The sequence below is a fragment of the Lipotes vexillifer genome, unplaced genomic scaffold (genome assembly GCF_000442215.2).
Source record: "Lipotes vexillifer unplaced genomic scaffold, Lipotes_vexillifer_v1.1 scaffold1111, whole genome shotgun sequence".
NCBI classification, from domain to species: domain Eukaryota; kingdom Metazoa; phylum Chordata; class Mammalia; order Artiodactyla; family Lipotidae; genus Lipotes; species Lipotes vexillifer.
Window position 1 is genome coordinate 561,710 of NW_006795034.1, and position 59,803 is coordinate 621,512.

Genomic DNA, 59,803 nt, shown 5'->3' on the forward strand with positions numbered 1-59,803 from the left:
TCCATATTCCCCTCTTTCCCTCCCCGACTCATATTAACACTTCTTTTGTATCCTTTATTTGTTTTCTCCTTGGTTGTATAATCATATTCAACTATGTGTGAATATGTATATATATACATTCAGTACCCATACACACAGCTTTTCTTGGCCATTGTTTTCTTTACGAAAGAATACTTTGCATATTTTTCTGCATCTTGCTTTTCTTACTCAACTATTCTTAAAGGAAATGCCTCCAAGTCCATAGGGTGAGCTCACTGCAGGGACTGACATGACCAGAATTTTTTTTTTAATTAATTAGGCCACATAGGGTCTTAGTTGTGGCATATGGGATATTTGTTGCAATGCGTGGGCTCTTCCTTGCGGCGCGCGGGCTTCTCGGTGCGTGGGCTCTTCATTGTGGTGCGTGGTTCTCTAGTTGTGGTATGCGGGCTCCAGAGTGTGCGGGCTCAGTAGTTGCAGCACCCGGGCTCTCTAGTTGTGGCATGCGTGCTTAGTTGCCCTGCGGCATGTGGGATCTTAGTTCCCCGGCCAGGGATCAAACACACGTCCCCTGCATTGGAAGGCGGATTCTTAACCACTGAACCACCAGGGAAGTCCCAATGTGACCAGAATTTTTTATCAGAGATATCATGTTGGAGTGAACAATGAGCTAGAAAGAGGATAAGAACTGGACGAGGGGGGTAAATTGATAGATAAGCAGGTAACAAATGATGGGGCCTGAGCTAATGCAGTCAGTTTGGGCAGGGACATATTCTTAGCACATACAAGCCTCAAGTAAAAAATGAATTACCATATAACATGTCTCAATAAAATGCCAATGGCCACTGTTATCTAGTTCTAAAATTTTGACAGTAGATCCTCTGAGTGTGCTGCTTAGAGAAGCATAGGTTCAAAATATTTACCACTAGCTTAGCTGGAGTTTTTAGAAAGGTGTATTATTCACTCACATAAATGCATGTTTCTCTACTTTCTCCTCTATTCTGCACATTTTTCTGCAAAATATCTTTGATCTCAAACTTGTTTTGGAATGCAAATGGCTAAATCCATTGGTGGTTTAGTTTAGAATTCATGCCTACATTGTCTTTGAATAAAAACATTTTCCATCTTCCAATCACACTTTAATTTTCCCTTAGGTTGCTCAGTATTGGGTGTGATTACACTACTTTTTACCCATATTGCAATCAATGCAATCATGTAACACATTACTAATGCCAACCAGAGTGGCCTTAGCATATTATAGTATACATTTTCACAGTTTTTTTTATATTTGAAAATGTCTTTTCAACATCCAAACTGGGTAAATATTTCATTGGAACATCCAATATATAATTACCAGTTCTGTTAAACAATTCTGGTTATCCTGCAAATATAAACCCCATTTATCATAACCATGCTAAAGATAACAAGACCTCCTCCAACTTTCCGAACCCTGGTGTAGTTAGTAATTTATTACAAAACACAGAGTACCTAGATTCTAATAATTTAATTTTTTTAAAAACTACTTTAAAAATGTAAATATTTCAGGGGCTTCCCTGGTGGCGCAGTGGTTGAGAGTCCGCCTGCCGATGCAGGGGACACGGGTTCGTGCCCCTGTCCGGGAGGATCCCACATGCTGTGGAGCGGCTGGGCCCGTGAGCCATGGCCGCTGAGCCTGCGTGTCCGGAGCCTGTGCTCCGCAACGGGAGAGGCCACAACAGTGAGAGGCCCGCGTACTGCAAAAAAGAAAAACAAAACAAAACAAACAAAAAAATGTAAATATTTCAGAAAAATACATAGAATAATAGAACACACATTTTCATAATTAATAATTGTTAAAATTGTTCATATTTATTTACCATTAACCACCAGTGTCAGTCTCGTTCTACTCTACTGGTCCCCACAGGGAATCTCTATCATGAATTTGGTGTGCATCTTTCTAGTTCATTTTTATCTTATATACATATATGTATCATAAATAATTTATAACTTCTTTGTTTAAAAATGTCTAATATTAGTTGCATCACTGCATTTATAATTTTTTACCTTCCTTTTTCTCTCAGTATTATTTTTTTGACAATTACTCAATATAATTAAATCTATTTTGGCAGCACTGCAGGGATTAAGCATGTTTGTGTATCCACTGACAAATATTCAAAAGTGGTCCTTCATCAGTGTTATGGCCTGAATGTTTGTAACCCCCCCCACCCCAGATTATATGTTGAAACCATAACAGCCAATGTGATGGTATTAGGAGGTGGGGCCTTTGGAGGTAATTAGGTTTAGATTAAGTCATGAGGGTGGGGCTTTCATGATGGGATTAGTGTCCTTATAAGAAGAAGGAGAGACACAGGAGCTCTTGCTGTCTCCTAGGGAACAAAGAAGAGGTCATGTGAGCACACAGCAAGATGGTGGCAGTTTATAAGCCAGAACAGGGCGCTCACCAAAAACAGAATCGTGGTATCTCATTTTTTCCCCAGCTTTATTGAGGTATAATTCACTTATAGCATTGTGTAAGTTTAAGGTGTGTAAAGTGTTGATTTGATACACATATATAGCAAAATGATTACCAAAGTGGCATTAGTTAATAACTCCATAACCTCACATAAAAATGGTATGTCATTATTGTTTAAATTGCATTTTCCTCATTACTGATGAATATTTATTCATTTATTGATTTATTTATCTGCGTTTATGGATATATATATATATATATATATATATATGGATTTAAAATCTCAGTCTTGACCTGAATTGATGCTATAAGCGTAAGAGAAAGTTAAAATTTACTATAGAATGAATCCACAAAGTTAGTATAACACCATTTATCCTCATAACATTTAAGTTTCTCAATTTGATAGATGGTAAGTTTTATTAAGTCAAACTCGTACAGCCAGGATTTATCACAGCAGTAGTATTTCAGAGCTCAGCTTGGGGCAGAGAACCTGTATTTAAGGCAGAGGATTATTTGGTTATGAAACAGCAAAATCATAATCAAATTTAAAGGCAATGGAGAGAAGGTAAAGGCATATAAGGAGATTAACTTCTTTCCAGCAATTTGTTTGAATTTATATAAGTTTTTGATCCATCATACCTTCCAAATTTGAGTAACTCTTGGTGTGGTTATAAAGCAGAATTAAAACAAGAATGCAAAATACCAGTCTCAGGTGGTAACTGAGCACATCTGCACGAAGCCTTTGCTTTCCTGCTTACCACACAACTGACTGAAATGTGGACTGGAAAAAAGTGACCATTTTACAAATAGTCTATATTCTGTGTAGAGTCCCTTGGTTATAAAGAAATAGGGTATGATTTGAAATGGCATTTAAGCTGCTCCTTAAATAGTGGTTAATTTTTCTTTTAAATGAAGCTTTTGTTTTAAGAGAAAAAAAGTTTTTGCTCCCATGAAATAAAAAGAGGCTGGAGAGAATATAGGAAGTGCAGGGTGGTCCATATAAAATAATGGATCACTATAATACGAAATGGGACCTGTTTTTCATGTAACCATCACAATAGTTGCAGATTTCCAAGACAGAGTATTTCTCCCATAACCTTGGTGGTGAGACTGTTGATTTCTTTTATTGATTCTGAATTTTAGAGAGGCATCATGAAGAGAAAGAAGGGACAGAAGGATGGAAGGGAAGAAGGAAGGAAGGGAGGAAGGGAGGAAGGGAGGAAGGAATCAGTTGATTAGTCCTGGGATTTCTGGCAATGGAATGACCTGGTTCAGACTCTCCTACCATTATTTTTTTTTTTTTTAGTAAGTCAATTAAACACCCCAAGTTTTGTTTTCTTCATATAAAAAGGAGAGATAACAATACATGTAGAGTTCCTATGAAAATGAAGTGAGGGACTTTATAAATTGAATAATTTATGCCTGCCACACATAGTAGCCCATTCCCTTCCAAATTTCCCTCTTTGGGAGTTTAAAAATACTTTTTCCACACCTATAGAATTAAAATGAACTATTTTTCATTGAATACATTATTTTGTACAAATTCCGGTGCCATATCTAACTGGCCCAATACACTAGTGTTCACTCAAGTCATTAATAAAACTTTCTTGCAGAATACATTTCATTCTACACAGTTAAACTTGGCAGCATTCCTCCAGTGTATTCCCAGAATTTTAGTCTAATGAAATCTCCCTTACAAAGACAGTTTTCCTAATCCTATACATTTGGGAAATGCTGCACTCTATCCTGTTTCCTCTTTGAGAAGTCCTCCAGTCAAGAAAGTTGTTTAAATGTTTTTAAGCCTGTGTTTTCCTACTTTATTTGGCCATGGAAATTCTTTTTAGGTAGCTTCCGTTTATAGTCCATGGAATACACTTTGTGACATGTTCAAGTCATTGATCCGATTTGCTCCACCAACCCTATCTGCAAATATAGTCATACTTCTTTTCATTTTCAAAAAAATTTTTGCAGCCTTGATTTGCCATTATTAGCAGGAACTCTCTTGTGTTGGGACAACATCTCCATCACTCCCCATCCTATCCACAGTCTCTTGAATTGTCTAAGAACTCTGATATTTACTTAGTCCTAAAGGAGGTTTTTCTTTTTCCAAATATAGAGCAGAGAGTGAACTGTAATCCTGGTTTTCCTCTGCTGAAGACTGGTTTTGCACAGACCAACAGAAGCTGATCCATACGCCTCTCTTTGCTAGCACCAGCACTGATCACTGGTGCCCTGACTGGAGCGCTAATGTTAGAATGCCATTTTATAATAATTTCTCAGTCACTGATCCACCAAGCACAACACAATTCAGTGCGTCTGACTCCAGATGCTTCCTAAGCACATAGGCTCTATGTCGAGTCTGAATCTCCAGCTCAGACTCCCCTTTGCCCTCTTAGTGAGTTCCTGCTTGGGCACTTGGTGTTCTTTTGGACAAGGAGACCATGGGCAGAATCAGCTTAGTCTATTTAAACAGTGTTTCTAACCTCAAATTTGGGGAATAGGTGGTAGAGTCTTTGTAGCTTTCTTCCCTGAAGGCCTGTGGTCTCCCTATTCAAATTGGTTGAACCCATCCCTCGGGCTCTGAATGACAAATAATGTCAGTGAGAAGCAGACTCATTAAGTCTGACCAAGGTCATAGTATAACTTTACCTGGGACAACAGTTTCTTCTTACCCTATATTTTCATAATTAAGAGGGGTCATTCAGCTGATTCTATAGAGATCTATTAAGTGTCAACCACATACCAGGAACTGTTCCAAGACTGGAATATGGCAATTCACACAAAAGAGAATGTTTCTGTTCTCTTGGAGCTTATATTCTAAAGTAGAAAAAAAAGACAACAAATAAATAATGTACATTAGTTAGTGAGGAATCCTATGAAGGAAGGATAAGGGAATACAGAGTGATGGCGGTAGGACATTATTTTATATAGATTGGCCAAATTGGGCTTCTCAGCCAGAGTCCCATTTGAGCATAGAACTTGAGGAAGTGATGGAGCAGCCGTGGAAACATTTTGAGGGAGCTTCGTCTAGGCAGAGGAAAATATAAATGCAGTAAGGGGAGGGTGCTTGGAATATCTGAGAAATAGCTAGAAGTCTAGTGTTATTGGTCAGAATTAGTAAAAGAATGATAGGGGATGAGGTCAGAGAATCTGCAGGGTGGGTTAGAGGAGATGATTTAGAGTCTTGTATTTGGAGTCTTTTTTAGTGTAAAATAGGCCCCCCGTGGGGCAGAGCTATGCAATCATAAAAAAAAGAGAGAAAACCCCACCCCCACCCCACCCCCACCACCGGCAGCCTGGCTGTGATCTAAGTTGCCCAGGGCCAGGACATGTGCCAAGGCTGCTGCTGCAGCTGCTGGGTCCATTTTCTCCTGCGATTGTGCTTTCTTTCCCGAGTCCTTAACGCTCTGGGGTTGTAGCCATCAGGGGGGCTGGACACAGTCCTCAGCGGCAAGGAGGCCCGGCTGGCAGTGTGGTTTGAGGGTGACCTCTCTCACACATGCAGACACCCCCAAACACGTGCTCCCCCACTGGCCCTAGCCCTACCAGAAAACTCAGGGCTTCCCTGGTCCCTCATTTAGAGCCTTTGGTCTCATTCTGAGTGATATGGGAAGCCAATGGATGGTTGTCAACAAAGTTTTGACATGATTCAATTTATATTTTATAAAGATTATTGGATACTATATGGAGAATAGACTGTAAGAGTGGCATGGTTAGAAACAGACACATTTAGGAGGCCTTGACAATAGAATAGGTGACAGGTGACAATGATTTCAACGAGGGTGTTAGAAGTATTAAGAAGTAGTTGGTTGGGAATAAGTATTGAAGGTAGAGCTTGTGGGATTTACTGATGGATTAAATGTGGGATATGCAAGGAAGAGAACTTATTATGACAATAAATTTTGTAGCGTAAACAACTGAAATCATGAACATGCCATTTATCGAAATGAAGAAGGCTGGAGGAAGTCATAGGTTTTGAGGGTAGAAGAGGAATCAAGAGTTTGCATTTGGGCAGGTTAAATTTGAGATGCCTTTCAGATATCAGGGTGAACATGTTAAATAGGTATTGTATGTATGACTCTGGAGTTCAGGGGGGAGATTAGTGTTAGTGATTAAAATTTGAGTAATTGTACATAGATGGTGTTTAAAGCGATGGCATTGGATGAGATTACCTAGATGGTGAGTGTTAATAGAGAATAGACGCAAAGAACCTTGAAGAACACCCTAGAACCTTCCAATGATTCAAGTTTCGAAATCTAAGTAGGTACCAGTGAGAAAGGAAGAGAATAACAGATAAATGGTATCCCAAGAGTCGTACAAAGAAAATGTTTCAAAACCATGTTGACCACTGACTTTGAAAACATGGAGATCATTGGTAATAGTAACAAAAGCAATTACAGTTTTAGAGGTGTATGTCAAGAAATAATGGAAAGGGAGGAAGTGGAGACTACTTTTTCAAGAGGATTCATGTTAAAGGAAGCAGACAAATGAGAATAGAGCTGGAGGGAGCTATGGGGTTGAGGTATTTCTTTCAAGTTGATAGATATTAATGCATAATTGTATGTGGATGGGAAGGATTTAGTGTAAATTGATGATGTAAGGGAAAGAAGGGAAATTTGTGAGAACCTCACATTAAATAGATGAGAAAACATGATACAATGCAAAAATGGTTGGGTTGGCATTAGATGGAATTTACACCCCCATTTAGTGTATGGGTGGAAGTCAGAGTACAAGAGTACAAAAAGATAGGGGGATGTATTATACTGAGGGATGCATTCATTTACTCATTCATTCATTTATTCATTTATTTATCTAACAAATATTTAATAGATATTTATGTCTTAGGCACTTTTTCCAGGTGTTGGGGATGTAGTATTATAATAATCGTTACAAATTCTGCATTCTATTTCTCTTGAGTGGGGGCATAATAAAGGAAATAAATACATAAATTACATAGTATGGTATATTGGACAAATGACATGGATGAATTCTAACTTAAAAAACTTTTTGATTGAATGTGTAAATAAATTTGTAGGCATATGTTTGGTTATGACCATTATTGTTATCTGTTTTTGAGATAATCATGTTAATTAAATAGGGAAAAAATTATAGTAAGCTTGTGGCAACCAAGGCATTGCCCAGTCAAATATTCAATCCATGGATAACATACCTACAAATGGCCTCCTTCGTCCTGTATTTCCTTGTATCACAGGGCACTATTGGAGTCTCCAAGAGAATCTGAAGTTTATATTTTTTTAGTTCAGAAGTGAAATAAAGGAAGAATCTGTGACGAGTAGGAATGGTTTAGGAGAACTGAGGACAGACTTCCAAAACAGCAGGTATGAGGTTTTTGACCTGGCTAGCTGTTTGATGTTTTGTTCTTTTTATCTTACTTTTTAATATGCCCGAATCTAATAAAGATTTGTTTGGATTAAAAATGAAAATAACTCATGTGTACATTAGTGAGGTCAGAACACCCAGTGAAAATTAGGCAAATTGAGAATACTGCATATTGGAACAGAAATATCTTTATGTCAGGAGCCATAAATCCTGGAATTTGTATCCAGTTCTGCTACTATCTATCTATGTAACATTGCACAAATCCCTTCAATTCATTGAGCCTTACTTTCCGTATCTAAACAACATAAGTAAAGGTGTCTGCCTTGTTTAACTCAAAAGGCCGTTAACCTCTTTTAACCACAAAGATCAGTATATTATGCACATTTAAAAATATATGAGGAAATTGAGTCTTAGGTCAAACAACTTGTCTAAGATCACATAGCTCATATGTTAAGACAAATATTGAACCCAGCCTTCTCTGATTCTAAAACCTAAGCTATTAACATGTTCTGTGGTATCCAGCAAGCACAGGCAGTCAACTGAGATCAAGAGGCTTTGAAAATGTTTGGTAAATAGCTTTATTCTCATGTCTGCTTTAGCATTCACTGTTGGTTGGTTTCAGAAGAGGGGTAAAAAAAAATCTCTTCAAACAATTTAACCAGGCGGCCAATATTTCCTTCTCCTCTGGAAGCGGCCTTGCCTTGCTTTGAATTGCTTCATTCGCCTGCTTTGCAGGCCACATGTAACGGGGGACTACCATCCAGTGGTTGATTACTAATTTCCTGTAAGTTAAACGGGAAAACTGAGTAATAAGTATTTTTTCTTTTCTGATTATACAAACATGTATGGGTTTATGCTGGGTATAAGTTAGGGCATAGCAGTGCACTTAAAGTTTGCAAATATGCATTTACAAATAAGCTTGCAGCCAAAGTTGCTTGTATTTGTCACATCTAATGCTCTTCTGCTCAGCAGCAATGTTACAGATGAACTTGAAAGACAGCAGTGGTATTTTTATGCAAATGTGCCATGAAATGTCTTTGCTAAATAAGCAATTCCTTCCATAGCAAGGTTTATTTGCAGTGATATAATTTAGAAGTGTCCCCGATGACAACATTTTGAGCCATATTAGTTAAATGATAGAACATCTACAGTGTTAAATCTACAGCAATATATTATAATGGGAAAAAAATGCCTGAGCAGCAGGGAGCCTTTAATACAGAACTCCATAGGCCACTTAAATAGTGTAATCTGGCTTTCAAGTGGAGCATTCTAAAGAATCTCTATGAACCTTGCTTTGGGGTTTCAGAGGATTGGAATGATATTGAGGACAAAGCTCTGTTCTGGATCTACCTGTCATTGAAACGCTCATGCTGCTCTTCTACAAAGCCAGGTGGGATCATTTTTCTAGGAAACATCAATTACTTCTGCTTTTGCTCAGAAATAGCACAGTTATTTTTAGATATATTTTCCACTGGTCTACAAAGTATTACAATTGCCATAAAATATTGGGTAGTATCATAATGGTGTAAGGATCCCTGAGCAAAATATGCCTCCCCATGATATTACGTTACTTATCTTTGAAAAACAGCAGGATTATATGTTTTATAACTCCCTGTGCAACTAACCAGACATCAATATGGATGGCAAATGAATGAGTTAGAATTTTACAGATTTCCAATGTACTTAATTCAAAGATATTTTCTTCTCTGAGGGTCAGTTTGTGGAATTTATGATTTGAAATAGCCTTATTTGAATAAAATGAACCAGGTTCTTCTAGGGGCTAATCAGATTCTGGCTAGTAAATGAGCTACCTTCAGAAGTTGCATTAACACAGCAGTAGCTTAATAAATTATACTCTGCTGATTTGACTTCCACTGGTACTTAATTTACAAGTGGAGATGATCCTGGTGTATGGAGAATCTAGCTTATCATGAACTAGTTACTTGTTCTGATGCACAGCATATGTCCAGCCAAGAGATTTGAAATCTAGTTTTGTAAAAAATATAAACAGAGTTTTGTGAAGGTAAACTCTTGACTGAAGAATTAATACCTAGAATCATGACATCTTTTCTTTCTTGGAATTTCTTCAGTTTACCTTCCATGATGTCTATGATATACAGAAAATGAATTGTTGTGTCATTATAGCCTCTTTTAAAAAAAAATAAATTTATTTATTTATTTATTTTTGGCCGCATTGGGTCTTCATTGCTGCGTGTGGTCTTTCTTTGGTTGCAGCCAGCGGGGGCTACTCTTTGTTGCGGGGCTCAGGTTTCTCATTGCAGTGGCTTCTCTTGTTGTGGAGCACGGGCTGTAGACGTGCGGGCTTCAGTTGTTGTGGCACACGGGCTCAGTAGTTGTGGGTTGTGGGCTCTGGAGTGCAGGCTCAGTAGTTGTGGCTCATGGGTTTAGTTGCTCCGCGGCATGTGAGATCTTCCCGGACCAGGGCTCGAACCCATGTCCCCTGCACTGGCAGGCAGATTCTTAACCACTGCACCACCAGGGAAGTCCCATGTCATTATAGCCTCTTTAGGAAAAGTTTCCCCAGTTGCTCCCTCAGCCGTCTTCCATATACTGGGTACAGTTTAAGACCATATACTATAATAAGGAGTAAAACATTTTGGTCTTTTATTTAAATAAAAGCTATATTATAAATTACAGTCTTTGAAAGTTCATCTATTCATCCATCTATACATTCAGTCTCCACCAATCTATTAATCAATTTATTGTTTTATTCATTAAATCAATAAAGAACTCTCACTTTAATATTTTTGTAGTCTCCTAGGCTTTGAAAACATTCAAACCAAAAGAGACATAGACCATAAAAACTACTAAATCTCATCTTCAACAGACATATTTGCTAATAGTAACTTGCCTCAGTCAGCTAGACTTGGCCAGCTGTCCCTGCTGAATGCCTAGCTAAGGTGGGTTACTAGTCTTCCCTAAAGATTCCTGTTGGCAAGCTCATGTAGGTACTCTACATTTGTATGGTGGCTGAGTGCACTGTCCCTAACCTTTGGATAAACAGAGGATTTTGGTTTCCAAGGCTGTCAGTGTTTCACCTGTTAAGTACACACATATCCTCTCTTTCTGAAAAACTGTAGAATTTATGTTTAGAATTCAACACCAGCAAACAAGGATAGAGTTCTCATGTCAAACTGAAAATATCGCTAACACACTTTGGCAGAGAGATGGTGACATTTAAATCACTTTTTATTAGTCTTTTTAATAGGGCCTTCTAACCTCTATCCCTAAATCACTCTGACTCTCTTGGTGTCTCCATTTTTAATAGGAAAAGACATTGCAAGAAATGTAAAATTAATTCTAATTCTCCAGCTTAAGTTGTGAATTGCATTTAATTGCATTTAATGGATGCAATTTACTGTATCAATTCACTTATATACTTCAGTTCACTGAGTGGGGGATTTTAAAGTCCTTTTTAGTTTTATTTAAGTGCACCAGGATACATGAGTCAAAAGTCTGAATCCAAGATTCTAAAGATGGTACTAGGAGGAAGCAAATGTTGATATCAATTGCTCTTTAATTTCAGGAGACAGTTTTCCTGTCAGCTGATGTGAAGCAGCTCATGTTCACTAATGGGTCTGGTTTAGACCCTTCAAGAGATGTTTATTATCGTTGTCTGGGCTTAGGAAATGATTTGAGACAGTTGATTTCAAAGCTCCATCAAGTTCTCATTGCTACAGAGTAACATCTGATCATTTGATGTGCTCCTTTCAGGCAAAGGGCAAATAAAGTGAAAAAAAAGACATTTTATTTCATCTACCCATATGATGTGTGAACTTCAACTGGCTATCATACTGAATTGTGTTAGGAACTTGACAAAAGCTTTTAAATTCAGGTGACCTGAGGGGGGAATATGCCTTAATTTGCAAATTGGTTGAACAGATAGTGAATGAGAATCATGGAAGTGTTTTGGATATTTTATATGTTTTTAATTAAGGGGAATTCTTCGTAGATGTAGATGTTACAAGCCAGCTGGTATAGTGTAGAATGGTGGATTTCTGTATTCGGCCTGGAACTTCATGTGTCAGTTTGTGCTAAACTCCAGGATATCCACCAGAAATGTTTAGTAATTCACTGCTTCTGGAGGCCAAATAATTTTCCAGAGGATTAATACCTCAAACATCTTGAATTGATGACTTGGACTTTTTAGAGATGAAGATCTTATTTGTTTTAGCTGTTGATTTTCAAAGGCACGTTCTTTCTGGCTCTGGATAGTTTTCAATAACAAGGAAGACTTACATATATGGAAGTCTATAGAAGACTTACACATAATCTTTAAAAAGTTGGGCCATTTAGAAACATGATCATTTGCATTTTTTCTTTTTTGAACGCTTAACCCCTAAATTATTGTTCTTCACAGAGAAGGGCTTTGGGATTTACGATTTTTTTCTTTTCCTTCAAAACTGAAACACACTCTTGTTTTTAGCATATAGCTTCTAAGGTAATGAAGAACACACCAGTACATTAAAGCAAATGTGTGTCAAACCCCAGGGAAAACAGATGTCATGCATGCAGTATTTCCTCGAGACATCTGAAATCCAGCACAATTGTTCTTCAGTCTGTTTTCTAAGTAAATGAAACAATGGGGAGTATACATAAATCCTTCTATATTAGAATTTAAGAAATGTTTCAACTGGAGAAGTTCAAAGTTTGCATTTGATAAATCAAGATACCAAGAGCCTAAAATTAGGAAACCCAGAATTGTAAATGTGTATATTCCCACTGGTTATTCCACAGCTCTACATTTCCCCACTGATTTTCATAATCTGTGATGAAGTATAAGCCAGAAGCTCATTTGTAAGTCAAGTCCATCATTTTGTGAACATTTTAAACAGTATGCTCAAATGTGAAAGATCATAAACTTAATGCAGCTTTTCTAATCTTAAGTAAAATTTATTAGTTGTTATCATAAATTAAGAAGGCTTGGCAGCCAGCAATAAATCTGGACCTTTGAAAGGTCCAAATATAAGAAAATCATTCGTGGTATATTTACAAAAGTATGTTAGCACTTGTGCGTATGTGTCAGTCCTTCTGTGTGTGTGTCGAATTTAGCATGTGTTGGATAGAAAAAAAAACATAAATGACCACGCGCAGGTAGATTCATAACTTCTCTAGCCTCATTTAAATTTAGATGTCGAAAACCTTTAACTTGTAGGCTCATTTCTGTCCAGGTTTGAGCAGAGAGAACTAAGACTGAAAGAGAAATATGAGCTAGCTCTCTGCCATCGGGGGAACTTGGCACTAGTCTTACTGTCCTGAGTCAGTCCCATGCACTACCTACCAAGCTGCAGGCACATCTCCTGATCTGGTTGTGCTGTTTCCATGACTGTGCTTACTTTCCCAGGTGTCACTCAGTTCTGTTTGCTGGAATAGGGTCCTGCCACAAACCCCAGGCCAATTGGCTGTAGGCTTACCTCTTGGATAGCTCTTTCCATTCCTCTTCCTGTCTCTCCTGTTGAGCATAAGCTACGGCATGTTTCCCATGCATGCCCTCCTGTATATAAACACCAGTCCCGAATACATCTGAGATTGTGATGCTCTCCTAGGCATAACATTTTGGTTCCTCAAGGGCTTAAAGCTAAATGAATCTTCGTAAGCTTGGCTCAGCACAGTTCCCGTTTACGTAACTTTTCATGTGAACCCATCACTGAGCTCCCAGCATGCCTTGTGGCAAGGCTACACAGGTGTGACAAAACCCACATTAAATAGGGAGACTTACAAACATTTGGCTTCCAAAGCAAAATTATTACTAGGGTTATTGGGATCAATATTCCTCCATCAAGCCTTTGTTTGGTGTATAAAGTTTAGTTGAGACATACTACTCAGAAAGCCTTTTAGTAATGAACATTTGCTCTCCACTCTTTGGGCACTGAAAAGATCAGATAATGGGCGAGAAGCAGTTGTTTTTTTAGCAGCAGGAAAAAAAGCAAATAGTAAGTATTTCATGATGCAACGTCTCTAATTAAAACAGCAGAGATTTTAACAAGGTTTTTCTCTTTTTCTCTCTCAAGGTAAAAGTCAGGTGTTATCTAGTCTAAAATGCCTAGACCTGCATGTCTTCTACATGTCTCTTGTCTGGCCAAATACCAACTAGATAACTAATTATTTTTCATTATTAACCTGCTTACATTGTACCAGATTGACTTGCATTTTAAGGTGCTAATAATGCTTAATACTTATAACTGGTTCATTTTTGTTTTGCATATATATATGAAAGAATGAATCATCTGATGCTGTAAAATTATTTCCTTTTAATATAAGATGCTAGTAATTGGCACATTTATTTAAATGGAGATACATCCCTTTCACTGTAGACATTTATGATATTTTATATGTAAAAATGAAAATCCAGCAAAAACGAAAAAGCATATCCTATGGTATTATAAGTGAAAGATACTTTTTGAAACCCATTTATATGGTTCTTTACCAGAAAAAAAAAAAAAGGGAAATGCAAGTTTGAGGGATAATACTTTTATTTCAGTAAAACGGATCACTTTTTTTGTGGAAATAAAGCTGTAAAATAATTCTTCTAATTTAGGGTCATGTATTTGACACCCTCTGAAATAGTCTACTGGGCAGTATTCAATTAACTTGGGTCCTCAAACTTGCTGTCTGATGAACATTGAGAACAAGTAATTTAATACTTTTTTTTTTCCCTGCAGAGGTTTTAGAAGTTTATCACTAATGCTGGAGAGTGGGAATATAGGCTCTTCGAAAGCAATGTCTTCTTTTTAAGTGTGGACAAAATTGGCTCAGGTAACATAAGAGCCCAAAGAGCAATACCCTAGAATTCAAAACTTGACCTGTGCTTGAAAAGTCCCAAGACATAAGTTTATCCTTTTTTTTTTTTTTTTTTAACTAGATTTAAGCCCATAGTCATTCATATTTTACCTTATCAGTAATAAATAGTATCCAAATCCTGGCTTAAATTAAGGTGATTTTTGTTTTTGTGGTATGCGGGCCTCTCACTGTTGTGGCCTCTCCCATTGCGGAGAACAGGCTCCGGACGCGCAGGCCCAGCGGCCATGGCTCGTGGGCCCAGCTGCTCCGCGGCATGTGGGATTTTCCTGGACCGGGGCACGAACCCGTGTCCCCTGCATCGGCAGACGGACTCTCAACCACTGCGCCACCAGGGAAGCCCTATGCTTCTTTTTATAAGAGTTCAGTGTTGGAATTTCGTCGTAACCTTGTGTATGTTCTCCCTGTCACTGACTGATGTTGAGGATCTCACTTACTGCAGAGAGATGCAATTTATGGATTCTCTTGGTATTCTGATGGTTTTCAATTCTTACTTATTATTTGTGAATTTTATCTTCCTTTAACTTGTCTGTAATCTCTGTTACTCTCTGTATAGTCCTGTTGCCAGTGTAGGGTAGAGAACATCATGTGTGAGTTGGCATTATGATTCTCCACACTGATGGTGTAAGTGATTTTCATATTTTAGGAGAATCGGATCAGAAAACGTGAATTCATTTGATCAAAGCAATAGACGTCCTTTCTCCTAAGTGTCCATCCCCTCCTTACCCCCCATTCCCACACCAGTTGAATGGCCTTAAGCAAAGTGGCGAGGAAGGTGGGAAGAGTGCCTTCCCAGTATCCAGTTATTTCTCTACTTTTATGTGACCTCTAGTTCTACTCAGTTTTCCACAGTTCTTTATACAGAAGTATATTTTACTCTATTTAAATTTTTAAAAAACTGTCAGCATTGCTTATCTTAATTCTTTCCTGAAGGACACCCTAGACAAATAGGACAATGGAAACCCCATTTAATTTTCTTCTGAGGTTGCTATATTTGTATACAGTGACCTTGGAGGATGGCCCAGCTTGACTGAGGAAAGCTTTCTAAGAGGATTTTGTATGGAGAAGGGGCTGGCGTAAAGAGTGGGGAGGGCAAAAGCAACATCGAACTCCCTATTCTCCCTTTTCTCCCCCTTGATGATCTTTCCTGCCTGCAGAGCAGCCAGACACCCATCCCTACAGATGTGTTCATGTTTGGGATTGGGCTTGGAGGAGGATGGGAGGTATGAAATGAGAGAAGGTGACTGAACGGAGGACATTTTAATATGCAGATTGCTTGAACGCTGTCATGCTAGCCTTTTTTACTGGCCTCTACCACATTTTCTGGTCAGCAAGTATATCGAGGAAAGCAGTTTAACAAATTAATCTGCAGAACTTTTTTTTTTTTTTGGTCACTGCCTCTAGATCAAGCCACACTGTAGCCTAGAAGCAAGAACATGGAGATACTTCTGATGAGGCCTGGAGATACCCTGGTGGGCTTTCTCTAGTTGCGGCGAGTGGGGGGCCACTCTTCATTGCGGTGCGTGGGCTTCTCATTGCGGTGGCTTCTCTTGTTGTGGAGCAGAGGCTCTAGGCATGCGGGCTTCAGTAGTTGTGGCACGTGGGCTCAGCAGTTGTGGCTTGCGGGCTCCAGAGTACAGGCTCAGCAGTTGTGGCGCACGGGCTTAGTTGCTCCACGGCCCATGGGATCTTCCCAGACCAGGTCTCGACCCTGTGTCTCCTGCATTGGCAGGTGGATTCCTAACCACTGCGCCTCCAGGGAAGCCCCCCGGGTGGTCTCTTAACTCAGGCTGAATCTACATGAAGCCAGTGAATTAACTATATAATGTGGTTGCCTTTCTTTCGTATTTGTTATTTAAACATAGTGCAAAAACCATCCTGGGTAACATATATTTTAGTATATGTGAAGAGCATATAGATATTTCGATCCATGCTCTAAAGAGACTCACCTTAAAGTATTGCTGTCCTCTAAAATGAGGCCAAAAGTTACCCCAATAACAAGTTGCAGAGCACATATTCCTCTGTTGGGGGGTCATTTAAGGCAACCACAAAATTAGGCAAAGAAGAAAGAGGACTGTAGACAGAACAAGTGTTAGGAATTTTATGGTGACTTCAAAAGCCAGAAATCTTGGATGTTTGATTTTTAATTTGTTGAACATTTTATCACTTTGATTTAATGTGCCAATGCTTTGTATTATTTTCATTTAATAGTTTAGTGTGATTTCATAGTATAATTCTCTCAATACATCTATTATAAGTTCTCATTTCTAATACAGAATTAAGTCTTTGTCATTAGTGTAGCTGTACACTTGGAGAGGGTATCCTGATTCACTCACTATGTAGGAAAGGTTTTGTTTTCAGTCTATTCTCTGCTTACAGGAACTGTCCAGGCTCATTGATATCCTAGCAAAGCACACCCTGTTGGCTCTTATTGCTTAAATATTCCCACTTCTAAAATTACCACTACACCACTGGGGGGTGAATGAATACACGATTACAATTTCAATTTGACAGTTTTAAAGGAAATGGCATAGGGATTTAATTAGACCCTCTCCATGTGCTTCATTGATTCTCAGATGGGTTTTCATTCTAGCATAAGCAGATGTGGGTTCTAACGTAGAACTTAGATTCTCTTATACCTTATGGGTTATTCAAACCAGTAAAACAGCCAACAGTTAGTTGCCTGAATATGCAAAATCCAAAAGCAAACCGGTTTGGGAATGTTGAGAGGTAGTTTTCTTTCACTTCCTTTCCTTTATGAAATAGGAGGATTAAAGTTATCAGGAAAATAATGATTTTTGTGCCTCCTGATCTTTATGCTATATAATGAAGAAGGAAATGAGGCTACGGTGAAATATTTTCACTTGGGCAGTAACAGAAACTTCTTGACATTATTAGAAAAGAAATATTATAATTATTTCTTTTTTTTTTGAGCTAAACAAAATGCCCAACTGGAGGAAGATATGGAAGCCATTGTTAAACTTAGTTACTGGAGATTTTAAGAGGGAAACTTATTATAACCCTTTGAAGATTTTCTTTGAAATGTATTTTTTTCTTAAAATGAGTATAGTATGCATTCTCAGTTTAGAAATCCCAATGCTTCTCCCAACAGATGCATTGTTAAATTTTCTAAAAATTCAGTTTGGATAGAAATTTACAGTAGCAAGAAAATAATTGAAGTCGACCACAGATGTCTGAGAGGGCATGCCACCACCCATTGGCATGGCTGGATAGTAGAGAGTGCCATCACAGACTCCATGGCTTATCAGTTGAGAAATACGTGTCGGTAACTGTCTAGTTTCCTATTTCATCAGGCATGTCACACCAGGACCCTCATAGAGGCAGGGCTGTGACTCCTTTGTGTAGTCTTGAACCTGTTTTCACCGAGCCTTCCGGTTCTCATTCTTCCAGCCTCTGACCTTATGTTTAGTCTTCCTCATGTGGACCCCATTATCATTTTGTCTGCCTTTTCAAATCACTCCTCTTGCCTCAACTTTTCTTCTCCATTTCCTTTGGCCTCACTGTGTTAGGTAACCCTGGGTCCTGTCAAGCTCTAGGCTACTACCAACCATGGATAATTCCTCACCCATGGTGCCCCACAGAGTTTGTCCATTAGTTTTATTCCCTGAGGGGAACCTAGTGAGAAAGTGGTGTCATTTATTTTCATATAGAAAGTGTCATGTCATATTGTGCTGAGGTGGAAGACACAGAGAGGAGAGAGAAAATTATCAGGCAGAAATGATATATACCTACTAGCAAGTTGTATATGTAGATATATGTTATATTTATTTAAATGTTTACAGCAGTTAATGCTTAAACTTTTCTCTCTGTTTTTATTTTTGTTTATTTATTTTTTAAAATCTCTATTGAATTTGTTACAATATTGCTTCTGTTTTATGTCTTGGTTTTTTGGCCGCAAGCCATGTGGGATCTTAGCTCTCCGACCAGAGATCGAACCAGCACCCCCTGCATTGGAAGGTGAAGTCTTAACCACTGGACCGCCAGGAGAGTCCCTTCTCTGTCTTTTTTTAATTTCACTGGCATGTGTGCAGTAATTGAGTTATATAGAAAAAGTTTAAAATTATAATACTTATAGTAAGATCTCCAAATTTTAACTATTTGCTTCTTAATCTATCCATTAGAGCTTATGGTGTGCTTTCTGAACTATTAAAGAAATTTTGTCTCTTTGTATTCTGTTTTCTAAAAAGTTGGACAACAATTAACAGTTAAAAATGAACCTCTTGATTATAACTTGCGATCTGTGTTACATTTATTACCTTTAGATTAAATATATACATGTAAGGATGGGATAAAGTATATATGAATGAATATATGAAATGAATATGTGAAACATTTCATTTGTTATCTGGAAGTCCTGTTTTTCTTTTTCTTTTTTTTACGAGTATTGGTTTTTATCACATCAAAAAAGTTGACATGCAGGTCAGAGTTGTTTCCCGGTAGAAAGTGGGAAGCCATGTATTAAAAGCCACAGAACTGGCTGCTCCTGCCAGGTGTCTCTGAAAAGGGGCTGCTGCATGAGAACTCGTTTAAGTTAAAACAACCCTTCACGTTATCAAAGAAATGTGTCAAAATAACCTCAAACAATTAAAATATAATATATATTTATAATTCCAGGCCCTCAGAAGCAATCATGGTAGTTAAGAACAAAGTTTTGAGTCATTATTGCTAGAGGCCAACTCAACACACCTCTAGTGAGATGAAATTCGGAAACTGGCATTACAGCCCTGAGTTAACTGCAGAATCTCTTCCACGCACCGGACTGACGGGCGAGCATCCTCCGTGTGGCCAGCGGGGCCAGGCGAGCGTCCTGGGAGGCAGCAGCTGGGCGTCCTGGCTGCTACCGCGGGGCCTGGCCCTGCCGACCCCGCCCCCGCCCCCGCCCCCCAGCCCACCCGGCTGTCCGACCCGCCTGCGCCCTGCAAGGCCGGCGTATGGACGCCTGACCGGCACTGGAAAATAAATCAACGGGATTCTGTTTAAATGTAAGTTTCTTCAAGAGCCTGATATCTCAGTTACAAATAATTGAAGCTCCTTTTTAAAAAGAAAATAACTCCCTTGTAATCAACTACTTTATGTGAGGAAAGAAGGCGCCGTCACAGAAACTCGTGGCCGTCCAGGGCCCGCGGAGGGCGGCCGCATCTAGCTGGCGAACGTCTTGCCCGTGTCCTCCTTTCCCTTGTATGTCTTCTTGCCGTGCGTGAACAGGATGTACCTGTACTCGATCATGTGCTCTATCTGCCTCTTCATCGTGATACAGAAGAGCATGACGAAGTACATCACCAGGATGGGCCAGAACACCGGGACGTTGAATGCCTCAAAGAAGGTGCAGACCATGGCCACCAGGATGCCCTTGGTCACCGTGTGCCAGGATTTAAACTCTGGGAGCCTTCGAATGGAGGACTGGAACTCCTCATTCTGTTTGGTTGGTAACGAGGGGCCATCTTCTGAATCTTCCATTAAGGAAGGATCCACTTTTGGAGAAATGAAAGCTATAAGGAGATTTAGATGGTGGATTCCCAAGGCATAGGTCACGATGTACCAACCTGGCAGCAGGTAAACTCGGATCATGTAGATGAAGCTCAGGCCCAGCGTCACCACCCATCGCGCAACAGTGTATGGAGTAGACTTGTCCAGCCAGGCCCGATAGACCTGTCCGAGACTTGTGAAAAATCTGTACACCACGGAAGGTTTCCCATGGACGGAATCTCCCATATTGTCACCTTCGGAGCTGCTGGCGGTCCACTGCCACCAAGCGCGGTCTCCCGAGGGCCGTGGGAAGGAGGACGCGGGTGGCGGCCACGTGGGCGCTTCGCTCAGTCCGGGAAGAGGCAGCCGAGCACCTGGAAGTCCTGTTTTTCTTTTTTAATAAATTTATTTTATTTATTTATTTATTTTTGGCTGTGTTGGGTTTTCGTTGCTGGGCGCGAGCTTTCTCTAGTTGTGGCGAGTGGGGGCTACTCTCTGTTGCGGTGCACGGGCTTCTCACTGTGGTGGCCTCTCCTGTTGCAGAGCACGGGCTCTAGGCGCGCGGGCTTCAGTAGTTGTGGCATGTGGGCTCAGTAGTTGTGGCTCGCAGGCTCTAGAGTGCAGGCTCAGTAGTTGTGGTGCACAGGCTTAGTTGCTCCCCGGCATGTGGGATCTTCCTGGACCAGGGCTCAAACCCGTGTCCCCCGCATTGGCAGGCGGATTCTTAACCACTGTGCCACCAAGGAAGCCCCTGTTTTGCTTAATCCTTGATATATCTTATATATTGAGTAGTTCTAAGGTAGAAATTGCTGACATTATGTATTCTACTGTTTTAAACTTTTTTTCCTAGAGAATATTTTATTAAAAAATATATGTTATGTCCTATCATGAGGTTTTGAAACTTATGCATTCATGTGTAGGTATGTTCTACCTTTGTTTTTTTGTTTGTTTGTTTTGTTTTTTTGCGGTATGCGGGCCTCTCACCGTTGTGGCCTCTCCCGTTGCGGAGCACAGGCTCCGGACGCGCAGGCTCAGCGGCCATGGCTCACGCGCCCAGCCGCTCCGCGGCATGTGGGATCTTCCCGGACCGGGGCATGAACCCGTGTCCCCTGCATCGGCAGGCGGACTCTCAACCACTGCACCACCAGGGAAGCCCCTCTACCTTTGTTTGATGGCATCTACTTGAAATAGGTAGAAGGTATGATTCTATTTATATAGCACTGGTCTTTGCAACTAACGTTACACATAAGGAGGCATTAGGATATGTCATTGGGATAAGCCACTCTGACTTGTCACTTGTAAGGTGTGCCCTCCAAGTATCACAGTTTAGGAAAAAAAAAAAGAAGTAACAAAGGCCAAACAGTACAGTAGCACATTCATATTATAAAGCAATGATAACAATCACAGCTACAGAATATTTTACAATATAAAAGGCTTTTTTTTCTTTACATCCATCAAGTGAGGTGGGTCACACAACTATTAATCGTCATCAATATAAGTGAGAAGTTGAGGTACAAATATAGTGATTTGTCCAAGACCATTTGATCAGTAGTTAAATTCTACAGAGCCTTGAACCTGGCTCTTTGACTCTTAGATGATGGACCATAGGTAATCTAAGAAGATGCAGAAAATGACATTAGAGTCATCCAGGAGGCCTTCAGACCTTTGGATCCTTGAATGGCTCACTTGAATTAACTTAAAAGAATGTGCCGGTCCTCCTCCTTTTCCCTCCCCTGTGAGCTTGTGTATTCTGGTCCTACCTCTCCCTCCCCTCCTGTGCCACCTTATATAGACAGAACCACGAACGGGGAGGAACTTGATGAAGTCTCCAGGAACAGGGCTTGACTCCATGGCTAGGCCTCCCTGCAAACACTTCGCAGAACATAAAAGCCTTAGCCAAATCTAGGGAATTAACCCAAAGATATTGCAAATGAAATCTCTGAAACCTGCATTCTGGCTCTAGGTTTGCCCGCCCTGGTCTCCACTGGGCAACCACTGACCAGGACATTTTAAACCAACTTTTGTGACTATCCACCTCTGGCATTTGATGCTCTCTGAACTAACTGTTTGGAAACTGAGGGAAGGAACCACCCCTGGACTTCATGCAATATTCTGCCTGTGGTATTTGGGCAGAAACGGGGTTGATAATTTTCCTGCATCATGAAAAGTTCTCTCTGAAATAATCATAGAACTATTTTATCACGAGTTTGTAACTGCTAAGCTCTGAAAAGGCCAACATGGAATTTTAGGCCACCTTTATCTTCTTCTGCCAAATTTCTCACCCTGCTGGAAGATGCCTGAAATTCCAATTTATTTCTTCAGTTTAAGATTTTGTTTCCCGTTCACATGCAAACAGAAAGATAGCAAGTTCAAATGCTATTCATCACAACTTAATCTTAATAGGTCTCTTCTCCGCGGCATGGGGGATCCTCCCGGGCTGGGGCACGAACCCGTGTCCCCTGCATTGGCAGGCAGACTCTCAACCACTGTGCCACCAGGGAAGCCCCACAACTTAGTCTTAATAGGTCTCTTCTCCCTCCCTCCCTCCTTCCCTCCTTCCTTCCTTCCTTCTTTCCTTCCTTCCTCCTTTGTTTTTGTGTAGCTCACATTTATTGTACACATACTGTGTTCTACATACAGTGCTGAATTAGCAATGTTTAAAGAAAAGTGCTAAAATCCTGACACTTGTGGGCTCGAATCCTTGCTTGCCACTTACAAAACTGTAGAGCCACGGAGAAGTAACTCAATTCTCAGGCACCGTTCACTTTCACATCTTAAAATGGCAATGTTAATACTAATGCCTACCAAACACAGTTGCTAAGAATATATAAGACAGCTTGTGAAACCTTTCCTAAAAAGTATATTTTGATAGCAAGAGAGGGGAGAACCCATGAGGGAGGACACTGGCCACTGAGAGGGACAAGGATAGGGAATTAGCCAGGCCTGAGGACAGATATCACCAATTTCATCATTTGCTTGAGAAATCTCTCATAGAAAGCTGTCTTTGGTTATTTCACCTTTGCATCTTTCCATTTCCTGAGCATAATTCATGGTAAAGCTGTGTGGTGTCATGAAAAAGCAGTGAACAAGGAAATTTGTGTTCCAGTCCTGACCTTGTACCCATCAGCATGTGATAGGCCATGTTACTTTCCCAGATGTTATCTTCCTCCTCTATAAATTGAGGGAATAAAATGAAACGTATTGCACAGAGCTCTTCCAATTCTCAAAATGATGCATGATTCTAACTTATTAAAGACTTCCTCGACCACTTAAAATACTGTTTGAATGCAAGCATTCCCAGGTCCACTACAAAAATCCTATAGACGTTATATCTCTGCATAGTGGCCAGAGAAGAACAGAGAACCACTTGAAATATTGTGGTAGAACTGAGCTGTGCTTTCTCAGAACTTCTCTGAGACCTGGGCTCAATTTGTAGGTTCTGGCAAAGCCTCCCAGAACCACAGTATTCTGTCATGTTTATGGAAGGAGATACTTTTCTTCACTGAAAAAAAAGCATTACACTGGCAAAAAGAGGTACTGGGTTCTACCCATGGTTTTGGCACTAATTAATTAGGCAACCTTGGGCAAAGCAAGTGACTCTGGACTTCATTTTTCTTGTTTGTGAAATGAGCTAAGTGTTCTAGATAATCTTTAAGTCTCCTTGTATTGACAAAATGCTCAATTACAGTCTCAGAACTACTTGATTGACTCATGAGTTAAGAAAAAATTTCAGATTGGAAGGCTCCCCTTAATGTGTCAAAACAGGTCAGACTATAACTTTTCAATGAAAAAAATTTCTTTTGCTAGCACCACTCTTAAATGTAATCATTTATCTTTCATGAAAACAATAATTGTCATTTTGTAGGTAGGGTGTTAAGGTCTCTAGTGTGCTTTGAATTACTTGGAAACCACACACACACACACACACACATGCACACACACACACACACAGAGTGCACTTATAAATAACAAGTAAATTCTCTCCCCCACAAGCATACTAAATTTAGGCTGGAGAAGCATTCCACATGCTTTTAAACGTAGATCTAGTGTCTAATAGCAAAGATCCCTACCACAGTACAGAATTTTTCCTTTTCTGTTTTTCTTCATTTGCTCAGGTTTTACATAGGGCAAATATTGGTCCTCTCCTAAGGTTTTACTCTTCTTATTCTTGATCTTGTATCTATTTGTTGGAATACCTGTTTTCTTGAGTTTAAAGAACCGCTGATCATTAGATTCACCATTGATTAAATAATAAGTTTCCAAAAAAAGGAAAAAACTCACAATATTAAAAGTGTATCTTGATTAAAAGTTGCTTCCTGATTTTGAAAACCATAGTTGTGAAAAATGGGTGTCTGGAATCAAGGAAATATGATCAGTCATTCAAGTAATGAGTAGGCATATTTGAACTATTATTCAGAAGTCCCTCACTTTTCTGGGAAGCCTTTTCTAGTGGATCTTCCCTTTGAACTCTGGATATCCTGGATACTAATAACAGGCAACACTTCATCATATGCAATGTCTTGACATTTGTATCCCAAGCTTCTGTGATAAGTTCTTCTGATAAAATACAGTTGTATGATCCTACCCTCTGAAAACTACTGGTGGATATATTGAAACAATTGCTCAGTTTCTCATGTTACAGATCCCTAGATCTTGTTGCATTGTGCAAACAAATTTCTTTTCTCCCGCAAGAAGTAAAAGCAGAGCTCCTAGAAACAGAGCTGGGTTGCAAAATTATTGAGAGGCAAAAAATAAGAAGAGTCATGATTTTGCCAATTCTCTGGCAGAAACTTATTGATACTCTGTTGGAGAAAAATAAATGCTAATGGTTATAAGTATAAAATTAAACTTTGGAATCTATGTTATCTTGGGAAAAAGGACCAGACAGTGAAACCAAAGATACATTCTGCCATTACGACCGTATTGCAGATTTGAATTCACTGAAAAGTGCAAAATTGGCTTAATCTTATACTTGGTGGTGATTGTTCAAGTTGCTAACCAATAGCTCTATTTTTTAGCTAAAGCCAATAGCTAAATTGTCCCATGGATTCATGATACAAAAGGGAAGTTTTGTTATTCTGTTTTATTTAAATGATATGAAAATTACACTTACAAGCTACCTAGATATGTGAAAAAATTTCTGTAAAGAATTCTAGGTGTCGGGCTTCCCTGGTGGCGCAGTGGTTGAGAGCCCGCCTGCCGATGCAAGGGACGCGGGTTCGTGCCCCAGTCTGGGAAGATCCCACGTGCCGCGGAGCGGCTGGGCCCGTGAGCCATGGCCGCTGAGCCTGCGCGTCCGGAGCCTGTGCTCTGCAACGGGAGAGGCCACAGCAGTGAGAGGCCCGCGTACTGAAAAAAAAAAAAAAAAAAAAAAAAAGAATTCTAGGTGTCAGTTTAACCTTCATGGGTTTCTAAAATGAATTATCAGCTATATAACAAGACTGAATTTTATACTTGTGGAAGGAGAGGCATATCTCTGGGTAGTATTTATACAACATCTCCTGTTTCCTCACCTCTACTTTGTTTGAAGTATCCAAACATGGATATGGGTACTCTCCTTACCTCTTTTTGCAGCCTCTGTTCATTTCCTTTCCCCTGGGCCTCAAACTTTCCCTTGAAATTCAGCTACAAAGCATTACCTTTTGACAGGGTCCCAGAGGTAAAGTCTGTTGCTCTCTGTTCAAGTTGATTCAACTCCACAGATATTCACTGGATTATTATTATGGCTGGGGTGTTTTAGTAGATGACTTTTCTTTTTCCTATCCTCTTTAAATCCGACTGCTCTGGCTCCTATTTTGCTAGGGACTCATTAGAAGGCCACAATTTATCTTTCAGAACTAATCTTATGTGATAATGACTTTACTCATTACCCCTGCTAGATAACTTCTGCCTTTAAATGGTGGTTGCCAATGCCTTCAAAGTTAAGTCTTGAAGTCTTAGTCACCGGGATTAAGTAAGGCCAGTTGAAGGTGCTCTGTGCTTCTCAAATTATGCCATGTAGAAATTTCTCTATTCACTCAATAGGAATGAAGAGGTAGATCAGGAGCTAAAGCTGGCTTTGCTTTTATTTTTAAATATAATAAAAATCAATAAGAATGTGCTTTTAAAATGAGCTTTTTTTCCTATTAATAAAGTTATCTTTTCTCTAGTCTTTTGAAATTATTATTTTTACCAAATGACCACAATAAACTTATCACAGATTTTTCTTTTTTTTTTTTTTTTTTTTTTTTGCGGTACGCGGGCCTCTCACTGTTGTGGCCTCTCCCATTGCGGAGCGCAGGCTCAGCGGCCATGGCTCACGGGCCTAGCCGCTCCGCGGCATGTGGGATCTTCCCGGACCGGGGCACTAACCCGTGTCCCCAGCATCGGCAGGACTCTCAACCACTGTGCCACTAGGGAAGCCCTTTACAAATTTTTCAAAAATCACCCTTGGCACAATCAAAAAGTGTCTGGGAATGTTGCTTATCACGTCAAGCTTCCAAATTAGGCTTACATTTGTATAACCATATTAATCTTCTCAAGCTGGAAACAATATATACAGAAACATTTTTCTATAAGTATTTACCAACATGCTGTGTTGAAAATCAGATAGGGTGAAATATTGGCATTTGGTTGAATTGATCTAGTTAATATATGTACTATAAAAAGTATGTCAGTCCACTTACAGGTGTTTAGTTGACACAACAAATTTTAAAATTGAGAATGAGAGATTCATCAATAAGAACTGGAGAAGTATAAAATACTTCTCTTTTAAACAATGTTGTCATTTAACTGATTGAAGATTTGTTTAAGGGGAAGAGTTTGAAGAATTCTCTTCCATGCATGAAGTGAGCTGATTGTTTCAACTGCTACTCTTAAAAAAGTCTAGCTAGATAACCCAACAGTTCTTTTCTAAATCATGAATTATTGTATAGATTTGTAAAGTCTAAAATAATACAACTGCTCTCAAAAATCCCAATGTCTTGCTGTTTAGTGTTCAAACAACAAATGAGACAACCAGAGCTGATTTGTTTTTATTTACTTTCAAAAAGTACCTGGGGAAATCACTGACTTTGTTCATAGGATTGTTTACCTGTTTTTAAAATTAAATCTGAATTCCTATAGATGGATTTCTTCTCTGAACATAAATATTGCTTATAGCTTGCCCTTAAAAATGATATAAAATATTTTTATAGGCAAAGAAGCAAGTAAGCTGAAAGGAAACCCCAGAAAACTTATCAAAGCATTTTCCTTTCATTGTGAGAACTGAGTTTACCTTACAATTGCCTCAGTAAATCCTTGAAGATTTTCCTAAATCAACATGGTTATGAGTTGTCTTGCTGAGAATAATAACACTTTTTAATACCCTTATTTTTTTTAAGTCCCTTTATATTTTGTGAGAAATCTTAACTTCTTGGTAAAAGATATTTTCATTAGAATAAAAATGGGACTTTCAGATGCCTGTCATTTTCTAAAATGCTTTGAAGTTTGAATTTTTTATGTATATCAAGAGAGTAACTCTCTCTGAATAGAGTGTACTAATGATAAATTTAGGATTTCAAGAATATACCTACATTACAGTTACAAAAACTATACCTGCTATTGACATCACAGTCAGCTTTTGTGCAAATTTCATTTGTGACAACTATTTATTATGCTTATCAAATGGCAGGAAAAAGCTCCAACACTGAAATTTTAAAACTAGAGACAGGCACTGAATATAGATGGGCATTGGACCAATCAGATAATGTGATAAGATAGTGCCAAGAGGTCAAAGCAGTTGTAGAAAATGAAAGGAAGTTAAAGTGTTCATGGCTATTCAGCAGCTTATTTTTTAAGCTTGCTATATATCTGTGGGAAGCTTGAGAAAACGGCAAGGTAGGCAGAATTCCAAGATGGCCACCAAGATCCCCCTCCCTGTTTTGCGTTAATCCCCTCCAACTTGAGTAGGAAGGAGACTTGGGAAAAAGATGTATGTTACCCTGATGAGTATGTTACATTATAGGGCAGAAGGGATTATGCAGATGTAGTTAAGGTCACTAATCATTTCACTTTGACGTAATCAAGAGGGAGATAGATAATCCTGGATGAACCTGACCTACTCAGGTGAGCTTCTAAAAGAGGTAAGAGAGATTTGAAGCATTAGATTCTCCTGCTAAGCTTGAAGAAGTAAGCTTTCTATGTGGTGAGAGGGTCTGTGGAGGAGGCTACAGGGCCAGGATGCGAGGGCAGCCGCTAGAAGCTGAGACTAGTCCCTAAAAGCCAGCAAGAAAATAGGGTTGTTGGTCATACAACCACAAGAAAACAAATTATACCATCAGTCAGTGAGTTTGGAAGAGGACTCTAGAGTCATAGATGTAATTATAGAGCCTGCCAACACCTCGAGTTTTGCCAGGTGACACCTGAGCACAGGACCCAGCCAACTCCAGTTCAACCTCCTGAGTTAGGAGAACAGTGAGGTAATGAATTTGTATTGTTTTAGGCTACTAAATTTGTGGTAATCTTCCATGTAACACTAGAAAACGAATATAGTTAAGAATGAAGCTTTTAAGCTTCACTTAAAAATTTAGAAGCGCTCTCAGCATGGCAGTGGTGGGCCAGAGTTGAGAATCTCACTGAGATGGGATGTAAGCCTTCCAGTTGGCCAGTCCTGTCTCTCCTGACGTCCACCTGACCCTGAGATGAAGTATCATCTGCAATCATTGCTCTACTGTTATTCTCACAGAATGTTACAAATGTTATTCTTAAACTTTTTTTTTTTTTTTTTTTTCTGAACTCACTTCTCTATCAAAGTGGAAAATGAAAGATGGAGCTCCGAGGGCTCCTTGTTTCTCAAGCCCTGTCTGCTCTCTTCATTTTTGAACTTGCTGGCATTTGTGATTGTGACCCCTGGAGATTAAAGCAATAATTGATTGAAAGCACCTTGTATAACCCAGACCAGATGTTTAGCAAATGTTAGTTTCCTTCCATCCAGGCTTTCTGGTAGTTTTGAAACGTTTGGACACAGAATAAAGTGACTGTAATACTCCTGGTGATTGTAAGTGGACTACCACAACAAAGTGTTGGAATCAAGCAGGAAAGACTAAGATTAGATTTCGAGTAAGGTCGAGAATATAAAGAGGGAAGACAGTATGATAACCATGTAGGTGACCCCAATTTTTCCTTTCCATCTCTACTAAAATCAATGAAATTTCTCCCCAGAGCCAGGAAGGGGAGAATATCATCCCCTGTTGCAGTGTTCGCTTTCAGTTGCCTATATATTCCTGGCCTCTGGGTGAGGTTAACTGTGCAAAGGAAAGTCACACTTTCAGAACAGTTAGATATTTTTTCTCGCTAAACTACACTGAAGACACTAATTCCGTTTTTTCCCTGGCTATAGATGGGTGAATTAGCAAGAAACCACCCCTGCATTGTCTTCTAGTCTTCAAATGAAGCCTAATTAAAGAAATATATAGTTTTTATTGAGCTGCAAGAAAAAGGGACATGGGGCACAATTAAGTTTGCATCAATAATTAAAGCCATAAAATTATTAATGTAGCAAATATTACACATTAGTAAGAAATATATTTTGTCACCAACTGCTGCATAAAATCCCTCTTTCATAATCTATAATCCGAAAGGAGAAATAGAGAAGGAATTTACAAGAAACATTAGGCTTCAGCGTCAAGTTTATTGCTGCTGCAAGGAAGATGTTTGCCATATTTCAACACTACCATTTCTAAGATTCAATTGTTCTGAATCGATTTTTAAAAAGTGAGAAAAAGATATAATTGTGATAATAATAGCTTGTATGTAACATGAAGTTTTATTAGGGTAATGGAAATATTTATCAATCTTCCCAATATTTTCCTCTGATAAGGACTACAAGTTCAATATGCAGAGAGGGAAGGGTCGTCTTCTTGCCTTTGCTCCATGTCTCTTGTCCAGCTGAACTTGAATCTTTCTGCTCCCACCCTCTTTGGAGAGAGAGGGTTGGTGTCAAAGCCAGCTTTCTGATGCATGGATCACCTATTGAGAAAACTCTTTCTTTTAGTCATTAAATGTCCACTGGAGAGCGTTAAGGAATGAGTTTGTATCTCCTCCCCACCCCCAGGCATCCCATCCTGTACTTCTAGGAGAGCGCTATCATCCGCTTCCGCAATCAGCTGTTTCCCTGCATGTATCCCATAGGCTTACATATCATAGGCACCAATACCTATTTAAGGAGTAAATGAATGAGGTAGCACGGAGTTTTGTTCAAATCAAGAGTAAGATTGCATGACTTATAAGCATCTCCATCAGGTTCCATTAGTAAATATAATTTTCAAAGTGTTAGTTAATACCTGCTATGAACAAGTTGTTGGTGATACAAGGTGAAGGAGGTTAAGTTTTCTCTCTTATAATCCAAGAGGGAAAAGATAATGTGTAAGTAGACTGTACAGACTGCCACTAACAAAATGAAATGGGGTTTTCAAAAGTGGAAAATGAATATGTAGTTAATTTGAAGACTTAGGAAAGCTCCATGGAGAAAGTGACCATTAGGATGCGTGGTAATGAATGGAAGAGATTTAAAAAGGGCGAAAAATTATGGGTAGCCGAGTGATTAGATGTGCAAAGAAAGAGCATGAGCAAACAGAGGGAAAGTTCAGCACATGTTTGGGGATAGCTTGTGTTTCAACTTGGCTGAAGCAATTCCCAAGCAAGACTTGAGAAATGAGGCTTTCAGAGGTGGATTAGAGCTCTGTTGAGGTGGGCTTTCAGTGATAGCCCTGGGAGGTTAATGATCAAGCACTGTGTATCATCACTCTGTACAGAATGTTCTGTGTTTTCACAGTTGGCACTATGTTCATTTAGTTTTGTGCCCTGTTTAAGTGAATTGCAGCCTCATTGGTGACTAGTTCTTCTTGATTGGGTTCTCTGGCTCCGATTTCTTTTGTGTCTTTCATGGTTCTTTGCTTATGGTAAACGGTAAGTACCAATGCAGTATCCACTGATTTTTTTTTTTATTTGATTACTGAATTGTTTGGCTGATCAACTCCAAGGTATTGATGTTTTAGAAACCATCTTGATTTTCTCAAGAGCATTGGGGAGTCAGTATGCCCATTTTACATTGGATCAAAACAAGGTTCAGAGGTTAAGATATTTGGTTACTTTCTTCCAATGAGACCAGAACCCACATATGCTTGTTTCAGATCCTGGGCTCTTTCCTTTGTACCACATTGTTGTAATTTCTGGAACATGGAAGCTTTAACGCTTTATAAGATGTTAAAGGAAGGAAAAAAGATGCATTTCTGGGATAAGAGAGAAGTCAAAGAGTAGTCCTCTTCCTACACTGAACCAAATTTCACTTGGAGCCAAGTGCTCAGTGGGACCCAGTTAATCTTTCTCACAAATTTTAATTTTGCCTACAATTTTTGATGTCTCATTTCATCCAGGATTTGCAGGCAAAAATATATTAGAAGTCTTTTTATTCAAGCAATACTGGGCCATCATAATAACAGCTGTTATTTACCAAGCACTTACTGTATGCTAGTCACTGTATAGCTGCTTTACACATATTACGTTTATTCCCATTGGAATTCTGTGAGCCCATTTTACAGAGGAGTGATTGAAATAACTTCCAAATCTAGCTCTGCCTTCAGATTCTGAGATCTTTCCTCCTGTCTCTAAAACTACTGGTTTCTAACCAGGAATATGCTTAGTGGGTCTATTCTGCTATTTCTTTCTGAATACATGATTCAGGTCAAGCTCTAGCCCTAGGCAAGAAGTCTTCTCCAAAAGTAGTTCCATTTGCTGCCTGGTTCTAGTCTAACTACTTAGAAGCTATTAAGAGACAACAATGTAAGGTATGTTTTTTTATCTTGAAGGGACTTATACTTCAGTTAAATCAATCAAATACAAAAACAGAGGGATGACAAGTCAATGGTACATATACATCAAAAACTATGCATTCTAGAAGGCTGGTAGAGGGAGAAAGGAGATGAGGGTAGAGTTCAGCCCTGAAAATTGGGTAAAATGTGAATAGAAAGAAGAAATGTATACTTGGTGGGGGTGATAGAAAGCACCATGAGAAAAGGTGCTGGCTTTTGAATGTGTTTGTTTATTAAAATGCTTCCCATTCATCTCTGAATTCTCTCTTGGTTCTTCCTAATGACCTATCACAAAACTATTTTTGAGCCACTTCACATGGCCATGGTATGGAAAATTGTATAGTCAGAGTAAGACTTAGAAGCATTTAAATGCACTTTAGCGTCAGAAATCAAGCAAAGCACGAATAAGCCTAAAGGTAAAAGTGATAGGTACGGGCAATGCAAGGAAGGACTTTCTCCAGGTAGTCATTATAACCTAAAACGCTAACCTCCATCTGGTTTGGACTACTAATTTAATATGTGGGTGGAGGTGTGAAATTTAAAATCTTTTGAAGAGAGTAGGGCAGTATTTAACCTCAAGAGAGTGTGATTTCTGTTGCATAATTTGAAAAAAAATGTGGTAACAAATGTGGTAACACCACAAACACATACATCACCTCTGATTCGAATGTTGCTTGATGATGTTATCATGGATTTTTTTTCTGCCCTGATACAGCTATCTAAAGCTAAATCACCTGCAATAAATCTGCTATGAAAGTGTTGAATTGCTTCAAAAATTTTCGCTTCTATCAGGTGGTTTTCTCTAAGGCAGCGGAGCATCCAGAGACATTAGACTCACCAATCCTGAAAAAACCCACCCTGCCCCCTTTTCTTAGCTGCTTGTATATTGTGCCTCTGAATCCTTTCTACTAATTTGTCTTACATTATTTACTTCAGCATTTAAAACAATGCCAGCAGGGTTAGAATTTCAACTTACTGTTCATTCAGGGTTGAGAACCATTGATTTAGAGTCTTCATATTCAAAAAGATGGATGTAGTGGGTTTTAGTCATAATATAAATATCATAATGGAAAAGCTCATCAAGTTGAGCCAGGCTCAACCCTTTTAGGGAGAATGAGAGATGTCCCCAGTGGGATACCAATTCTGTGCTAAAAGGTAGAAGGCTTTCAGGAACTTGCCTAAAGACTTTTAAGAAATTAGAACTTGAGTCTTCTGTCTCCAAATCCTGTGTCCTTTCTACTAGGTTATTTAATATCTGTAATTGTGTATGATTTGCTCAAATATCACAGCCTTGGGAGAGGTTTTCTTTGACTGTTCAATCGAAAGTAATCTTTCTCTAGCAAATTACCCTGTTTCATATTATTTTTTCATAATAATACACTATTTGAAATCATAGAAAATAGTTCCATGGGAGCAGGGACCTTCGCCATCTTGTTCACTGCCACATCTCCAGCATCTAGAACAGTGATTTGTATACAGTTGTTGAATGAATGAATCAGTGAGAATTTTGCATTCCTACAAATATGTCAATTTCATCATGTGCCCTATGTCTAGATAGAGGTGGAACAAGGACACTTTTAATGGGATAGGAGGTTTCTCAGAGCAGCAGCTGCATTTGAGGCAGAAAATCAATTTCTACACTGGATGACATTTTCAAAAGAGGTGTATCTGGTAGCATGGAATCTTCTATCTGACAGGGCTTATGTCAAAATACTAGGATGTCTAGATGAGTGGCCCACATTCTGTAGAGAGGGTGTGCCATTCAAAGATGCCCTGAACTGTGCATGAAGTTTAGCCCTTGTTCTAACGGACTTTCTGGCTGCACAAATAAGAGAGTGACAGCGACTTTGTGAGTATACTTACGTTCAGCAAGAAGGTTTGCATGCAAATGAAAATATGCACAGACATTTTATAAGCTTTGTGGGGAACAAATATGGGATGCAGATTCCCCAAGTTAGCTAGTATTTGTAATATTTTTGGTAATAGGGTGGAGGGTACCTGTCTGGTATGTTCTCAAATATTTAAAACACAGCCATTGTTTAAGACTTGAACTTCACAATAAGATGGAGACAATATCAGGAAAAGTGTAGACTATTTTTCACAATTTATACAAAGCATGTTAAGTAAATGAACCCAACCAGTTGTCATGTACACACCACTGTGCTAAGGAATGCTTTTCCTCCTGGTATTTGTTAGTGAGGAAAATCATTACCAAAGCCATTCAGCTAATTCATTCCCATGTTTGGAATTAAGCATTTTTAACAGTTATCTACTTCCCATTGTCTGCCTGGGACAAGCCTTGTCTTGTCAGTAAAGTACTTAGCTCTCTGCTGCCAGAATTGAGATAGGGTCATCAGAATCCTCTTGTAAACTCAGGAAGATAAAGACAGGGAAGCTGGCTCCTGCCCAGGAGTCAGGTTGGTGAGGGTTGGAGGGGCTGGGAGCTGGGGGTCATGGAGGAGGGAGTGGGGAGAACAAAAGGGCATATTTGTAGGCAGAATGAGGCAACTGCTTACTTTGTGCCGTTCAGCATCCTAGGAAGTATTTGTATTTCTTTCATTCTGCTTCTTCCTCTGCCACTTCTCATGCAAACACACACACACACACACACACACACACACACACACACTGCTTCTTTAGTAAGGAGAGACATGGCTTTTATTTTACAACTAGAGAAGAGACAATACTGCAGGTAGAAGAAAATTATTGATTAATGTTCTCATGCATTTGGAAATAACTTTTAATAGGTCTTTTCCTGAGCTGGAAAAAGAAGGTGGCTATAAATTTGGGGCTTCTACTATGTACCTGGTTTTATCTTAGAAGAATTAAATACACTTTCAAAATTTCATTTAATGTAAAACTTAGATGAGACTTTGGTAGGAGGAAGATCTTAGGCTCTTAAAATTAGGTAAGCGATGGGAAACCTTCCTAAATGGGAAGCCAGCTTTTTTGCAGACAAATGTGTCCACTTCAGAATTTTCCTTGGGGGCTGGATTTTTTTAAAAAATGGGAACACAGGATTAAAAAGGGTATGGGTTTTTATCCTTGACTCCCAAGAAAGTTTACAGTTTAAAAACATTTTAAAAACTAAAACTGATAAAAATAAGCTAAAGTAATGAGAAGGCCATCAATAAGTTGACTGTTGCAATTATAAATTAATAGAGGTGGCTCCTTTTGACCTGCCCCAGATGTCATGTCAATTGATTAAATGTTCTGAGACAACGAAATGGAAAAAGACAACTTTATTATAATGCTTCAGGCAGGGAATATTTTTATTTTGCTATTAGGGGCACATCCACATGTCAGTGACCAATTCCATTTGGAAAAAAGACACTTTGGGGGATATGTACGATTAGAAAAAGTCTCCAAGGTGAATCTTAGGTCTGAACTAACCACCTCTGTTATTTTTAGTTGACATTAGGAATCATAAAAGATAGGATTTTAAGCTTTATTTTGACTCAGGGAAGAAGAATTGTTGTTTCCATCTCTCCTAGGTATCATGGGCTGGCAAGGCCCTGCTGGGCTGGTAAACTCAGCAGACATTGCCAGGGGCATGGCCTGCATTGGGGTCCCTGCACGTCTATGACAGGGACTGCATTGGCAAAGGTGTCAAGGAACTAACAGATTTTCAGCTGTATTCTCCTACTAGCCATTCTGAGTGAGCTGAGGATGCTATCTTTTTGTGGGTGATTTGGCAGCTATGGGTTTGACTTCTGAGACATCTGTTTGAGCCTCAGCTTCTCTGTAGTGATAGGGTGAATCTGAGAGGAAAAAAGATCATTTCCCTTTTTTTTCTACTAGAAAAATGTCTTGCTGTAAAAAATAATAGAACCTATCTTTATAACTTCTCAATAGGAGATGAGAAACCCTGGTTGAAAGAGAGGTATATTTGATATTTGGGAATAGTTGATAAACTAAGATTGACCATGTGCCTGTAATTTGATCAGCTATACAAAAACTGGTTGTCTGGCAGGCAGAACTAAATCCTTAATCATTTGAAAAATGGTCTGTTGAGTGGACCCACAGACACATAATCTCACATCTCCTAGCCTCTTAGGTCAGGAAGCTGTTACTTATGGGGGCCTAAACACCTTTGCAGTGGGCCCTGGCTCTGTCCCTTCAAGAAACAGGCAGCAGTTCCTTTGTGTCCCCAGAGACCTTGATTAATGTAATATTTAGCACATCTGTTTCAGGTCAAACAATCATATTTCTCTGACCTTCTCTGGATTTCTATTCTAGTCATTTCTTATTTTTACTGTTTTCGCTATCACCTTTTTTTATTGTAACATGTCCCTTTTAAAATGTGGAACATCTAAACAGAGCATAATGTTTAAAAATACTTATAATGCTGGTCATAAGAAAGGAGTAGAGAAAGTCATGACTTTTGACTCTTCAACTTTTTAAAATACACACTTATTCACTGTCAATTTTAGTGACCAAATTTATTGCTGATTCATACAACTTGAATGATTTATTCTCGCTTATATTAACAGGCTCTGGAAACCAAGAATATCATTCAGTTACAAATGCAATACGTCCCAGGCATTGTGGTCAACTCCAGAGTGAGAAAATGGTGGTCCTCACTGTCCTGGAGCTCACGGTCAATGAGGGGATGGAACGCTAATTAGGCAGTAGTGTTTGTTATAACCCAGCAGTATTTGTTTTTGTGGTAAGAGGAAGAATAGGATGGTAAGAAGGCATATAAAAGGGATACCAGTAGTCAGGGGAGCCTTCCTGGAGGAAGTGTTATCTAATTTGAGGACTTCAGGAACCCCTCTGTAGATCAATGGATAAATGAAATGTAGCTGATCTGATGGCAGTATATATACAGTCACCCAGTTCTGTCCACCCAGTGTGCTGTATTTTGCTATAACTTTAAAACAGAAACAGCAGTAAGACACCAAGTGGGAAGAGACAATATGACTTCCTGGGTCTCACCTACTTTAAATTCTGTTCTTTAAGAAATTACATTTGGATATTAGCTTTTTTATCTTATTTGTAATTTTGAGAAGTATTACTCTTTCAAAACTCATTACAATAGCTGCATTGTTCTTTTAGGGATAAATCAGTTTCTTTTCAACAAATACTTAGGATGGTTAATAAACAATTTGCTATTTTTTTATTCTCATTTGTGCTAGTATGAAGAATCCTTAGGAGATCTTTGAAAAATTATTTTTATCTAGAGATAACAATGCAGAAGAGTAAATTGTTTGGCAAAGAATATGAAGCATATGGGCAGAGATACAAGAATTTACTGCATTTATAAGTCTCATTATGACTCTATAAAATGCAGCATCATTTGTCAGTAAATCAAAGCTTATAAAAGTAGCAATTGTGAATGCAGTTGGTTGTAGTATCAAGAGAATGAGGATTAGAAGTGTAGCTGAGATTCCTTTTATGATAAATTATCTAGCTCCTGGCTACCGTGTATGAGCTCTATTAACTGCCTATAAATTGTTCATCATAAAATCTAGTTCATTCTTGTTAATTAGGCCAAGGCTTTTATGAAGATTTTTCCTCTTCTCTCTGAAAGTCTAGGCTGACAGGAGAGTAGCTACACCAGAATACTGAGGAAGAAAGGGACCCTCTGCTAAGTATAATGCTGTGTTCTTTAAAAACTAATAATTAAAAGAGAAATTCCTGAATTAAAATTACTTTGGCTTCTTACTAGTGAAAATGAAATCATTCTTTGTAGCCACAGAAGGTTAAATACAGCCAAAATAATTGCATCTTCCAACTTTAAATTCTCTCAATCAATAATGCAAGAAAGGAAGGGTGTATGTATAACAGAGACTGGATATACCCATTACAAATGATTAATACCAAGCAAGTTCCAGGAAAACAAATAGACATAACAAATGTTTCTGGCATATCGTTCCACGTCATTTTATTATGCATTTTTTCCCATGAAACTGAACTTTTATGCAAAATTATCTTGGAGGAAATCTTGTATTTGTTACTCATCTCCAATTTTTTTTCTGTTGTATTTTGCTTTTCATGGTGCTCACATAAGTGATCAACTGGCAGTGAATGTTATGTTTATATTATCTCATATTTTGCATTGCTAACTGGGTCCCTTGATACCATTTAAGGTGCATCCCTAATCAGTTCTCGCATTTCACACTTCCCTTGCAATCTCTGGATTTTATGAAGAGTAGACACGCCGTGCCCCAGTTCTGGACGCCAAAGTGGTTGTGACTTCAGGAAGTCCCAACAGTCAGAGCCACAGGCTGAGTCAAGCCGTGTGATTGCTCCCCTGAGATGCAGTTAGCAAGCCTCTCTGACAGAGGCCAGAGGCAAGGAACAGTCAAAGACTAGAAAAGTCAAGTCTGTTTGCACACTCTCCTGTGCTTAACACCCATTATGGTGCAATTAAGAATGGTCAGAAGCACTATTATATTTGGAAACCCCAAATAACAGCCTAACTTGAGGGGAAATAGGAAAATCAGTTCAAAGCAAGGAAAAGTAGATCTTAAATATTTTTTTTTTGTTTTAAATGGGATTTTTGCTTAAGCTACTTCTCATTTAACTTTGTAAATGCTAATTAGCTAACAGTGAAGGAAATTGTAGGACTGGTAGGTAAACTGTGTTTCATTTCTAAGATCTTATGGACACTTGGGGTTTGTATCACGCCTTTGCACTTCACAGGACCCTACTTTCTATTTTTCCTGGCCCAGCTTCTGGGTAATGTTTCTGGCTCCACAAGACTACAGTGCAGATAAGAGCTCATCTAAGTTCATTCTAAATTAGATGGTTAGGAAGACAATGTAGTTCCTTGCACTGAGTAATAGTAGGGGCTCTGCAGGGGGCTTACTTGGATGGACTGTGGTTCGAATCAGTTAACTTTAACACTACGGCTATAGTAATGCCCTAGAGCTCTTACCAATGAATACCTTGGGGGCAATAAATTGCAACAGGCTTAAACATAATTATAGCGAGACTTCTTAAGCTTTGACTAGTTCAGTTTTAACTGAAAGAAATTATTTTTCCCTTGAAAGACTAAAAAGAAAAGCCTTTAGAACATGATATTTATTTCAACAAATTGTTGTAAAGAATCTCTTATTTAAAAACAAACAAAAAACTGTTCACTTTTTATTATCATCATCACCATCATTATTTTTATTACAATCAAATATTGAATTATAATGCATGGACGGTGGTCCCAGTTTTCCCCAAATAATTGGGCTCTTTTCTGAACCTCTTTTCAAGCTTTGAACAGGTAAATAGAAATGAATAAATATCAGATTTGGGTGTAGAAATCTTACTCTTATGGACTGAATGTTTGTGTCCCTCCACCAACCCCGCAAATTCATATATTGAAGTCCTAACCCCCAATGCGATGGTAGTAGGAGGTATTATTAGGGGTTTTGGGGAGGTGATTTGGTTGAGATGAAGTCATGAGGGTGGAGCACCTGTGATGGGATTAGTGTCCTTATAACAGGAGGAAGAGACATTAGAGCTTCCTGTCTCCACCATGTGAGGATACAGCAAGATGGTCGACTTCTGCAAGCCAGGAAGAAGACCTCTGCCAAGAGTTTAATCTGTGGGCACCTTGATCTTGGACTTCCTAACCTCCAGGACTGTGATAAATAAATGTCTTTGTTTAACCCACCCAGTCTATGGTATTTTTTTGTTATAGCAGCCTGAGCTGACTAATACTCTTAGCTTATGGCAAAATTTCTCCCGGCCACAAGGACCAACATGTAGCAATGGTGAAAGCATGCAAAGAAGTGCCTGGGCAGATAGGGGAAGAGGAATCATGGTGAAGGCACAAATAGATTTTAGGAAATCATCCCCCAAATATCCCATAGCACTTAGGCTTTTTTTTTTTTTTTTTTGATGAGAACTAGTCAGATGGTTCCACCTAAATGCAAGGGGGCTGGGAAATGGAGTTTCTGGCAGAATAGGCACTTTCCAGTAACTACACCATGGAGAGGAGCACATGTCTTTGGCAGACACCACATTTTGTATGTTACTTTAAGCTTAGAAGATGCTTTTGACAACTATTTACTCTTTGAATTTTAAGGCCACTTTAGTTACAAGCAAAGTTTTTTAATGCCTGCACATTCGATCAGTTCAGTTGACTGGCCAGTTAACTGAGTGAAGTCAATCCACTTCTTTGCCTGACTGAATTTCCAATTGTTTGGCTGAATGGAATGGTTACTTTGGCATAAAGTTTGTGCAGTAGTCCTATATAGATATAATCACACTGCAGCTGGTGTAAAATTTGTCTTTGTCACTATATTTATTTTTCTAGACACCGTCACCTTCCCTAATTTCCTTTCCCAAGTTCTTTTTAGAATGCTCCATTGTCCTAGCTTATTCAGAAGAGTGCTTCTTTCAGAGCTTAGCTGAGAGTATACAGACCAAGTTTGTCTCAGTATTTTCAACACAATCTAGTTTATTATGTTTTATTTTTGCTGTCAATACCCGATGGGGTCAATCCTACAGACCTCTTGTTTTTGAAAAAAAAAAAGTCTCTTGTAGTACTGTGTTGATGGTCAGACTATTAGTTATATTGAAAAGATATCTTAAAAACCAGAACACGTTACTGCAGATTTTTAAGGGACATTTTTTATTTTATCTCTACTCTACTTCTTAGGCTTTCAATCTGTATTTTTCTATCTTTGATTTTAGGGTGTTATCTCAGGCTTACAGTAATGCCTAGCAATATGCTTTTATAAAGCCAGCCTCAACGTGGCAAAAGTCTCTACAGTTGGAGAAATTTGGAGTCAAACACTTAACATCGATTATACACTTATATTTAAAATGCAGGAATTCAATAAAATGATCCATTGACAAATCGTGAGTGCCTTTTCTAAGCCCTATGAAGGCTGCACATAGAAATGAGTGATTGCCTCCAAGGAACTTACACCTGGTACAGAAGAATTTGGTGGAGAGGATGGGGCATGCGGAAAAAAAATGTTAACTAGTAACCAAAGATAGCCCACAATAAAAGCCTAATGAGTATTGTGAGAGATCAGTTCTCTGGATGATCAGCAGAGAGAGGGAATCATCATGGTCTAGAGCAACTGGGAAGAGAACACAGCGTGAGCCTCTAGGATGGATGTAAAGGGAGGATGTTGTTCAGATAAACTGAGAAGTGAGGCAGCCGTCTCAAAAAGGGATACGTGTAAACGAAATTGCAGCCCCTGGAATCCATACAATGTTTTTAAGTAACAGCGAATAGATTTTTCTACAGGGAACTGAGGGTTAGTGAATGAAAATAGCAGCTTAAATGTTGGAAAGATAGGTTGCTATCAGATTGTGGAGAGCTCTAAATGTCAGTTTGATAAGTGTGGCCTTTATTTTATATTCAGTTGGGAACCATTGGAGATTTGGGGATGATCTATTTATTGACAGCAACCTGGAGCCTAAATTTGTCCCTAGCTTCAGATTTATCTCCCAAGCCCGGATTTCGAAAGTTATTACAATTTAAAGCACAGTGATGTTGGTCACTCCCTGGACTCCACCTCCTGTTTCACCTCCAACACACAGAGTGAAGAAGAAATAAGCTGCCACAGGGACACTGCTTTCTCTACTTTATCAAGACAGAGTGATGTACATTCATTCACTTTTTCTTTTGAGGCATCTGTCTAAGAAGAAGCTGTGTCCTGTTACAAAATTGAGTCTGAGGGGGTGTGAGGAGTATACATGTATCTCTCCTTTGAACTTTGGAGAAGATTGTTCACTGTTAACGTAAAAATAAGACTCCTCACAAGTCATTACACCTACACGTTGTGAGGTACTCTGCCTCTTGGACAAATATAGAAAGAAGTGATTGTGGCATAGCCCTTGACTACGGAGCATCAATGAATAACCACCTGCATAGCTTTTTATACTTCTGAGTTTTGTATGTAATGGTTTGCAGTTGCGACCATGTGGCAAATGCAACAAGTTGACCATACTAGTACCGAGTTTATCTACACCATCTGCTGTCGTATTGACATCTGCTTCCTTCAACATAGCACCCTCCTTTTTCTTAGATATGTTCTGTTATTTCTTCTTTTCCTTCTTTATTTCAAGTCATATTCACTGATATCTGTACCATTTCATGATATCAAGAAAGGAGGCTTTCAGTGAGGGAGTAGTGGAAGACAGGGACAGACAAGTGGTCAAAGGGCTCAGTAGGAAAAAAGTCATAATTCCTGGGCCCTGAAAACCGTGTAAAAAGGTGAGAAAGTATCCGGAGGAAGCATGAGAGAGATGTGAGGGTTTAATTTGGGATTAACAAAAGCACCAGAAATAGCTGAGAGGAGACAGGAGAATAAGGACCATGGGTGTACGGGGTGATGGCAGAGCATCTCACAGAGATTAAGGTGGAATTAATCTGTTCATTGGAAAGATACTTCAAATTTTTGACAACACATTCCAACAGCAGTAACTCCAAGTAGCCTTCTGAAATCAGGGATCAACAGGTGAAGGCTTCCTTTAACTTTATTCTTAAAATACAGTCAAGATTAACTTGTACAAGCCACTTGTTTTTTTTTTTTTTTGGTGTTTTAGTTTATTTCCAACACACCGTTCCACTTCATTTTTTCACTTATCCTCACAAGGTAGCTGTGAGTTAGCTTAGCATCATCAGGCAAATCTCCTGGCTCCCAACTCTTAGCTAATTCTGTTAGAAAATACTGACTTCAATTGTGTATAGAAGGTGAAATTTTTTTCTATTAAACAGTCACCAGAGTTTTAGAACGAAAGCTGAATTTCAGGAAGCGCTTGGAATTCCAAAGAATAGAAAGGTATAGAAAAGAGCAAGTGTGTATTCAGTCTGAATCAACAGAATTCACCTGGGCATTATTTGAGTTTTTGGCCCCTGAAGCCATGGGTCAATGGTACAAAAATAGACACTCACCTCTGACAAAGAAAAGCGTGGATGCTGGCATGGGAGGACATAGCTCCTTTTCTTTCAATCCCAGATCAAATTTAAACCTGCGATTTTGGAGCTTACTCATCAGAGGAGAAATATCATGAGCTATTTGCTCTCTCTGCTGTAACACAGCTCTGGCAAGCCTGGAAGTTATGTTGAGATCGTCAAATCTATAGTCAAGGACCATCTTTGTGAATCATGAAACCATATGCCACTGGTTGTCTGAATCGAAGAAAAAAAAAAAAACAAAAAACCCAACAACAAAAACAAAAAACCCAGCTCTACACCAAGGAAATCAGTAATGTGATCAAACAGTGCCAGGGCCCTTTGACCATCTTACACCTTCTCAAGCTATACATTAAAAAAAAAAAAAAAAAAAAAAAAATCTTTGCTAGTGCCTGAACCATGTAAAATACCAGAACTCCTGTAGTGTTAACAAGGAATAAAGATCTTGCACCAGATGGTGCCTCTTGTCTCCATCTATCTCTAGCCCAAACAATCTGCCAGAGTTTTGAAGAAAAATGCAATGTGATCATGTTGCAAAGTATATGAAGAAACAGTATGAAAAGTAATCTGGCTCAAGCAATGGAACCCAGAAGGAAGGGGATTATTATGACTCTTTGAGCCTAGGAATCAGGATACTGCTAGCTCTGCATTTTAGTCCATAAAACAAATGGTATGCCCAGGCACAGCTGGAGGGTGAGCATCGCACCTGAGATATCTCTGTATCTCAGCAACATATTGATATCAGTCAATATGGTTGAAATTTCAGGAATTCATCTAGATATTTTGTTTCTATAAAACAGAATAAACTGTTTGATGACTTTTAAAAAACTAACAAGCTAGGAAGGGAGAGTTCACAGGAGAACTTATTATTTAATGCTTATTTCTGTATTTATTTCTGCAGTTTTGAATTTATTTCTGTATTTATTTCTGCAGTTTTGAATTTGGCCATCTTGGTGATGAGATCTTGGGTATAGTTTGTGCATCTCCTTTGCAGAACATTCTTAAAAATGTTTAAAATAAGCTTGGATAGTTTTTTTGTTTTTTTTTTTTTGGTTATTTCTCTGCTTCTCCATATGACTTTTGTGGCCACAATATTTTCAGGTATCTTCCTGCCCTTTTGTACTTTGATCGTGGTATTGTTACCTCTTTGCCATAAGATCTTTGATCTTTTATTTTCTTTAGATTTTATCTAACACCTGTAGAATTCTAAAGTGTTTTATGATCAGAGATTATTTAATGGGAAAGAAAATAGCTTTTCAGGTCTTTTCTAGATACAACTCACTTGAACACATAACTTTTTTTTTTAAATAAATTTATTTATTTTATTTATTTATTTTTGGCTGCGTTGAGTCTTCGTTGCTGCACGTGAGTTTTCTCTAGTTGCGGTGAGTGGGGGCTGCTCTTCCTTGCGGTTCACGGGTTTCTCACTGCAGTGCCTTCTCTTGTTGCGGAGCATGGGCTCTAGGCACGCAGGCTTCAGTAGTTGTAGCTTGCGGGCTGTAGAGCGCAGGCTCAGTAGTTGTGGTGCACAGGCTTAGTTGCTCCGCAGCATGTGGCATCTTCCCAGTCCAGGGCTCAACCCTGTGTCCCCTGCATTGGCAGGCGGATTCTTAACCACTATGCCACCAGCGAAGCCCTGAACAGATAACTTAGTTTTAGATTTACTTTTGGTGCTTGGACTGAAAGTATACAAATGGCAAGCCTAGAAAATGATGGTGATTTTATAGAAGGTAGCTCATTTTTGCTACTCAGAGTGTGGTCTAAAGACTGATTTAGATGAGCAAACTCGTAAAGGTCTATGATGAGACATACAGAAATTGAGAGTCATCATTTAGGAACTTCCATAGCAATCTGACATAGCTGTGACATCCAAGCATGTGATCACTTTTCCAGAAATTCATTTTATTTTAGCTTACCAAAATTTCAGTCCATTATGGATTGGAGGAAATAAGAACTGTGTTCACTACCACAGATAGTTTAAGAAGCACCACTTTTTTTTAATTTATTTTTTTAATTGAAGTATAGTTGATTTACAATGTTGTGTAAGTTTCTGGTGTAGAGCAAAGTGATTCAGTATCTATCTATCTATTCTTCCTCATATTCTTTTCCATTATGGTTTATTACAGGATATTGAATATAGTTCCCTGTGCTATACAGTAGGTCCTAGTTGTTTATCTATTTTATATATAGTAGTTTGTATCTGCTAATCCCAAACTCCTAATATATCCCTCCCCCACCCCCTTTTCCCCTTTGGTAACCATAGTTTGTTTTCTATGTCTGTGGGAAGCGCCACTTTAGAGTCCGTAATTCCATCATTTTATGTAAGATGGATCAAAATAGAGACAATGGATCCACCCACGACAGGGAGGTTAGAGCAGTCATCTAGTTATGTGTTAACCATTACTCAGGAGCTTTAATGGTAGGTGTGGAAGGAAAGGAATACATCCATCTTGGAAATACTATCCAGGAGGAGGAACAGGATGAAGTCCTGAATTGGACCGGCCGTGTGACAAGGAGGCACATGCTGCCCCAATATTAGCCTGGATCGTGTTGCTCCCAATAGATATGGAAAAGCTTCATTGGCAGTAGAGCCTTGAAAACACCAGGAATTCTGACTTTTTAGTTTTAAGTTAGTGATGGCAAAACATCTATTTAGAAATTTATAGTGAACCATGAAAGAATGTGGACCACAGCTGAAGAGTTCAATGTTAGAAACTTAGAACAGATGGGAAATTCTTCCTGATAGTTTTACTGAGAAAGAGAGGTTCCCCGCTTCACATTTTCTGATGTTTGAAATAACATTATTTGCAACTTTCCTTCTTTTTCCTTACAAGGTATATGCAATACATGGGAGTGGATGAAGGACACATGCTCAGACCACTCCTACCTTTGCAGGACGTGTTGGCATATTCCAAGCACTGAAAAATGCCATAGCTGATAGCCCATGATAAAAGTAGCAAAGCCTGCTTAATGATGATGTATCTCGATGTTCTAAGGAAAATAATTTTTGGTATCTCAGATTTGAATTTTGTCAAAGAAATAATATTAGAAATAAGTAATTGTTAACTCTCTCCCGGTTATTTCCATAAAACCTGTTCTTTTTTTCTTTAACCTTTGAATAGGGTTGAAATAATGTTATTAGTGCTAACAACAGTATTACTATGATTTCTGATCTCTAATTGTACTATTATTAATGATGTTAGTTTATTTAAAACTTTTTGTAAGTTTATAGGGTTTTTATAGACTGTAATAATGATCCATATGGACAACCATTTATATTGTTTCTTCTGTGGAAATTCTATTTCAGAGTTGTGGCTAGAGGAATGAGTAGCACTTCATCTGATTCACAGTACACACACACACACACACACACACACACACACACACCCAGACACACATAACTACCAGATAGTCTCTTTTGACTTTTTGGTGCTGGTAGCGAAGGAAATGTTGGGACTCATTTAAAGATTCATCCCTCTAGGTCTAGGAAATATAGGAGTTCACCCAAAATGTAATGTGGATTGTTTGTTTTTAAGGTATATATTATAGCTGTATTGGCTTCACATTTGGAAAGAAGTTCATGTCACTTTATGTTCTTTTATCAAATACCTAACCCACTCCCATTTCAGCTCTGCTACCCAAGGAAGAGGCACAATTCCACTTGCTACTGGGCTCCTAGGGGAACGAAGAATAGAATGATATCTCTCCCTAAGCTTTGGGAGGCTTGCTGAGTGTGAACCTGACACTGAACAAATGTCACAGGCCAAGGCAGTGTCAGCTAAATAATCTCCCTTTCAGGTTATTAACGCATAGAAAATGTATAGGCAAAGTTATAATTTCTGTTTTTTCTGTTTTTCTTTCTTGACCATCCTTCTAAAACTCTCCATTGCCTCTCATTTTCATGTGTGTGTGTTCTCCCCTCTGTGTGGGCATCTTTGATGAGCAAGGAGGGCCTGCTTACACATTGCACATCATTTGGGCTGTCGTCTTGTGTGCCGGGTATTTCAATGCGATTGCATCTCTATTCATCTCCTGACAGAAGTGGCAGTGGTGCAGACAGGGGTATTTGTTATTGAAACAAACAAAGCCTGTGGTGTTAGAGATTTGTATGCAAAACCTTCACAACAAAACTAAGTAGCTATTTACTTTAAATATGCCAATTAACTGTTACTAATGTACAGTGCACTTCTAGGTTAAGGATGATTGATAGTAACACGCAGTGAAATGTTCTTCAACTACAGTCAGGAAATGTAAATGTACAAAATGGAAAGAACCAGCGGGCTGACAGCACTAGTTACATGTTTCAAAACAACACTTTCAAATTGTTCCCTTATTGTTCTTTCATCCTTTCTCGGTTCTGCACTTCCACAGCCTGGTAGCCACCAGAGTACTAAGAAAGTTTCGGGAAAAAAAATGTTTTAGTATGAAGTAAACATCACGGGCCTAATCTCATTTGTTTTACTCAGGCAGAACTCTTAGGAACCACAGTGGGAGTTTTGCTTGACTGAAGAGAATAGTCTTGTCTCTTTTAAATGTCTGATATTGAATCTGTTGCTATTACCAAACTAATTAAAAGGAGAGATGGCTTCTCCTTTAGTTGCTATGTCCTGTCTCAGCAGACAGTCACTTCTTCATTTGCTCTAGATCAGCACCACCCAAAAGTAATACAATGAAAGGCATAAATGCTAGCCACATATATATTTTTAAATTTTCGAGGGGCCAAATTTTAAAAAGAAAAAAGAAACAGGTGACGTTAATTTTAATAATATTCTATTGAATGCAGTCTATCTAGATTATCATTTTAACATGAAATCGATATAAAATAAGGTATTTTGCATTTTTTTCCCTTCACACTAAGTCTTTGAAATTTGGTATATTTTATGCTTATTCAGAAGAATTGGCTTATGCCATTTCAGAAGAACCACATCTCAAGTTTCTGGTAGCTTTCCATGGTCGGTGTCTACTATATGGAACAGCACAGCTCTAAATGTCACCATTTGAAGATCAGTGTAGTGTCTTTTATTAAAATGTTTACTTTGAACGGTCAGGAAAAGCTGGATATGCATCCTGAATCAACACAACGATGCAATTACTGTTCAATTCTGCCAATTACTGTTAAAGCCCATTGTTTTGTCGTGGAAAGATTAGCGAAATTCATAACTTCAGTCAGCTGACTGACGATTTTATAAATCTACCTGGCTGTTAAAATGCTAAAACGTTTGTGCCATAGATACTGTGTATATATTCTTTTAGTAAAATTTCAAAAGAAAAAAGGGGGTTACTTTAAAAATGAAAATAAAATATCAAAGACCTTTTGATGTACATCATTTAAATGTCAGTTGAACACTTTTTTTTTTTTTTTGCGGTACACGGGCCTCTCACTGTCGTGGTCTCTCCCGTTGTGGAGCACAGGCTCTGGACGCGCAGGCTCAGCGGCCATGGCTCACGGGCCCAGCCGCTCCGCGGCATGTGGGATCTTCCGGGACCGGGACACAAACCGGTGTCCCCAGCATCGGCAGGCGGACTCTCAACCACTGTGCCACCAGGGAAGCCCTCAGTTGAACACTTTTATGATACATTTTACGTTGCTCATAACAATGAAAGTTGGGTGTGTATTGTTAGAAAAACAATCAGTAAGTGCAGATGTTTTCAAGTGAACCCTCCAAGAAAGAAAAATTAGATCGACTTAATTCCAGTTAGTTATTTATTAATACCAGCTATAAACTAAAAAACGTAATGCAAACATGATTAGGCAGAAATTGAACATCAAGCAAGAGACGAGATAATAAATGAGGAGCTATTTTGAGGGAATAATCGATTTTTCCAAAATCAGACAAATTGTATTAATTTCGTGTCTCCTGTGTGCTACACACTGGTAAATGCTGTGGCGGTAAATGACGACAACAACAATAACAACAATAGCAACACAGTCATGTCATACTTATTCAGAAGTACTGAAATATTCTTTAAGCATGTAATTTTTGAAAAATCATGGAGAATTGTGGAAAGGCACCCATTTCTGCCCCTCCCCTGCTCTGCTCAGGCTTCCCTGCTCGCTGCATTTCCCAGATTTCCATGTCAGCTGACTCCCCAGTGGGTTCAGCCAGTGGGAAACCCCAGTGCGAAAGTAAAGGGCTGGAGGAAGGGGAAAGCCAGGTTATTTTCTCTGTGCCTCAGCTGATATCTCTGGAAATGTCCTGTGGCTTCTCTGTATCTGCAACTCCTGCTCTACCTTCCTGTCCCAGTTCCATCTTCCTCTGGGTGACCCTAAGTCCTGGACCTGGTCTCATAGGCTCCTCCCTTTTCTCCTCTAGCCTAGAAGTCCCAGTGACTTCCTGCTATTTCTAATCTCTGGGTTGCCTCACCAATCCCTGTTCAGTGAGCCTTTCTGCTTCTTTGTAACCAGTTCCCTGTGTTAAATCTATCCCCTTCTTCCATTTCAAATACTTAGAGTCTACCCCTGCCTCCACCCCATGCCCACCAGTTGAATTGTGACAGAATGAAATAGAGATTCTGGAAACAAAATGAGCCAATTTCCAAATGATTTACTAAGCATATTGCTATGTGCCCCCCAAAGTAGACAGTGATCATTAAGAGCCACCATGAGTTTCTTAAGAGCAATTGTGACCAATTCACTTTGCTTATTTAATTGGTGGTTGAAAAAAATACTGGCACTGGTACATGAGCAAGGCCTTTGAAGTGATCTCTCATGATGTCCTTGTGGTTAATAGACACATGTGTGCTGGATGATACAGATTTATTCAGACTTATAAGTTGTACTGGAAAATACCTAGAGGGAAGCATGGCTGCCTTTCAATATTTGAAGAGGGATTAGATTAGATCTTTGAAACACTAGAGGCTAGAGCCAGGATCAGTGTTTCAAGTTCAGGGAATCTGATTTTGGCTCAGTAAAGGGAAGTGCATTCTAAGAATCAGAGTTCTTCAGAAATGGAATAGCCTGTCGATGTGGAAGACAATTTCTGCCCCTGGTTATAGCCACAGATTTTAGTGGTGTGGAAGTCGGGGAAGGGATTCTTGCACTGAACTTGAAACAGAGTATTCCTAAAGTCTCTTTCAACTGTGAAAGCTTAAGAAGTTATGGGATGGTCATCTATGCTTGATACTAACATGGCACCAAATGTAATTTTGTTACTTGATGGGACTACAGAAGGAGCCCCAAAACTTGCACTGCCTCTGGGTGATCACTGTTAATGTAAGTGATCACTCTCCTAGTAAAGAACCAATTAATCAAATTCCTGGTTTATAAAAGCATAAAAATATTAGTTTTTAGTTCCAAGAGAAAATGTTTTTCTCTAATTCTGAGAAAATCAGCATATTAGAAAGGGCACCAATTATCAGCAAATACTGTATAAGTATAATCATGATGATATATATTTAGAGTATAAAGATATACAAACAAGAAATTTTAAAGGTTTTATTAAGGAATGGAGTCAGTCTTATGTGGGTTAATAGGAGAAAACTTTATAAGAAAGTTTTTGTAGAAGATGAGATTTTTAGCAGATGTTATTATCGCCTGCTTGGACAGAAAATAGTTGAACCTCAACTGTAATCAATTAATCAATCATTCAAAAAGCCTTCATCAAGCACATGCTATATGTTTAGTAGAGATAGCCGTAAGCCAAATTGTTAATCAGGAGAAGTTGTATTCTTGTATCTTTTTCTCTGCACTTGTCCACTACATGATGTCATCCATTTGAAAGATTTCCAGGGACCTCCAGTTCTCTACCCTCTACTTCTCAGGAATGGATCTGAAAATATTTTGCAGTAAGACACAAAATATGTTCTCAGTAACACTACTTGTTGAATAGAGGTATGAATGAGTGAAAGCATGAGTATACTTCTATTAAGAGAATTTCATTCACTTGTTCTGATGAATGTCTTTTGGGTACCTATTATAAACAAAGCACTAAATGAATAACACATTGTCCCCACTTTCAAAAATCTCAAGGATCATGATGATAGATCCATGCATACAGAGCTAATTGTTATACAGCATGATAAGTGCTATGCTACAGGTATTAACACAATGCTGTCGTAACACAGAGAAGTACGTGATTGATCTTTTAATTCAGCTGCAGTGGTGGTTGGGTGAAAGGAAGGAGCTGATGGGGGGAAAAGCTTCAGATAAGGAATGTCCTTGAAACTGAGACTAAAGGAAAAAATATTTCTTCCCAAAGAAAGGAGTAAGGGGAAGGATCCTGTAAGCAGCAGAAAGAGTTTGCATGGAGCCTTAAAGGTGTTTGCTTTTTGACAGCTACAGGTTTCCATTGGCATTAACCAGGGACTGAAGCACCACTGTGGGAATTTAGGGAGACATTGTCTCTAACAGGCTTTTCACGGGAAGTTGCTTACTCTCCCGTGGGGGGCCAGCCTGGTCCATTACTCTGCTATGTACTTGTATATTAACAGGGCTTCATAATTACTCCTAATGAGTAATGTACATTGAGTTTTTAGGTTTCAAAAAGAAGTATTCAGTTGAAGCCTTCTGCATTAATTCTTCCTATCAAAAGTAATCTCTGCTGGCTCATTTTTTTCAGCAAGGGGTTCACTTTGTAGAAGTAAACTCATCTACAGCATGACATACAATAATATTAGTGTACTACTCACAAGATTTTTTTAAAACATGTATTTATAACTTTAGTGGTCTCCTAGCACTCCAGTCTCTTAGCACCTGCCAACTTTTATGGCAGCTCACAAAGCAATGGTACCTCCCACCTCTCTAGATTTTCCTTTCCTCTCGTGGGGCAGGAAATATTGAAAGGAAAAACTTTTACGCCAAAAGAAACGAGGCCAACAGACTGGATAGTCAGGCCCATGTGATTTGCTACCCAAAATCTACTTGAAGGATCAGCTGCAGATTTCAATAGCTATAGCCTGAAGAATTTCTCTAATAAACTAGAAACAATCAGTGGAAGCAAACACTTAGGAAAAGATCAGTTTCAGCTAGCAAGATGTTATAGTCAGAATCTTCCTAGGATTATTACGTTTGCAAATAATGTACACAAAGTTTTAATTTAGCTTTCAATTTTACTAGTGTCGAAATCTTGTTCTACTTTGGATTTACTGATTTTTCCATTCCAGAGTCAATGACATTTGTAAAGCATGGTTTAAAAACCAATAATTTAATCCACATTCTGCTAAAACTTTTAGTATAAGTTTCTTACTCATATGTATTTTTTCTTGCTTAAAAAAAAATCTGATTTTAATTGTCAAACTCATTTAAAAAAAATCAATTCAATGAAAAAAATGCTATGATTTTCCACTGTTTTTTTTTTCTTTCTTAAACCCAGGGGAAAACATGGATGAACAACAGAAAAAGTGCCCTGTATAGAGTATTCTTTAATGTCTCACTCTGGTGATGTATGAAATCAAAACCAAATTGTTTGAGCCAGCTAAAAGGCTTCATTTGAATTATCCAGAGTGCTTGTGTTTTGCAGTCATTTCTTGTGATGATTTTATTTTGTTCCTCTGGTATGCACCATCATATTAACACATGCTAAGTAAGGGGCAGTTTTTAAATATACATGCTTTGGTTGCTAAATCTGCTTCTACTTTCGTCTGGGCCAAAAATTATTCTGGAGTTTCCAGTAAGAATGGTTAAGACAGGATGAGTAGAAGGTACAACTAAAGGGAGCTAAGTGAGATGAATAGGTGTTTGTTTGATAAATGAAGCCTTTGTGTGTGTGTGTGTGTGTGTGTGTGTGTGTGTGTGTGGTTTTGCTCTTTTGGGAAGAATGTGATATTTTCTCATTTGAATGTCTTTATGATGCAAAAATATTTGGACAATTTAATGAAACCCATCATAGAACTTGAGTCAGTTATCTGTATATTGAGTGTATACATTACAATTTGGTTAAATGGACTGGCTTCTAGAACTAACTGAAATCATCTCTAATATGATCACTACCAGTAAATGATCAGAAGAAACTGAATGGTTCAAGTTTACTCCAAGGAAAGTTTTTAAGGAGAAATTTCTTTCCAACACTGCGACTATATTACTTAACACCCTTTTGGTTATAATAACAGAGATCCATGTCAGACTAGCTTAACTGAAACATAAGAATGTGTTGTAAGGATACTTCACAGAGCACAAGGGCAGAAGGGGCTCATGAGGGACTCACACTCCTTGAAATACCCTTCTTCATTCAAAATTTTCTAGCTAGAGGCCAAGTGTTAAATTTTCTGTTGTGTAATATAGTCTCTCTCTCTGTCTCTCTCTCTCTCTCTCTCTCATCCCAAGGCCTTGTTCTCCAGATCTAGGCACACCTCTGCTTCAGTCTTCCCTCTCTGATTCTCTACACCCTCTACTGTTCACAGCTCGCCAATTTACATGTCCTCTGTTTAGCAAAGTAGTCCTCGGTCCAGATTTGCAGGAAAGAAAATCAATCAGAGCAACTTTGACTTAGGAAAGATGTTGACTCCTAGCGGGCCAGGACCAGCTAGGGTCTCATGTACGAATACGGTTGCCAGGTTTTGATCTCCATGGGAAGAAGGGAATGTTGGCTTGATTGAAAAGGAGATATAATAAGGTGGCAGGCACTTTGGAAGTAACCCATTTACAAATATAATCAATTCAGTTCACTTAAAGACACATACAGATATAGCCTCTAGTTCTACAACTTGAGTATTCTCACTGCAACTTTACTATGTAAGACATTTAAAAATATTTGGCCGTATAGTTTAGGAAATTTAGTACAGAGAGGCAATGTGTATTGGGGAAAGAACAAAGACTGAAGGGAATGACAGATTTGAGTTCCATTTTTGGTTCCTACATTTAGCATGTTAGGGGGCTATAGGTAATTATTCACTTTCACAGTTTGCACACCTATAAATTGGGGATAATGATACCTACCCCACAGGAGTTCTGATAATTAACAACACTATATGTACAATGACTAAACCAGTGTATAATTCATGCTAATAGTCAATAAATGAAGCTATTATTACTATCTTTGTATTTAGTGTGATTTGGAATCACATAATCAGCTGCATAATTTCAAGTGAAGTACAGATATGTTGTTGGTTCAAGAGGGTCTACTTTGAGGCAGGTGCTGAAGAACCTGCGAATAGAGAAACGAATATTTTTTCTTAAAGTTAAATTATAAAAGCAACTCAAAATGAGACAGAGAGGTATGCGAAGTCAATTTAAACCAGTCTTCCCCAGACTGCCCTTATTACTCCTTTCACAAGTTGGTGATATCTGCACAATACCTAAAGTATTATTTAAAGTTTTTCATTAAATTAACTTTATATCAACTCACCATTTAAAATTATTTAACCTCATCTTTGTAATACTATTTTTGAAATTAGGATTGGTATACTGGTTATACATTTTTTTCTAATAACCATATCATAAATATATAATTATTCATATAAAAAAGTGCTCATCTTTTTACCACATAATATGAACTTGTGGAAACACTGACTTTACAAGACAAAATAACTCCAAGGCTATAAAACTGACCTAAACCTGAATGAAGACTTTACCATATTTAAAGAAATAAATATCTCAATCAAAAAAAAAAAAAATGGAGTTGGTCAGCCATAGAGCAGAGCACAAGGGAGTCAGTTACCCGGTGACTGTTGGCAGCAGATTCATGGCTCTCTGGGTGCAGGATGCCCTGTCAGGCCCATGTGATCAGCCCAACCCTTTGATGGATCTTTTCCTCTTGTGGAGACAGACAAATCAGGCTGTGATTTAGTTTATTCATTTGTAAAGTAGGGATATAATATAGTACTAAATGTATTGACATGAGAAAGCATTAAAGTAATGTCCACAATAAAAGTTCTTTTTTTTTTTTTTTTTTTTTTAATTAAAACAAAATCTCCTTACTCTTACTCTGATCCATTTTGGGTAGTCAGCCTGACTTGTCAGGCTACGTGAGTTATTTTTCTCTTGGAAAATTGAATAAATAGGCAAGGAGGCCTTACGTGTCCACCTTGTTAGACAGCAAACAACAGTTTAATTAATCAACTCTGATAGTTGATTAACCTTCAAATCCTAGGGACGACCCTGGTCCAAGGTAAATTCTACATTGATGTGGATTCCTATTGGCTAATTAACTTTCTCTAAGTATCAGGGCGCAAATGCTTCTGAGTCTTGTGCTGTATAGTACATTAAACAACTATTTACTGAAATCCAGCTATAAATATGACATTACCAATAAGGAAAGTACAATAAAGAGATTCCTGGGTCTCAAAGATTTTATCATCTAACTAGGGAATTCACAGGTACACGTGTGAATAATTTTTTATATGTATGAGTACTTTTGCATATACTATTTCACAATAATCCTATGTTACAGTTGAAAAAACTTGAGTCCAGAGATTAAATGACTGGCTGAAAGTCTACAGGGAATGGTGAATAGTGGAACTAAGGCTATAGTTGGAGTCCAGGATTCTTTATGCTGTGGATCCAAACCACAGGATTTTCTCTAACACTGCAGATACTCAGGCCTCTCGCATAGATGTTCCACATTCCAGGCAGGGGCTCAGGAATCTGCATTTAAAAAAAATGCCAGGTGGACTTCCCTGGTGGCGCAGTGGTTAAGAATCTGCCTGCCAACGCAGGGGACACGGGTTTGAACCCTGGTCCGGGAAGATCCCACATGCAGCAGAGCAACTAAACCCACAAGCCACAACTACTGAGCCTGAGTGCCACAACTACTGAAGCCTGTGCGCCTAGAGCCCGTGCTCCGCAACAAGAGAAGCCACCACAATAAGAAGCCCGCACACTGCAACAAAGAATAGCCCCCCCAGCCACTGCAACTAGAGAAAGCCTGTGCACAGCAGACACAATGCAGCCCAAAATAAATAAATTTATATTAAAAAAAAAACAAACGCCAGGTGATTCTGTTGCAGATCATCTGCTTTGATAAGCATTGCATTCAATTATTCAATGTTCCCACGAAATAATGTGAGAGCAATCTCACACCAACGTGTTTGAAATGCTAGGGTACTGAAATATGTCAGAACTCAGGGAGTGTGGATGCAGCTGGGGAAGGGGTGAGATCTTTTTTTGCAGGGTGTTGCTGGCTGGGCACACAGAGGGAACATTTAGGTTATCTAGGGTTCCTGCAATGACTTAGACAATGTCTGCTCATCACTACGTTCAGCTCACACAAGAAATCCCAGGAGCATTTGTCCTGGAATTTGTCTTATCCCTTTAAAAAAAAAATAAATAAAAACTGGACTCAAAATGTCTTAAATTAGGAAAGAATTCAGCATCAAATGTTTCTTTTTGTCCTTATATAGAGTTTTCTGAAAGCTCTGTCTAAAATATCATGTTCTTTCTATGTCATATTCATTGTGAACACAGGCAACAGGATTCTGCCCTTGGATGGCTTTCAGGGGAAGAGACAGAACAAAACAACAAAACACTTTATGTTTCTTTTCAACGGCACAGATTTTTATCATGTTAGGGTCAGGGTTGAGTTCAAAATGTTGCTCATTTGGGAGTGAGGAATTTCTGTTTCTTAGATGGTATGAAAAATCATAGGGTCAACGAAGTATAGAAAAACACCCACGGCTACTTTGCAATGGTTGTGAATTGAAAATTGTACAGATTACATTATGTTTGAGTGGACATTTAAGCATGAATACTTATCTTTAATTCATCTCTAAACCCCAAAGTAGAGGCCAGTGACTCTGGCAGGCAGGCATTTGTTCAGAAGCCTGGCTTTCAACATAGCCATCACTGTGTACTGGAGCCAGCATGGGATTTCCCCTCAGGGATATGGAAAGTGGCAGGAAGTGACCTTTCAATCAGGCCATTGTCTAAGGAAATGTTCCAACCATCTTTCCCTCAGCCTAGTTGGAGTCACATAATCAACACATTTGTGCAGCAAGGCAGGAGCCCCAGTCAGGGCCCATTCTTCTCCAAACAGCATCTCTTCATCTGTTATTCCCTCTTGCCTAGCATTTGCCCAAGCTTGGGGAAATCTCTGTGATTCAGCACTTATGTGAATGGTTATTCCTGTCCCCCAAGTCATACTTTTATTCACCCGACTGGCAGCATATATAAGACTATTACTGGCTTGGTACAAGGCAGGGATATTTGCTATATAGGGTCTATGCCATCTCTTGCTGTATTCCTTAATTTTAATAAACATGTGTTTTTTCTTCTAGGAAGGGTATATGGTTTTGGAGGCTCTATGTCATTCCTGTACTTTTGAAATTGTTTTTAATCCAGAGCTTCATATAGAGTGGTCCCTCAGTAAAATAACAAATAAATACATTTTTCAGTGTCAGTGATTATAAACAGTATTCCTTCTTTCCCTCTGCCCTATCCTCCAGGAGGCTTTTAGAGACTTGTCCTTAAAATGAGATCTGGCTTTACTTCTGGCATAACTGCCACGATGTACCTTGTACAAGTGCACACAAGATGGAGAGACAAAAGTGGGTGACTAAGGCAGGGCCAGAGCTGCTGGTCAAAATTATGAAGAAGGCAAGACTATGTTTAGTATCTTCCAACACCTCTGCCCAAGGTCATTGACTCCCTCTAGGTGGCCTCTGCTTCACCAGGAAAAAGCTTTTACCATATTTACCAAAATACTCACTGATGTTAGAAATACACCTCATCCAAAATTTTCCTTAGCTATTATTTGTCAGAATTCACCTGTACTGTATTTCAAATACCCTCTTACTTTGCTGTCTGCTAGGTGACAATGCTTGGTAATGGATGAATGAAATAAACAAATCTTTGCTATTGGAAGAACTAGACAAAATGATACCCTTCTCAAGAATCAAAACGCCTTAACTCTGCTCCACATCATATGTCATCAGGGAAATGCAAATTAAAACAACAGTGAGAAACCACTACATGCCTATTAGAATGGCCAAAATCCAGAATACTGACCACAGATGCTGGAGAGGATGTGAAACAATAGGAACTTGCATTCATTACTGGTTGGAATGCAAAATGGTAGTCACTTTGGAAGATAAGTTGTCAGTTTCTTGCATAACTAAACATACTCTTACCATATGATCCAACAATTGAGCTCCTTCATAATTTACCCCAAAGAGTTATAAACTTATGTCCACACAAAAAACTGCACATGGATGTTTATAGCAGCTTTATTCTATAACTGCCAAAACTTGGAAGCAACCAAGGTGTCCTTTAGTAAATGGATAAATAAATTTTTTACATCCAGACAACGGATATTATTCAGCACTAAAAAAGAAATGAGCTATCAAGCTCATTCTAATGGAGAAAAATTAAGTGCATATTACTAAGTGAAAGAAGCCGACCTGAAAATCTATGTACTGTATGACTCAAACTATGTGACATTCTGGAAAAGGTGAAACTGTGGAGACAGTGAAAAGATCAATGGTTGCCAGGGGCTAGTGGGGAGGGAATAGGCAGAGCACAGAAGATTTTTAGGGCAGTGAAACTACACTGTATGATACTATAATGGTGGATACATGTCATTAAACATTTGTGCAAGCGCATAGAATGTGTAGCTCCAAGAGTGAACCCTAATGTGTACTGTGGACTTTGGGTGGCTGTGATGTGTCAGTGTAGCTTCATCAATTGTAACAAATGTGCCACTGTGGTAGGGGAATGTTGATAATGGGGAGGCTTATGCATGTGTTGGGGTCAAGAGGTGTGGGAAATCTCTGTACCTTCTGCTCCATATTACTGCGAACCCAAAACTGCTCTCAAAAATAAAATCTACTAAAAAATGCCCTCCCTCAGTTTAAAGGCTCTTTAGAAGTCAGGCTAAGTATATCGATTTGTTCTTACAGTCTCTTAAATGTATTCCTTCTTTTATGTTTTCATGGTTGCTGTCCTGGTTTTGGGAGAAGTTTCCAAAGTGGTTTTCTTGCCTCTTCTCTTCTCTCAGCAGCCTGTCCTATGATCTGTTGCCAAATTAATCTCTTTAAAACATCTCTTTTATCATGTCACTCTTTGCCTAAAATCGTCCTCCTTGACCTCGATTGTTTACATTGCCTGGATGGCAGACATAAAGCATGTAGGCTACCTCTTTCTCCTTCCTCATGGCAGACATTAATAATCAGCCATGCTTTGTTTCCCTAAGAGCCAGTGGCCTCAGAATCCTCAACACAGAGTCCTAATGAACCATTGTCAATTGCTAGGAGACAGTTCTCCAGATGAAACTTTGTCGTTACACAGGGACCAAAACAGCAAATTCAAAGTGAAAGCCCACACCCTGTGAACCCAACGTAAGCTGATCCTGCTCTGTCTTCCGTTAGGTGTAGGTATGAAATATTCCTGCTCTGCTCTGGCAGAATTCAGAACCTAACTGTCTGCTGAATGTGCTCTAGTCTGTCCAGACTCTGGAGCCACTGTTTCTGAAACTTCCCTGCTAGTTATGTTCACCTTACTTCTTTTATTTGGTCCCAATAGGCCCGTGTTTCAAGGTTCAGCTTTAATTCTCCTCTCTATGTTTCCTACCTCTTCCTAGCTTTCACAGTGCTGATTGACAGCATGTCATGAAAAGTAGGCATGTATTGCATGAGGCAGGTCAGTAAAAGAGAAGTTTAAAGAATACATGTACAAATATGTACAAATATACACATATATGTGTATATATATACACATATATGCATACCTTTCCATGTTCCTCATACTACAGAATAAAATGTTCCTGCAAATAGGGTGATACAGTAGGATAATTATTCTCAAACTGCAATTGGGGACTGATGTAACCTTCAGTTAAAACAATGTTGTATGTTTCTGTTTTGTCGTTAACATTTATCAAGAATTTATTTTCCACCGGGCACTGTGCTAAGGGTTTACACACAGGATCTCGTTTCATCTCTACAACTACCCTGTAAAGTAGAGACAATCCTACCTTCAGTTTGCAGGTGGGAAAAAAAGGAGGCACAGAGAGCTTATACAATGTGCCCAAGGACACCCAGGTGGTACACAGCAGAACTGAGATTTCTACCTGGCTGTCTGCTGCTGACTTTGAGGCCTTTATTCCTCATCACCACAAGTATAGCCTTCGGCATGGAAATGCTTTCCGCCCCCCCCCC

At 38.8% G+C, this 59,803-nt stretch overlaps 1 protein-coding gene across 1 annotated transcript; it reads right to left on the bottom strand.

The window, feature by feature from the left end:
• Positions 1-19,750: 19,750 nt before the first annotated feature.
• LOC103081001 (protein RER1-like) lies at positions 19,751-42,962 on the bottom strand. The gene is made up of 3 exons (XM_007467397.1): positions 42,761-42,962; positions 23,191-23,248; positions 19,751-20,468 (listed from the first exon to the last, which is right to left on the bottom strand). The coding sequence occupies exons 1-3, from the start codon at positions 42,960-42,962 to the stop codon at positions 19,751-19,753; spliced, it is 978 nt and encodes a 325-aa protein (XP_007467459.1).
• Between the last annotated feature and the right edge of the window lie 16,841 nt (positions 42,963-59,803).

Coding starts and splice junctions, on each gene's coding strand:
- LOC103081001 (XM_007467397.1), bottom strand. CDS start 42,962: ATGGTCCTTGACTATAGATTTGACGATCTCAACATAACTTCCAGGCTT. Junction 23,249..42,760: donor CACGCTTTTCTTTGTCAGAG/GTGAGTGTCTAT, acceptor CTCAATTTATAG/AGGAGGAAGATAACATCTGG. Junction 20,469..23,190: donor CACATGCTGATGGGTACAAG/GTCAGGACTGGA, acceptor TTATTAAAAAAG/AAAAACAGGACTTCCAGGTG.